Source organism: Odontesthes bonariensis, chromosome 1, assembly GCF_027942865.1.
Source record: "Odontesthes bonariensis isolate fOdoBon6 chromosome 1, fOdoBon6.hap1, whole genome shotgun sequence".
In the NCBI taxonomy this organism is placed as follows: Eukaryota; Metazoa; Chordata; class Actinopteri; order Atheriniformes; family Atherinopsidae; genus Odontesthes; species Odontesthes bonariensis.
The window spans coordinates 34,645,403-34,699,377 of NC_134506.1; the positions used below are offsets into that span (position 1 = coordinate 34,645,403).

The following is a 53,975-nucleotide window of genomic DNA, read 5'->3' on the forward strand; positions in this document are numbered from 1 at the left end:
CACCCCTAGCTGTGAAGAAGCACAGAAACCCGTGAAAATGACCTCGACTAACAAGAGCCCTGAATTCTTATCACGGGCTGCGATGTGATGCCGACCTGTGACCCGTTTGCAGCTGAGGAAGCAGGATGTATTTACAGAGTCAGAGCAGCAATTAAAAATAATATTTTTTTTTTGTCCAAAATGGGTTTTAAACAATATAAACAATGTTAGCAATGTGGAGTTTAATCATTTTTTATTTACATAACTTAAAAAGAAAACAATATTTACATCCCAGACAGTGAGAAAAATGACACCCGACGCATTATTTACAGAAGGCGGTGGCTTCGATTAAAATCTTACAGTCAATTTTTTATTTCTTTTTTTCTACAACAATGTGAAGAATGACACTGAGTTTGAGGAAAATTACCAGTAGAATGCAGAGGGTATCTCAAGAATCTCCAAAACGGGAAACCACAAGTAGCTGCAGTTTGCTAGTGCAACACATTGAAGTGTTTCAGTGTATCACGAACAAACAAAAACATACGCCGTCAGATTATCTGTGCATTTCCAGAAAAGAGACTACATGCAGCGGTAAATGATGATCCTTCTGTTTCATTACCAGAAGCTCTTATTTGTTTATGTAAGAGATGGACATTCAAAAAAAAATATTTCATACAGTCAAATAAGCTTTTAGAAGGCCATGGGATCGTGTATTGGCCCTCAGTGTAATCTCCTTACTGCTGCGCTGACTCAGCGTAGGGCAACAATACAGTACGTGTAAAATAACTGCTGAAATAATTTCAACAACCGTGTTATCAGTAAAAAAAAAAATAAAATCCTCAATCCATTTTCCTCTGCATATTCATGCTTTAGAACATAAATACCACCTTTGAACTTGTCTTTTGTATGTGCCGTTGCCATTAAAAGCTCCGCAGCCATGGTTACCATTTGACACTCATTGATGAATCTACCTGGCAATAAAGAGGGAGCGATATGTGCTCTAAAGTGACAGGATGTCTGTGAAAGCGCCGCTCCACAGGAAACCAAAGCTGTCTGTCAGCTAAACCAACAGTTAAGTCAAACCAACTGGATACACATAATCACTGGCTTCTCATCTTGCTACACAGCTCCATCTGCAGATTCTCAACAGGAGCCGGACGCAGAATGATTGGGATTGATCTGATGGTTGTGTGGGTAGAGTCATCGCTGGTGTGAAGAGGAAAACACTTCCTGCCTGTTAGCAGATGGGATGAGGACGTGTTGAGCAGAGAGCTTGGGCAGGCGAACGTGCTAAGAACACAGCAACTCGGATCTTTAATCCTCTGAGAGTGAAGCGGTGTGAGGTGGAAGACGTCACAAAGCGGCCATGTCTCCAGAGCTTTCCCTCAGATGTACAGAGAACCATCAGCGGGTCCAACATAGCCGACCCCTATCAGGAGAACATCTATCAAAGTCCAAATGCCCAGGCCTCCAAAGCTGAACAGTTTGCCAAGACCCTCTCTCCACTGGCCCAGATAGAACCGATCTGCCCCAAAACCACCAAGAGTGATGCTAGACCAAGAAAGAACAGGGACAGAGATACAGTCAGAGATAAAAATGGGAGCACACGTCCAGACTCAAAAAGATTTCACCTCTCTGCACTCAAAATGGCAAAAAAAAAAACTCAAGAAACGCTTACCTGAGTGCCAGTGCTGTCGACCATTTGTATCCACCGGTCCAGTTACAGAATAAACGTTTCTGAAACCGCCTCTTACCTACAGAAGAAAAGGACAATCATACATGTATATAAAAAAAAATAGAAATACAAACAAGATGACTGAAATGACAATACATAGAAAACCTTTAGATATCTCATTTACAAGTCCTCAGGTTTACATACATGTGTGTTCAAAAGAGATTATTTTTCTCATATTGTACATGAATGTGGCACCTGTTGTCACCTCCTGCCTGAAACGCTTCCTTTTAGCTCCTCACACTTCAAAAGCCTGCTCATTAAAGGCCCAGGCTGCTCTGACTGGCCAGAAATGGTAGCTATTAAAAAGCAGCTCTTATTGACAAAAGAAGAAGAACTTAGCACAAACGGCAGGGCAGGCCATTTTCCTCAAGTAAAATTGAAAGCCTGTTTTTAATACTGCCATTTAAGATGTTAAGTGCATCAGGTTTAATGATGAAAGATAAGACATGACACATAAAAAGGACGATATGTTGTCCTTTTCATAGCCTAAACTAAGAACAGACCAGCCACATACAAAAAGTAAGTACATTATTCACAACTTCATGTCAATTAAATGAGAACTAGTGGTTCTGGGTAAAGCACAGGTTATTATACAACCTCTTCAGGGGGTGACAGGTGGAACCTGTCTTGTTAAAACCAATAATTGTCTTGGGTCTGCTGTTCTCTTTGCTGCTGAGGTCTGTGCTGACATCATGGAAAGATCTAAGGAGCTCTCAACGGCATCCAGGTAGAAAAAAATAAAAAAGGTTGCGACTAAAATGAGTATGGCAAAGGATTTAAAGGACCTCAGAATAATTTGAAACACATCACTCCACTGTGAGGAAACAAAACAGACAAATAATGCAATGATTTATAATGTAGCTGAGGAGCGGACCACTACTGACTCATGCAAAAAGAAGTCTACAAAAAAGAACAAAATCAGCACATGATCTGCAGGCACCATTTGTGGCAGCCGTGCTGCCTCTCCAATCAGAGAGAGATTGCACAATTCTGACCTGCATGGGAGGCTTTCCAGGAAAAAGCCTTCGCTTTCCAATAAGAACATCACAGTAAATTTGTAGGCAGAGAACTTTCTCTCTCCTCACAGTAATATTAAATCTACTGATATTGTTGTTACATAAATGATTGAAAAGCTAACTTTACAGGTGGTATTCTCACAGCAAAACTGCTTTTTCTGTGGGTCCCGTTTCAAAATGATCAAATGTTTGCTTCTTCAAATATACTGGAAACGGTCAACGGTATTTCTTTTTACATGGCTGCAGAATGGGAAAGGGCTGTATTCACCCTTTGTTACAGCATCAGGGATCAAGTATACAAACTTTTTATTTTCATATACTTACATGTGTATGAAAGCAAAACAAATGGTGCTGTGCTGGTCCTTCTCACACAAACAACCTTTCAGGAGATCAGAATTGGTTTAAAGCCATAATGTGTAATATTTCACGTTGTCTATTAACAAATTTGAGTCTTATCATTCACAAGTATTACCTCAATCGTTATTAATTACCTCCATCACAAAAGTGCAGTGTTCTTATATTCTTTATATTCAGCATGCGAATGTACATAAGAGTGTTACACCCCAATGGATGTCGCCATGTTTCTCCGCCATTTTTAAACTACGGGATTTGTAGAAGGACATGTCATCAGCTTCGCATTTTCCGTTTACACATTGGAAACGGAAAATGCGAAGCTGATGACATGTCCTTCTACAAATCCCGTAGTTTTAAAATGGCGGAGCGACATGGAGACATTCATTGTCCGTGAAATATTACACATTATAGCTTTAAAGGGTAGTAGCGCGAGTGCAGGCTTCGCATTGCTCTAAGCTCCAATAACTGGAAACACACCAAGCTGATATAAATTTAATTATCTTTGCCTCAACATGAATAACTTAAAGGAGAAGTTCGTTTTTTGTTTTGTTTTTTTTTTAAACCTGGACCTTATTTCTGGCATAAAATACGTTCATCTACTCACCGATAACAGTTTGGTGAAAGTTGGCGTTCTTCAGAAGATATTTAGATCACTCCGTGCTCTGTGATAGTCGGCTAACTTCACACGGACTTTGCTACTGCTAGTTTTGTGCAACATGGCAGGATATTTATCAGATTTTGACGTGGTGGACGACGACGACGTGGACGACGACTTTGAGTACGATTGACGTCCTTACCGGAGTGAATCAGCTGTGCTGCAGCGGCGTGCGTCGATGAAGCCATCCCACTACACACGTGTGTAGAAAGCTCCCATAAGCCCCCCGATAGCCCCTAATAACAACAACACGGCAGCTATGAGCTAACAGTGCAATAGTACGCGTTCATTCATTCGTCTTAAAGTATTAGTGAAATAAAGACAGATAATGCCTTATTTAGAGGCTGTATTATCTATGCCCTGTTCTCTCCCGTTATACGGATATACGAGGATCTCGAGTAATCTAAATATCTTCCAAAGGACGCAGACTTTCACCAAACCGTTATCGGTGAGTAGATGAACGTATTTTATGCCAGAAATAAGGTCCAAGTTAAAAAAAAAAAACATCCCCTTTAAGATTCAAATCTTTACTTGTGACAACACAATTTGTTCCGGAAAGGACTACACCCGTGTGTGTCTTTGATGCATGGATTTATGGTAAGAAGCAAAACCGGCTTATCAGCAGATCTTTTACCGTACCTAAACAATGCACGTGGTCTAAGACATCACAGGTGGCGTTGTAGCGCTTGCGCGGGCAGGAGACCGTCATACAGTTGGTGGAGTTTGAGCAGCGGTACTGAGACGGGTCCAGCTGCCAGCAGAACTGGCAGGTGATGGAGAGGGAGAAGTTGGTTTGCTGCAGTCCTGACACTCCCTAGGAAAAATATTATAATAATAATAATCACAACACATGTGCAAGGGAGGTGATTTGAGTATATCGACACTTTATCACTTTACACAAGACAGATCAGTTACAACACAAACTGGTACTCACTATGCAGTGAACGCCTTTTTTGGGTTTACAGGCGAAGGAAGCTGTTTTGCCATAGGTGCAATTGTGTTGGTAACTGCACAGAATGCAATCAGCTGGCAGGTGACTGCACAAACCCCCACTGGGACACTTGGACGTGTAGCTCTCTTCCTCTGCGGGGGAGACTGCAAAACATCCAACATTAACTTACACAAGCCAAATCTCCTGGAAGTAATTGGTGTAATGTAGCGCAGCTTTGATACGAGTTCACTTTACGAGTGACCACTTTCCTTTAAATCATCCACCATCTCGAAAAAAACAACACTGTGGGGGGTAAATGACAAATATTCTGCCTTCGAACAGCGCAGCCAATCAAAGAATGATGTGGCAAAACAATTTGCTTCAGATTGCTCTATTATGGCTTTCCGGTGGCAGAAAAAGAGAACTGTTCATGCTTTGTGAAAAGTAATCAACTCTAAAATGTCTGTAAAACGGAGAGACATAATTTTGTTTGTTGCCACACATGGTAATAAGAAAAAACACATACAATTCTAAATTAAGGCTAAATGTGCACCTTGTACTTGTAGGCTACAAACTATATGAGGAATCCTTCTTTGAAGAACACCCCATGTAAGAAAATGCTCTGTGGGTCAGAAACCTGTACAATTTTGAATGACCCAATCAATGAAAAGTCAACATGATGTTAATCTCTACTTTCGGGATCTGCTACTTCCAATAGTGCTGAAAGTTTTTGTGATATTTGTTACAACTTGGTCTAACTAAAAATTAAGCCCGATTAGATCAGAGCAGTGACTGAAGTGCTAACCGGAGGCTGCAGCAGGGACCACAGGGCTGGTGATGACGGGTCCATGTTGGGCATCTCTGGTATAGGGAGGCTCCTGGCCAACATGAGGGGAACTCAGGTACCCTGAAAAGAAAATTATAAAAAAATATAAAGCTTAAGCCTTACTTAGTGTGCCACTATGATTGTGGCCCAAAGCGTTTATTCATTAAAAATACAGGCATTTTCACACAAATCCCAATGTACTGCTTTACTTTAGTTAGCTACTTCCCTGAGCAGATAACTGTCTCGAGACACTTACTCTAAATTAACAGCATCATCTGACAGTTAGTTGTCATTAATAGCAAACAAAATAAGACACCATTGATAAAATATACCTGCTGTTTATCGTAAACTATTGTTAAATCTCCGCGGCTAAAGTAGCCAACTTGAACTGTGCTAAGCTAGCTTGCTAGCCAGTGCTAGCTCACTGAGGAGGCTAACGTCGACTGATAACCCATAAAAGCTAACGGTAGATGCGGCATGAACGTAAACTGTTTCTGTAAGCATACCATTAACGCACTGCAAGACCAAATCCATAAACAACATGACAATTATCCCGTAGTGTTTAAAGCAGCGTCCTCGGTCTGGTCTCCACAGCTGACAGCTTGTAGCCATTGTTGCTGCGGAACAAGATGCGCGAGCTGCGTTCAAGTCGCGTGAGAAAAAAGAACGATCGTGGTCTTCTGGTCGTTCTAAAGCACGAGGAGGTGAAGTGGTCGCGAATACTGTTTGATCATCTATATATTGCCGATACAATGCAGTGGTCAACAAACTCAACTGGTAGGAAACATCTATATCATTGTGTTTTTTTACATCCACATACTGGACACATTTTTGGCACATGGCAAACTGCTACTCAGAAAGAAAATTGGAACAAAATATAAGCCCAAATAGCTCTGTATCGATTTTGAGAATGCTAATTAATCTGTTGTGTCTTGACATTGTAGAATTATTAATTCATCATTGTGACATTGTGTCATTTTGACATGAAGTATAAATAGTCCACAAAGCAAACTCACCTAAAGTGTAAGAAAAAAAATAGTGTTAGCAATTTATTATTTTTTTTCCTTATGCACCATATTTGCCATTAGCAGCATAAATTCCTGGTCTTCAGCCATCCATGGTATCTACACAAAAGACTGTGTTGACTTGTTAAAATAAGTTCCATTTTGAGACGTGTTGCATTGATCTCCTTAATTTATACATACTGTAGATCCCACTACTTCCATCTACTGATAAACAACAGAGCAGTTCTGTGGGAGGAAGAACTACCAGAGCAATACATTTCCCTACCTGACACATTGGTATTTTCCTGATTTGCCATTACGTGCTGTGCGAGGATGTGGGTGTGCATTGCTCAATAGACATAATTAATAGTCAGCTGTCAGCTGTGTGAACATTGCCAAGTATTCATCCGCACTTGAGTGAAAATTTGCTTTGGATTTAAAAGATCTAATCAAAGTCTTCCTGGAAGACTTTGCATCACTCCAGAAACAACTAGTTTGTCATTTGGAAAAACATAAGCTCCTTTTGTTGTAAAAGTGAAGAAACACAACACATATTTGAAGGATTTATTTCTGGGCTTTTGCACGAAGGTTCAGTGAAAAAAAGGCAGTGCCAGTTTCACACATTTCAATGATCACACTGTGTCCTTAAATTATTAACTTTCTTTCATAGATTGGAGCTACTTGGATGTCATTTGCTAGCCACAAAACATACAAGACAAACAGCCCCCTTTTCACACGAACACGTCGACATCTCTGCTGTTTTTTTCAATCATATTTACTTACAGAACATCAGTTCATCCAGTTTTCTGTCCGATTTCTATGTGCCATACTTTCCCCAATACAGTCTTTACACATCCCATCATCAACCCACTTACTGCTCCTTTAACTGCACTACTAGCACTGAGGTATTCAAACGCAGGAGTCGGCTTTGTTTTCTCGTGTTCATCAGAACTCTTCCTCCGCGTTTCGACAACGGGACTGTTTGAGCAAGGTCAGGCGAGCCATCACCTCGGACACCGACAGTTCTCCGTGGACCTTGTTGTCCCTCGTGCGCACATTGACACAGTTAGTCATCTTCTCCTTTTCCCCGACAACTGCCGAGACAGAAGACAGCAACAGCTTGACATGGGCAAAACAACACCACAAGCACACAGCTACCCTAACACAGTCCCCAATTTGTACCGCTGACTTTGACGACTGTGGGTGGTTAGGCAGCTTGGACGCCCATTTTGGCCAGTCCAGTAGAACATTTAGGAATTCTTATTTTGACTCACCAAGGCTGTCATGGTGCCTCTTCCTGACAGTTGTCCAGTTAAACAGACCATGCCATTTTTTCCACGTTACAGCTCATTTGCAACAATTCAAATATTCGAGTCCTAACTGCTGATCATTTTCAAAAAAACGTACAACTACAGTCAGTCTCCAGGAAATCCAAAAAGAACAGTAATGGAACCCAATTAATTTATCATGACATGCTTTTTCTAATTAATTCAAAAGCCTTGAAAGGCATGAAAAGGGCCAATAGTTGAAAAAAAAACTGCCTTAGAAAATGTATAGGCAAACCCATAATGGATGTAAATACCCTAATGTCTCAAACTTGCTTCAGGATTAGTTTGAACTGCAACTTGTGTCGTGTTCACTGAAAAATTCAAATCTATCCACAGGCAGAATTTTTTGAAAGCTTTCTGAATGCACTGAACTTGCACAGTACTTTTCCTCACCTAGGATGAAGTTATATTGGGCCAACTGAGCATTTCGGATTTTCTTGTTTAGAAGACAGCCAGAGTCCAGGTCAGCGTCTGCCATGAAACCAGCTTCTGTGAACTGCTTACACACCTGATAAGATTTTTAAAAAAAATTAAAAAAAAAAAAAAAAAAAAAAGTGAAAATAACCACTTATTATAAAATGTGGTACATTTCACAAAGATTCTACACTTCTGAAGGCCATAAATTATACCTTCATCCACGTGATCATACTAAAGTGTGCCTGCGATGGGAGAGTGAAGACGTACCTTCTTGGCATAATCCTCACAGGAAGGGTTGACGGGCACCAACATCACCTGACGTGGAGAGAGCCACAGAGGCCTGTAGGAGGGAGACATTGATGACCCTCATTGCAGGAAAACACAAAAATTCTCTACAACAAAAAGGAACTTTTGGATGAAACCTTTGTGTTTTGCAGATGACTAAATGTATAGAAAATGTCTTATTAACAATACAGTGAATTGTTCGGCATCCCAATAAGATAGTGTGACATTTACGGGAAAGGGTGCCACGATATCAAATATTAACCACATGATCATTATAATATGATGGTCGTGTGGTTAATGCTTTTGGATATTATCCAAAATCATTCACAATAACAATTTTTTTTTTAAAGTATTTTTTTGGGGCTTTTTATGCCTTTAGTGATAGGACAGTGTGAGAGAGACAGGAAGCAGGGGGCAGAGAGATGGGGAAGACACGCAGCAAAGGGCCGCTCGGTGCGGGAGTCGAGCCGGGGCCCGCTGCATCGAGGACTAAGCCTCTGTACATGGGGCGGCTGCTTAACCCACTACGCCACCGACCGCCCCCACAATAACAATTTTATCGAAATGTCAAGTGTATTGTCAACATGATATCAAGAATTCCTTCTTTTAAAATGATTACCATGAATGCTGGTACATCACAACACCCTTATTTACAGCTACAGTACACTATAATTGGAGTGCAACTCAAAAACCTCCACAACAACAGCAAAAACCAACCAAGTTTTCGTCTGTAAGGTAGATCGGAGCGGCGGGCCACATCAGTCAGTTGTCAGTCAATTGGAATTTATTTGGCATTTTTAACTGAAGCTCTAAAATACAACCAGAACGCCACCTCACCATTTCCCTGCATAGTTCTCCGTGAGAATGGCAATCATCCGTTCCACTGAGCCCAAGATGGCACGGTGGATGATGACTGGTCGGGCTTTGTCGTCGCCATCCTTTCTGTTATCACAGAAAACAAGAGAATGGTTTAATTAAATAATGTTATTTAATAGAAAAGTGTTAAATAATAGTTTTTAACGAACAAGACATACACCTCATGCATTAGTAGTTGTGTTCAGAATGTGGTTGAATACTGTGACAAAGTCAAACAGTACAATAATCCCTCTCATACCTTTACCTCCTTGTTCCAAATCCACCCGTTTGTTAGTTTACTGTTGCCTCTTGATGCCATTAACTCATCTATGACCTGCTGCTGTACAAGATGTGCTTTGTTCTCCCTTTTCTGGCATTGTTAATTGAATTTCCTGCTGCTCAGCGAGTTCAAATTTGCATACAACTCAACCCTTCTGAAACAACACAGCTCCGTAGAACACAAAATGCAAGCTGAGGGGGCTTAACATCTAATCCTTGGTGAAGTAGAGCACACAGACTCAGCAGTGTGGCAGTGTTTTGATTAGGTGACTCACCCCACAAAGGTCAGATTGAAGCGAATAGGCAGCTGGAAGTCGAGCTGAATGGTTGCACACTGGTGGTAACGTCCAATTGCGTCTTTGATCTTAATGTCAATCTGCAAAGGCACAGAAAGAATTGCATCGCTTTCAAGACTTCAGAGAGTCGAGCTGATGTTGCGTTTGGCAGGAGGTATTAAACACGTGACCTGACCTTGGGTCCATAAAAAGCACCGTCTCCAGGGTTGAGTTTCCATGGCTCCCCAAACTCATTCAGACTGTTTTCCAGTTGCTGTCAAACACAAGGCCCGAGTTCAGTCATATTCAAATCTAAACAACGAAAGGCAATTAGTGTGAAGCAAGCAGTCGTACCTGAGTGCACAATTAAGTGCAGAAGTTTAGCCTGTACTCTGCACTGCTTAATGGCCTTTTATTTTCATTTTAAGTGGCATCTAATTCAACTGAATGATAATAACCAAATCCAGTTGAAATAAATGTGGAATGATTTAAATGACAACACACTGTGTTGACTACAAGAATTCAGTGAACTTCACATGACTCACAGATGTGATACTACTCAATGATCACATTCCTGGCAGGAAAACCAGCTCTTTTCTGCACTGAGCCAAATCTTAACACAATAATTCATCTGTTTAAAGCAATACAATGCAACTTCTCAAAAAGCCCACTATGGAGCTCCCCCTACAGGTTTGGAGGTAATGTACGTTACACTGTCGCAAATACAACACCCTTTCGCTTTCACGTTTCACGTTTGTTGACGAACCGGCGAGGAGTCAGAAGGTGCAAGCTATGTCGATAAGATTTATAGGCATTAAAGATTAAAGATTAATAGATTAATCAAATGTACCTGGGAGCGTGAGAGGGGTCTATTTGTTTTTGCGGTAGGTGTGCCAGAAAGCAAGTCGAAGTACTTCCGCTCAGCTCCCGGGCCGGTCCAGCAAAGTTACATAGCGCAGTTTTTCCAACTCAGACCCCCGAAGGGCATAGGAGACAGGCCAATCGTAATATTAAAACTCATTCTAGCCGCACATTTTTTTTCAAGCTGTTATTTTAAGGTAGAAATGTTACATAGTATTAATTTAAATCCTAAGATTGCAAAGTTAATGTTTTGAAGACAAAGTCGGGTCTGGTTAATATTTTAGGATTTGGATTGCAACTGCCATGCATGACACCGGTCACCTTTTCAGCCTGGTCCCACACTGCTATGTCGCCTAGATACTTTTCCGGACGAGTTGAGAGGTGAAGCTGGAAGGAGAATCCGAACACGTCGTAAACGCATCGAAGGAAGTCCAGACAGCCCTTCATCTCTGACTCGATCTGAGGTTAAAACGAGAGCCTGGATTTAGGAAAGTACTCATAAGTAGGTTTTTTTTTTTTTAAAGAAAACATTTAAAAAGCATGTTGTCACCTGGTCCATCGTGCAAAAAATGTGGGCGTCGTCCTGCTGGAACCGGCGCACTCTGGTTAGCCCAGTTAAAGTTCCCGACAGCTCGTTCCTGTGGAGGACCCCGAAATCTGCCAGCCTCAGAGGAAGCTCCCGCCACGAGCGAGGCCTGTGGCTGAACATCAGACTACAGGACAACCAGAGAGCAGCAAATCAAAAGGGATGAAACTCTGTGTGAGATGTTTGATATGGGAGACAGTATTTCCCCTCTGAGCATTTTAAATTTACCAGTGGCCAGGACAGTTCATTGGTTTCAGGGCAAAGATGTCATCTTCCACAGGAAAGGAGAACATGTTTTCGCTGTAGTGCTGCCAGTGACCAGATGTCTCCCACAGCTTGCTGTTATAGATGTTGGGGGAGGCTACTTCCTGAAAGCCTCTTCTCCAGTACTCATCCTAGAGAAACAACAAAACCACATAAGCTAAACGCTGGACTTGGCCTGCACAGGTACTTCCCGAGCAAAGCCCTGAAACCTCAAGCCACGACAGTGAAAATAACATCTTGTGGGATTTATTTATCCATTTGTTGCACTCAAGAAAAAAACATGTAACGGCCTGTTGAGCTGTTTGGCAGCCAACAGTAGGAGGCTGGTGTTGCTGGATGGATTGCTGTGAGCATGCAAAACTGTGAATAACAGAAAGGAGGTGGAGACAATGCATGCTCAGTCAGCTTTTCCCATCTAAAGATTGTGCGGCTGAAAAACAGAGCTTCAGCATCTGACTGCCATGAGTGCATTTGCTGTCATTGTAGTTAGTGCCAGCTAGCATTCAACAATCAGGACATTAAAAAAAAAAAAAAATTAAATCACCTGGTTTTTAGCAGGTCTAAAAAAAAAAATCAAAATCGGGCAAATACAACCTCAGACAAGGAAAAACACGACATGTTACACAGTATCATTGTGTGTAAAAGATAAACAAATACACCAACTTTAGAAACGCTAACTTGAAGTAATTATTTTCTGAATGATATCAGTCTTATTGCAGAGGAATTTTTTACCCACTCTTCTTGACAACGTTGCTTAAGTTCACTGAGATTTTTGGACTTTTTTTTTTATAAACAGCTTTTTTTTAAGCTTTCATGTGCAATAAAGTCCTTTTTAGCCAGTTGGTTATATTTTCATTTAAATACTTATGTGTGTTTTTGTTGTGTGAATGGTACACAACTTCTACGGCGCTGGAAGGGAATCTCGCTTTGTTGACAGTGCGGTGACAATTAAGATTCCTTTCCATCATTCCAAAAGTCTTGTGGTTTGTTCAGATGACACTTATTGTCTTTTTTTTTTCTTTTTTTTTATAGAGAAGAGGCTTTATCCTGAAAGCCTTCCAAACAATTCAACATGCAAACTGAGGCTTGTAGAGTCTGTGTGTCTCTGTGCATTGCACGGTCCATCCTTTGGGTGAACTTGCTGTGAAGATTTACAACTGGCTTGAATGTATTTTTCAACTTGTGAATCTTCCCCTTTGTAGAATGATGGACTTGAGATCGTTTGGAAAAGACCTTACCCATAACTCTTCCCAGATTTATTTGAGAGCACGTCACGTGTGTGCATGTTTAGACCTGCTGTGAACTACTGTTGACTATCACTGATGAGAACGCACAGAGCGTGTGGATACGTTTTGTGTTAATAATGTTGTATTCGGGAGATACATCCTTTTGAACGTTTGTGGAGGTGTTACACTTGCACACCCAGTTAACACACACATGAATGTTCCATGACCAGCACAACTTCTGCTTTAATAGAAGTGCTCACACCTGCCAATGATCAGTTAATTATGTGCTTTTGATTGGAAGCACCTGGCTGCTGCTGACCCACTTAATGCCTCTGGAAGCAGTAAGGATGTGTTTAGTTTTTCGTGATCTGCATTTTGTCTTGGTTTTTGATCAGTGAGTTCTCATGGTTACATGTTTTGGCGATATCTGCAAGAAGAAAATGCATAGTTGCTAGCTTCCTTTCCCCCCCTTCCCCCCCGCAGTTACAACAGACTTTGAGTGACGTGCTAATGATCTTGCACCATTTCTGTGCAATCTATGCGAGGTCGTCCGGGCTTGGTCTGGTTTGTGGGTGTGTGCTGTGAAAGCCTTCAAGATGTCAACTTAACCTTGCAAATTTATAGAGGATTCCTGTAGAGTCACCAGACTTGTCTGAGCTGTTGGAAGTTACTCTGAAGTCTAAAAGTTTCAAACTGAAATGGGGATCTTCTGCTCATTTGAGCCATCATTCAACCAAACCTGGACATTTTTGGCCTCCATTTTAACTTCAAAAGGCCTGACTGGAACTGCAGTCTGCAATTTTGTCAGTTTCAGTCCAAAAGGTGCTTCTCTGAAAAATCCCTCGTAAAGCTACAGGGATGGCTATAATTCAGCTTACCTACGGCACTCAGGACTGGGACAAGATTTTTCTAGCACTCGGAATATTTAAACCTATAAAACTATTCACTGTCAGCAAGTGGTCTGCATTTTAGCGTGAAGTGGCAATCACCACCAGCCCACTGAAAATGCTAAGTAGAACTTGAGCCTCATGGACTCCGTCCCTGGAGTGTTTCAGTTTCAAAATTATAAATGCTACACAGAAGCAGGGTTTTATAAACTTTCATTAAAATAAATACAAATTCAGTGAGTCTGACAGAGCTCTCAGTGGAGATCCCAAATGGGGTATTTTATAAAGATCAGATCAGATTTATTGTCATGCATACACGCAAAATTTGTCCTCCGCTTTTAACCCATCCAGGTTGGCACCTGTTGACACACTCATGCAGGGTCACACACTCATAGAGAGGGATGCCAACCTGGAGCGGTGGGCAGCCATTCACAATCGCCCGGGGAGCATGGGGGTACGGCGCCATGATAAAGAGGTGGAGTAAAGTTTCACGAGAGTTTGAGTGGCAAGAGTGGGAATCGAACCGCCAACCGATTCTAACCACTGAGCCACTGCTGCCCGTTATGTGTGTTATGAGAAAATATTTATTTTAGAATCACCAGCCGAAGCTCATGATTACACCACAGACGGACGTTTAGCCTCCACTCCTACCCTGATGAACTCCGTGAGTGTGTTGTAGATGTAGGCTCCGCGCGGCATGAAGAAACAACTGCCAGGGCTGAGATCGTGGAAGAAGTACAGCTCCTGATCCTGTGAGGGAGACAAAAAAAAAAATTACTTTTTTTTTTTCTCCAATGACTTCTCATCTCCTCGTCACACGCAGGTACCGCTGGTGAAAAACTGCTCCATGCACAGCAGGGAGTAATCCAGTTATCACACACAGGTACAAGTGTGTCCTCACAACTGGAGAGCGGGGCAAGCTATTCTCAGATGATTGAAAGAGATTTTCAATATCCTTCAAGTCGTGTGCCAAAGGCCGCTGGACTCCTGCAACTCGAGTTTAATTTAAAGATTAAAAATTACAGCTATCGAGATAAAACTGCGCTAAAGAGAGCTGTTTTAGTGTTTCCGTGGTGCACTCTCACGGACTGACGGGGGGTGGTCGACTTGGGAGCGCGCCACAGAGCACCACCTTTCACACAACATGCCACTTTTGCCACCATCCTCCAACTGAAATCGTCAGCATCATCCTGACTCTCGCGTTTAATATGGAACTGTGTTATTATAAGTGCTGATTGAGGTGCTGCTGGCTGTGTCTCCCATGCTGGGGAACCAGCTGGGGTGCTTGGATGATTCATGGTTGTCCCAAATGTGCCAGTAGGAGGAAACACAGTGCCCTCAGCTGGCATATGGGCGCAATGGAAGCCTTTGTGGAAAACAGCAGATTTCGTGTGAAAACCTTGCCCTTTGATCCCTGGCTGTCATTGAACAAATGCTAATGCCAACACAATTACACAAACAAACATCTAATTCCACCTAAAGGATTTTTAAAAAGTACTGAATTTATACCGCTATGGTTTAGATTTATTTTAATATTTGGCCACAACAACGACAAACCCTCGCAGGGAAAATAATTCTCCAAAAACATCAAAAGAGATGTGTCAGATATTACCAAACGCAATGACAAATCGTTTTTTTTTTTCTTTTTGCATAGCTTTGGTTTACAGTTTCAAGGCCTCAACTTGCTGAGTGGGCTAAAACCTGACCGTCTGCAGTGACTCACTTTGCCAATCTTGCGATGGTCTCTGTTCTTAGCCTCCTCTTGAAAGCGTTCCCACTCCTTCAGCATTTTTGAGTCTGGGAAGGAAATGCCATAGATCCTCTGTAGAGTCTCCATGTCCGAGCGGCCCTCCCAGTAGGTGGAAGAGTTCTGACAAAAGACGCAAAAAAAAAACAAAAAAAAAAAAAAAAACAGAGCAGCACAGGATTCCCTTTAAAAAAAAGTATCAATTCAATTCAAAGATGAGAGCTATTTTGGAAGTAGCCGGAGAAATTACGAAAAGCACATAACATTTGACAAAAATTCATCTGAGAACAGTTTAAGCTTATTTAGGGCTTTTGATTTGGAACATTTTCCACATACCTTGTAAATCTTCATTGCTTTGATTTTGCCTGTATGCCTGACGTGGGGACCTCTGCATAAGTCGATCAAAGGCCCACATCTATCAGAGTTTGATGAGTTTCAGTAGTTAGCAATACTTAGCAAAAGACTACATGTAACAACATTTAAATAAAAAAAGATGCTACTAATGTTCATTTTTACTGACCACATCACAAACAGAACCAGTGTACCTGTAGACTGTAGTTGTGGGGGTTTTCACTTTCTCATTCAGAATGCGGCACTTGAATTTGTTGTACTGGTGGAAACATTAAGAAATATCAATCATCTTAAGTTTGTTCAATTATTTAGATTTAATTTTGTTTTTTGTCAAAATGAACACGTCACATCAGTCAAAGCTCTTTGGGAAACATCAGAGCAACACAACACATTCGGGGTTTGAACATGTCGAAAACTGGACAACCACAACGCCGTAGTTTCTTCCTCAAACCAAGCTGAGGATCCCAGGCAGAGAGCCTATGTGTATCCATCATTATGCGGCTCACCTTAAACATTTTCAGCAGTGTTTCTTTGCTGATCTCAAGCCTCTCAAAGGGCTGTTTCTCCTTCACCACAGTCTTACACAAAGACTCCAGGTCCCCAAACTCGGAGCTCGACACGGACCTGGAAACAGCAAGCACGTTCACTTCAGGAAAAAGGCTCGAGTTTTGTACTGCATCAAAAAGCATTGTACTATTTCTGCTTCAAAAAGTTCTAAAGACTAAAATTCTAAAATGCGTAAACTAGTCATTAAAAATCCAGAAATAAATGATGAAATATGTTGATTGTGAGATGGAAATCTAAGCTAAGTGAAAATACTTGCTCACTTCTGTCCATCCAGGAACATGTCATAGTAGAAGCCATTCTCTATGGGGGGTCCATAGCACAAACAACCTCCATAAAAGCGCTCCATTGCCTCCCCCAGGATGTGAGCACTGGAGTGCCAGTACACCTGAGAATGGGATAGAGTTGCAAAGCAGGGCTTGATCGTTTGTGAACATCTGATATTATTGTAGAAATAAGACCTGATTCAGACTTGACACTAAATATCAACAATGAAATTAATAAATAAATACATTAAATAAGTTTGTTCACATCAATGCACTTTAAAAAGTTTAAAACCTTTAAAGGTGGGACCTTATTAAAAATACCTACTATAGTACCTTCTTTAAAAAAACCGCTGCCTTTTTATTCTAAGGGCAGAGCAAGATAGAATATGCTTAATTGATAAGGGATTACCACAAAGATCACATAGGGGAGGTTCACCTCCAGTTAACAAAAAACCATGAGTGAGTCTAGAATGTCCAATTCTACACCTTGTATAGACAACTTGATCATGTCTACATGAAAAGTTGTGGTTTGTTTCACAGTATTACATATTTCATGCAGCTTATTTCCAGCACAGTTGTCCCATTAGGCTTGCCATTTATCCATAATGTAGGAAGAAAGTACAGTAATAGTAGAAGTAAAGTACAGTAATGGTTTGATATCAGAGACAGGGATTTGGCATTCAGTAATATCTTCATCCAGGGCTCCTTTAGCAGCACTGTCAGCCTTTTCATTACCGCTCAGGCCCATGTGACCAGGGACCCAACAAAAAACAATGTCCAGGCTGAGTTTAGTTAGGTGATCCACTTTTCCAAGTATTTTGGTGATCAACGGGTGGTCAGTCTTTAAAAATTCCAAAGACCTAGAGTCTGTGCAAATCAAGGATTTTTGTTGGTTGTACTTTTCAATGTATTCAAGACTTAAGAGCAAGGCTTGGGCTTCAGCTGTAAAAATAGAGCATAGGTTTGGGATGCGTATTCCACACTGATTAGAAGAGACTACCATTGCTGAGGACACACAGGTATCAGTCTTTGAGCCATCAGTATAGATTGGAGTGAAATGAACAATGTTCAGCAATGGCTGCAAGTACAGCTTCCTGGTGGCCGTTTCCCTCCTGAATGCCAACTTTTGTCAAATTTTAGTCCTTCCTTCTGTACGGAACAAGTTCAACTCTGGGATGCTGCGTTTGCCAGCTTTAGGTCCTTCAGCAACAGTTTTAAATAGTGCTAAGTTCTACTAAACATTATTTTTCCTAAATCATTCTTTGGAAGAGCAACTTCTGTGCTCACAGTCTTTGTCTTGAAGCATGAATCCCTTTCTCTGAACAGTCAGATCAGACCAATGTCAGAGCATTTTGCTTTAGAATTCACTGGCATAATTCTGAATCGTCTGTGATGGCAAGCCACCCTGACACCAACTCAGAAAAAAAAAAATATGCCCAAACTATGACTCCACTACCATTATTCAAACATGGGATAAGGTTTTTTATTCTGGAATGCAACATTTTCATTTCTCTGTATATCACAGCTCTCATTTAGAAGCTTCTATTTTGTTCAAATCCGTCTCCAAAACACATTTCCAACAGCCCTCTGACTTGTCCAATAGATATTGAGCAAGCTGAAGATGAGCGGTAATGTGGATTTCCAGAAATCAATCACTTTCTCCTTGCAACTCCGTCACTGTTGTTCAGTGTTTTCATGTTGGTGCACTCATGAACCAATCTATGGGAAAGAGCCCTTTAAATGTTACCTTGAGTGCCGATGGGGCCTTACAGACTATCACACAATAGATATTTTTTTCATCGACCGAGAGCCGTGGCTTAAACAAATGTCTTACCTAAGGTAAGATTGCAGACTAATGAAGGAATCTAAATAGAAATCAATAATATTCTTTCTTTCCACTTCAAAAAATGATTTGTCTGCGTGATTTGGTACTCACAGCTTGAGCATCTTCGTTGTCAAAGCGCAAGATCTCAAGAGAGCAGTCCTGCTCAAGAGGTCTATCTAGGTCCCACAGCTCCCCGTTCACCCGAGAAATCACTGCATTGTCAGCCAGGCCCTGGCTGAAAGATGGAGCGCAGCACACTTGCCTCAGAGACGCTGCATCCAGGCAGCGTTATGCTGCCGATTCCCATCATTATGATAAAAGAAAGCATTACCTGATGTCACATGCGAGCTGATAGGGTGTGGTGACCCAAGTCTTGCCCTGCACCTTTTGTCCATCTGGCAGCTCCACAGTAATGGGCTTGCTGTCTGCAGCTTTCTTTGCCAGCAGGACATCGCTCTCCCTCTTCAGCTCCTCATAAAGGCCGAGGCGCTCAGGGATAAAGCCAGGCCAGGATTTCAGCTTCAGCAGAAAGAAAAACAAACACACAAGTACGTACCTGAACTACTGTATGCATGTTGTTTGATCATACATCAGGGACTAAAACGTGACAGGTTTTTGTGCTTGTTGGGGACGCAAAATAATGTCATGGTCCAGTGACATTTACCTCTTTCATACTTCCTTCTGCTTGCCCCTTATCCTGCTTCTTCTCCTTCTTGTTCTTGTCATTTGTTTTTTTGTCTTGAATAGTCACCTGTTAAAAAAAAAAAAAAAGGCCCACAGTGGGCTCTCATCAGCATATGCCCCAATGCCGTACTACCAGCTATTTCTAGAAACGAGGTGGTGTAGTTTGTCATTTTACTTGACTGGACACAGGCTCTGTCACTCAAAAATACGAAGCACCAGTACGTATCACTCTCTATGGTATCACAAAATATAAAATAGATTAACTGAATAGCATCCACAGCCCATTACCCCGTTATCAGCTCGGTTGTTTATCTGCTGGTGCTTGTTGCTGTTTTTCTCCGGAGCTTTGACACATTTAGCCCCCTGCTGTGTCTTGCCCTGCGACCCCTCCAACTCCAGCTCCGCCTGCAGACCCCGCCGGAGGTGCAGCAGCCGGTACCTGAGCTTCTCATTCTCCGACCGCAAGCTTTCAAGCTCCGGGTTAGCGACCGCATCAGCGGCGGCATCGACACCATTGTTTAGTCCATCCCGAAGAGTGGAGATTTCCTTCGTGAGGAGCCGAATTTGCTCCTCCTGGGCGGTCAAACGTGCAGCTAAGCATTCCGCCATCTTTAAATGACCAGTAATGACGACTCACTTCCGGTAAGAGTGTGTAGAAAATAAAAGCCTTAGCCCGAAAATTAAAATCCATGGAAATGTGTGAATCAAACAAGAAAAAAAAACACCTATTTTGGTCAACATATCCCCCATTTTCGCAATACTACGGCATTCTGCTATCTGATTGTAAGTCTACATAGTATTTCTAACAGATGTTAGACATTTTAAACACATTTTTCAAAGAAATTTTGCCAAACTGTGGTTGATATTTTGAATTGGACAATATAATTCACCCAAAAACAATGTCTCCTATAACCTGCAGTAACGGAGTACCACCACGGGGGGGCAGTAACATATTTTGAGATTATTATTTTTCAGCTGCTCGTATAGCTGCAGTGTACGGTCACTTTGCCTGTCAGCAGCAATGTAAACACTTCATTCATGGCTATGGATTAGCCTTCAGGTTTGTTCCAACTATATGCAAATTAGCCAGGCTTTATTTGTTTTTTTTAATAATCGCTGGATTCTAACGTGCCTCCGTGTTTTAGTACCAGGTAACGGTAGACTTAAAATCCATATAGTGTTTGTGCAGATAGCTGAAAATTATACAGTTACAACAGAGCAAGTGCAACGTTAGCTAGCTAAAACTTTGGTTGCTAGCATGGCATGCACCGAATTCAGTTCGAAAACTGGTATTTTGTTGTTTCTTTGCATGCTAGGACTTCAAATGCTAACTGCAAATCATTGGCATGCCTGTCTGAAAATATTTTTTTTCGCAAGTCAGGAGTATTGGCGGCTGTACGTGGAAACCATGCTGCACTAAAATATTATTGAAAACTGCTGAAATACTCGACTTTTTAACAGTTTTATATCAAAATTCAATGGATTGACTGTTCCAATATTCCACCCTGTGACACCCCACTACATGAGAAGTGTAAAACGGCATTTAATTGCAGCATAACAGCAGCATATTGATATCAAATTCCAGCTGAGACCTGCGTGGGAGAATCTAATGTTGGCTTGTCAGCATGGCTTCCACTTCCAGTTTTGCTCCTCCAAAGCTGGCGGACTTCATCCTTACAGAGCGGTTGGGCAGTGGTACATATGCTACAGTCTACAAGGCCTACAGGAAGGTGAGTTCGTGAAGAAATGAGGGGGAACTTTGGTGTAAATACAAAGAGATCAACCATTATTGCATGATATTTGATTGCCACGCACCAGCATGGTTTCCTGGTTGTTTTGACTTGATCTAGATAGACATGGGCAGTATGGTTTTGTGGTTTAGAGTGAGAGTTGAGCTCTTCAATGTTGTGTTGCAGGGTAATAGTCGAGAGGCGGTCGCAGTAAAAGTTGTTGGGAAGAAAACTCTAAACAAGGCCGCTACGGAAAACCTGCTCACTGAGATTGAAATCCTGAAGACTGTTCGTCACCCACATATAGTCCAGCTGAAAGACTTTCAGGTACCACCTGCCTATTATGTTTTAGTTTTTTTTAGGAATGTGTTGTGATCACTTTTCTATTAAATCTCATTAATCCATGCACCCAGTCCAGAGCTGTGAAGTAACTGATGATTCATTGTATTGTTGAAGAAATACAGTTGGTTCAAAACGTTGTTGACCCTTAATCTTGGTTGTAAAGAAACTCAAAAAGTGAGATTAGGCATTTTCAGGTTAATATATGATTTTGCACAATTATGAGCTAACTGATTTACAAGATTCACTCGTCTTTGATGTCTTAGCTCAACCTGAAAAGTCCAACTCATACAATCTTAATGATCGTAGTCCAAACCAGTCACCCTCCTGCACCCTTGCCGGTCCTGACCCGATGTGCTGCTCCATGTTTGTTAGTGATTCAGCCATCTGCTTCATCACGAGACGCTCCCATTTCAAAATCTGTCTTCAGATATTTTTTGGACAAATTGTAATGTTTCATTTTATGAATTGTATTGATTAATGTCTCAGCCTTCTTTACCTTGACCGTGCGTCTGAGCACTTCTCACCTTTTTTCTTCAGGGATATAATGGGACTAGAATACGTATGCAGAATATGGAATTTGCACCTATATTTATTCATCTTTTATGTTCATTATTTTTTGTGGCAATGTTTTTTATTTGCAACAAAACATTTGAGCGAGAGTGATGTTTACACATCGATAGTTTGGACTAAATTTATAAGAGCCTAGCACCCGGACAAAAGAGAGTTTTTGACTTTTCAGTGATACTCACCGTTATAAGTGGGTTTAATCACTAGCTCACAACTTTTCTCAGACAAACCAAGTCAACAATTCAGGGTCAGGGTTAGAGTTCAGGTTAGAATGTTTTTTATAATTAAAAAGGTGCACAGAAACTTTTTTAGTTTGGTTCAGTTTTTGCATTGTGGAACACAGTCATTGACCCTGGCGTTACTTTCAGAGCGTTTAAATTCTATTTGTAGTGGGACGCTGAGAACATTTATCTGATCCTGGAATGGTGCTCTGGTGGAGATCTCTCCCGCTTCATTCGCAGTCGCAGGATTTTACCAGAGAGCGTGGCCAGGCGCTTCCTGCAGCAGATAGGTGAGTCTTTACTGGGCTGAAGTATATTTGTAAATGCTGCTTACATTTTAACATAAGTTTAAATCCAATGATCAAATATATTTATGACACTGCTTTTTTTCTGCCATGCATACCTTTAAACAGTGTGGAGTGGGTTGTTTGTGGAACTTCTTTTCTTGGTAGAAATCACAAACGCATATTAATGATATTTTTGACTCGGTGTCAGTTGTATGATTATGTGTATTCTCTCTGTGTAACAGCCTGCGCCCTCCAGTTTCTTAATGAACGAAACATCTCGCACCTGGACTTGAAGCCCCAGAATATTTTGCTCAGCGGCTCTGTCCTCAAGCTAGCAGGTGATGCCATACTCTAACAAACAGTCAAATAAGCACATACACATATAAACTAAATAACATCAGCAGTGTTTCACACACCAGAAGAACTCTGCTGTTGATGTCTGCAGAGCCACAGAGTTTACTTTTTTCCCCTCATAAAGTTTTTAAATATGAATATATGTCCTCTTGCAGCAATCGTTTAGGTGCTCTATACGTCAAACGTGTCAGTTGGTTGAGCTATGCGGACGTTTCAGGCAGTTTTAGGGCTTTTTATTGGCAATCAGTCACAGAGAACATTGTGTTTGCATTTGATTTTCTCTCAGATTTTGGTTTTGCGCAGTACATGTCACCATGGGATGAGCAGAGTGTCCTCAGAGGTTCCCCTCTTTACATGGCTCCTGAGATGGTGTGCCGACGGCAGTATGACTCCAGGGTGGATCTGTGGTCTGTAGGAGTCATTCTGTATGGTGAGTGCTCTGTTTTCACTTTTTCATTTCTTATGAGTGTATCCCTTCAACATGAATTAAATGCCACTTCAAATGATCTGCTAATTGTAATACATCTTTTTTATATATCCATATGTAAGTCTGTTGTAATGTGGCTTGTTCTGTGTTGTGTGACTCCCATTTAATAGAGATCGATAACAACCTGACATTGCTGCTTTTCAATGTTAAATGGCTAATCAGTTAAGTGGATCTGCAGGTTTTACAGAGCACGCTCAGTAGGTCAGAACAGAATTATATCATCAATCATGCACTGACAGTCCCTTTTATGAGGTTAATAGTAGAGTATTAAAGCTATAACACTGAGTTAACACTCTAGACTATGTGGAGTGACATTGTACAACATTAAAGGGATAGTTCGCCTCTTTTGACATGAAGCTGTATGACATCCCATACTAGCAATATTATTTATGAACATTTTCTTACCCCCCGCTGCGTCCTGTGAGCCGAGTTCCAGCCTCGTTTTGGCGTTGACGAAGGTAGTCTGGCTAGTTGGCTTGGGCCACAAAAATAAAGCGTTTTGCTTCTCAAAACAATATGTGTTCAAAAGAGTAATACATTTGCATCACAAAATCGTTGTGCAGGAAAAAGTCAGCCCAAGCGCCAAGCAGCCCACTCTATCGCCCACAGTACCCATAGCAAAAACCGACCCTGCTTGAACATACTGTATTTCCATCCATGCTCGCTCATGTTTCAATAAATGGCTGCACCTATTGTATTTGTTTAAATTGTTGAGGACTTTGTAATTACTGCTAATTATCCCTGTAAACAGTCCTCGGTCTTGTTTGCATGCAGAGGCGCTGTTTGGGCGAGCACCATTTGCATCTAAGTCGTATGCTGAATTGGAGGAGAAGATCCGGAGCAACCAGCCTATTGAGGTGAGTGTTAGTTTAAAACAAATGTTACCTGTGGAAAATTTTGTATTGCACTGGAGCTCTGAAACAGTGCTGCGTTGTTGCTCAGCAGTTTGTTGTATGCTCATATGCAGATGACAACTAAAATAATAGCTTATATCACACATTTGGATTGAACAGGTTCTATTTACTGATTCCATCTTTCACACATTATCAGTGCATCTTGGGTGAGACCACTTTATCTGAACTAAATGCAAAAATACAGACATTTCCTATGTAGAATGACCTGAAAGTCACTCCTATCAAAACAGATTCTCGCAAACCATTTAATTAATGGCTACTATTCAACCACTAGATGGCACACTGTCCCACTCCAGCAGGAATGGCAGCATTTGTATTCAAGTTGAATAAGACTTGTTTTTACTCCTCAGTCTATCCAAGTTTGAAGGAAACTATCTGGGATAGAAATTTTACATATATACATATATATGTATATATATACCTTCAACCTTTTTCTCCAGTTCAAAAACTCTGAATGGTGAGATACATCATGCACGTAGTATTAGATTTTTTTTTCTATTATCAGTGAAAGACAGCAGAACATTTGAAGTTGTAACAGTGTCCTAACTTTCCTGTGACCTACACAACGTAAATGTTAATTGAGACTCAGACAAATCAGTCTACGTGGTAGTTTTGATGATGGATCACTTTGAAAGCAGCTGAATTTGTGTGTCAAACATAAGGCTTACACTTAATGGATTGCATTAGCACATTATCCAGGGATTCACATGGAGTACAAATGTCATCTTTTGACAGAAAGAGGTGATATGAGAGGGTCTGTGGCAACAATGCTGCCCTTTTTTCCACGGGTCATCTTGTGTGTTGGGTGCAACATAGTAAGGTTGTCTTCTGTGTGTTAGCTTCCTAAACCCTGCAGGGTTTCCAAGGACTGCAGGGACCTACTCCTGAAGCTGCTTGAGAGGAACCCAGATACTCGGATGACCTTTGCAGAGTTTTTCACTCACCCTTTTGTGGATTTGGAGCATATGCCAAGCGCAGACAGCATAGTGAAAGCAGTAAGAGCCTAAGAACACATTTAATGTTATCATTGAGTACTTTGTGTGATTGACAAAGCACATGCCCACATATTTAGATAGTTTTATGGACACGTGATGCTACTTTGTATTTGGTCTTTTCAGAAGGAGCTGGTACTGCAGGCCATTCAGAAGGACCAGGAGGGGGAGAAGTCTGCTGCGCTTTCTTTTTACTGCAGTGCCCTTGAGCACTTTGTCCCTGCTATTCACTGTAAGAGCAACAAGCTCTCATATCCTGTCTGTGGCTTAAGCCCTTCAACAATGAACTGCCTTTGTTCCGGCACAACAAACGGGAAAGGAAAAGTCACAAAGTTAAAACCAGTTTATCTCTTCTCCCTCCCCAGATGAGACAGAGCGACAACGTAAAGATGCCCTCAGGCAAAAGGTAGGCTGAAAATGGATAACATATAGAGCATGTGGAACGTGTGTGGTTGTTGATTTAATAAGTCAATACTAGAGTATTTCTTGCAGGTCAAACAGTATGTGTCAAGAGCTGAGGAACTGAAGGCCCTGCTAGCTTCGGACAACAGACAAAGCTTTGAGGAGGCCCGCACATCCCGAGATGTTCTCAGAGGTAAAGAAAACAACACAGAGCAGATGCAGGGCCTCAACATGAAGCCATTAGCCTTTTCTGGCCTCGTGCCAGATAAGGAGGACACATGAAAGGACAACTTGAGTAATTACATTTAGAGTTTGGTAGTCTATAGGGTATTAGGTGTTTTTAGGCCTTGTTTGTTTGTTTTGTATTGCTGTGTTGTTTTCATGAAATATAACCAATCAGCCACTGCATTAAAACATCTGAGAGGTGAAGTGGATAACATTAATATTTCCTTGCAGTGCTGTGTCTAATCCAGCCATTCAATGTTAAAACCAAAGCGCTTTCATGGTGTTGGAACTCAGCCTCCCCTGACAGCACAATGCACACAGACCGCTCAGGAAAGATGACAATCCTCAAAACATTAACTTGGCTTCCAGACTCTCCATGTACAGATTTAATCAAGCATCCGTGTCAGAACTAGCCTCATCCATGAAGATGTCCCTCTGCCATCAGATCATTGGTGGTGCTGCTCCTTGTGGTGCTGCAGACACCACAGGGAGCAGCACCACCACTCGAACCAAAATTATGCAGTATTTGCAGGGTGTTTTTTAGTGTTGTAGCTTATTGGTGCATTTCATGGAACCGTCATGTCCACAGTGTTGGCCTCATTCTCAGTGCAGGGAGATTTGTCAGTCATAAAGTGCTGCATGTTTCATAGATTACTCTGCGTCTGGATTTAGACCAATACACCGAAGGACTCAAAGATGTGTGTTTTATTTTCCCTCTGCTGCAGAAATGTCTCAAGACCAGCCTCGACTGCTCGCTGCTTTGTACATGGCCTCTGCAGCCGTCGCTAAGGTTAGGTGTGTTTACTGCTTCACCGGTTTGCAGAAAGACTCTGCAAAGTAGAAATAACACAACAGTCAATTTTCAAAACTGTCACAAAGAATTCAGTTGCAGTTTTATTTTTGTTTCTTTTGTTTCTGGACTGAAAATGTCAAAACTCACCAAGAATAGATAAATACATTTTTCTGCACTCACTGGCTAGTAGTGTTAGTATTGAGTTAGTTGAATAATAGAGTAAAAATGATGGCTGTAGTATCTTTGCGATATGCTTTAGGAGATTTGTAAACTTCCCTTATAGGAGGAAGGTGGCTCAGATGATCACGAAGCTCTGGATATGTACCAACAATGCTTGGGCGAGCTACTGTTGGCACTAGCAGGTAAAGGAATGCCTTTTTTTTTTTTAATGTCTTATTTTTCATTCTTTATGCAGCTGTTCAATGTTTCACTGAGTTTGGCTACTGAACCACTCCACCAGTAACCAGGGCAGGTCATGCTGTCTTTTAGAAAGGGACTGTCCAAGGACTCCGTGGTAGTAGTTTGAAGACTTTTAAAGAAGTGTAAACTATTTTGTATTTATACAAGCAATTATTTAATCTGTGTTGCAAGAATGGACATTATCAGGATGGACATTACCGGGCCTTGTTGATAAGGCTAGTAGCGGACGGGAAGAAACTGTTCTTTTGGCGTGAGGTTTTGGTCCTGATGGACCGCAGCCTCCTGCCAGAGGGGAGTGTCTGAAAGAGGGGTTAGACCAGCAGTTTGTGTCATTTTCTTTGTTTGGCCAAAATAATGGCCAGGCAAGCAAAAAGATACTAAAGGGAAAAGCTGAAAAGGAGATGCAGAGATGATTTTGATAAGACTTAACTGAAACTAACCCTGAACCTAACACTGGGTCTTTGAGAGATGTGTATAAACAAAGAGCGACATTGACGGAGTGAAAGACTAGGAGACTTGGAGAGAGTGCCTAATAAGCGACAGACAGAGGAGTAACAGAAGAGACTCCAATGACTCTCTGTGGCCTGGCGTCCATTAAGCCGGGTTCATGAGCTCATCTGGAAGATCGGCCTAATGGAAGAGGTAAGATAGAGTGGTCCAGATGTGGCTTTGAGCTGGGGTGAGACCCGATGCCAGCACCCTGTGTGTGGTATGAGAGCCCTGCCATCTGCTTCCCATTCAGACAACACACTTCATTTATGGAGGCGAATAAAAACTATTACCTCTCCAATAGACAAGAGATTTACTCATTGGGATTGTACTGTTGAAATTCCAACCAGTCGAGATATTTTCCATCCTTGCTTTTTTTTTTTTTTTTTTAAACTTGATTACTTGATTGATTGTGAGTATTGCTGTAGAAGTGTGACACTAAATCAAAGCTTTTATTAGATGTGTCACGGGAAACCTCCGTGTTCTTGGAGGTTTTGTTCTCGGATCAGTAATAAATTATGTACTGGTATGTCTAGATGATTAAAGCCACCCCAGACACCTTATTTCTCTCTCTCCTCTGTCAGGGATTCACGTTGTGTGGTGCAGCAGATGCCTGCACAGTGACTGTTGGGAAATAACATTGGTTCTTTGTTTAGCCAAGAGCTCTTTGTCGCACAGCTTCCCAATGTGCCTCACCACCACAGAGCCCTCCTCCTCTTTCTCCACTTTCTGTCACTCTGCCCTCCCGGATGACTGACTGCGAAAACACTGGCCCACATTAGAACGGTTTCCACTCTTAGGCCCCCAGTCTACACGCTAGCGAAATCCAATCTAGTAGTCGACCTCCACTTGAACAAACAAGGTGATTTGGTAGTGGCCTCCTTCCCCTCCTCTATTTTCATTATTCTTGTTTTCTTTTTCTTTCTTTTTTTTCCCCCTCTCTTACACGGTGAGCCAGCCGAGCCCCAGGGCCGCAGGAGAGAGCTGCTCCACGGTGAGGTGAGTGGGTGAGGGAGGGATTCAGCTTGGGGGTTAACATAAGGCATCTACAGCGAGCCCCCCAGCTGATCATCACATGAGCCATTACTCTGTTTTTCAGCAGCCGCGTGTGTTTTCATGGTGAAGGCCAAATAACATAATTAATCATCCATAATTCCTGCTGCACACACATAGATCACTGCCCACTTTGTAACTGGATATTTTTATGTTGATGAATCACTTGACCACTTGTATGTGAAAAGATTCCTACACATTGACGAACATAAAAGTGTCCCAACTCTGCAGGTCCCTTCAAGTCTATAAGTTTTTCTAACATTATTTAGCTAATTATTTTGTTTTTTCAACTCACAAACCTTACTGCTTTTCCAGACAGTTCCTGTTCTGATCAGGTTTTACTTGGTTACAGCTAACCGAGCCAAATAGCCAAACCAAAGCAACTTCACAATACCAGCCCAGCACCTAACAGCAGAGAGACAAAGTTGGTTTGTATCCGATTAAGCTAAACGGCCATACTGCCTGCAAGAATTAGGGAAAAAAACACAAAAAGAGCTCAAGAGAGAAGAAATATTTGGCTTTGATATTAACCAGGTGGCCAGAAAGAAAGTCTTATTCGATATTAAATATGCTTATCTGCTAAATCAGGGCTCCAGACTAATTATTTTCATTGGTTTCACTGGTAAACCTAACTTTTGCTTTTAGGTGCCCCAAAAAAAATACAGCTGCACCCACATTTTTCACAGTGCCTTTATTTCCACAATGATTAATGGTTTCCATGGAATGGGTACAACAACGGCTAAATATTTGTGACCAAGGAAAAAACTCCGCAGAGTTTTGGTCCCACTTGTAAATGTGTAAATGGCAACAGTTTGCCTCGTGAACTTGCAGGTAAAAAAAGTTGTTGCAGGTTTTAACTTCTTTGTGACACTTAAAACTCATTAGCTGCGATTTACATGATTCTTCGTCTGATAAACTATCACCTACGATCTTCTACCAGTCGGATCAAAAAAGCCTGACATTTATAGTTGAGAGTTGCAACTGAAAGTCGTACCAGGCTTTTGGGATGACGACTCAAGGCTTCCATTGCTGCCAAAACCACTTCAATGTAAAAACCAGTGTAAGTTGATATTTCAGTGTTTTTAAATAGATTGACAAAACCTTCAAAAACTTGCTTTGGTTTTTGATTGTGGGGAGTTGTATGTAGATTGATGAAGGGGAAAAAATAACTGAATCCATTTAAGGTAAATGTCAAGCAGAAAACGTGGAAAACCTTTAAGTGGCTACAGACTTTCTGTCGGCGCTGTAGATAACAGAAAGAAGATGTTTTATATGAGTGTCCAGTCTCTCTATCTTCTAGTGTTGCACATTGATAGGAGCGTTATTGTAGACCACATACTGTGCACACTTTTGAACTCCAACCTCAACATTTTTTAATAAATGTGATACTTTTTTAAGAATCCGTACCGTTGCTGATTGTTACTGAAATTAATTAAGACTCTGATCTCTGCAAATATCAGGATTTTACCTTAAATTGGTACCTTAAGAGTTCTTTTAAGTCTGCCATTACGCCCCCAGGGTCTTTTCTTTTCGTGCACCGTTTATCCAGGAACTGAAACAACAACAACACAACAGTTTTTCACAAACGAACCCCGAGAAGAGGGATGGAGCGCCGAGTGGGCCTCATAGACCTCCCTATTTGAAGTTTTTATGGGTGCTTGTCTTAAGTAAATTCAGATGCGGTTGTAATAATCTAACACAGCATGGGTAGGCGGGGTTGGGGGATTAAATTGAAAGCATGTGTGTATGTGAGAACCCAAAACAGCCAACACATGCTGCCATGGTTGGCCTCAGTAAGTGCGTGTGCTCATATCTACTACAGAGCACACTTTCGCCTTTCAGAGTCATAGTTCTTTGTGCTGACTTCTCAGATGTGAGCCGTAGCTTTGATACTGCTGGTGTGTGTTGATGCAGAGTTAACCTTACGATCCTGGTGTCTCATAGCCTCTGTCTATGTACCGTGAAAACTGGGAGTTATCAATGCCTCTCATGTCCTTTGCTCACCCACGTAGATTTCTTGCACATTTATTGTTCTTGATGATTAAAGGGATTGTGTATAATGTTCTGTGGCTGCATAAGATTAGGGTCGGAGCCAGATACTTAGACTCTGTGGTCGAAATGATTATTTTCCACCTCCGATTGGAGTTCTAAAGGGACATTATGCAAGTCATCAATGTTGGTCTCCTGTCAATATAATCTCTCGATGTAGCAATAACCCATGAGGGGTGAACTTTCTGTTGAGATAGTTTGGTGATGCAGCCAGGAACCTTCATGATCACCAGGGGACTGATTACCACAGCAAAGAGCACCCTCGAGCTTCTGATGACAGGAGTTACTACTCACACATGTGTACCATATGAGCCGTTCTCAGAAACCGGAGCAAGAAGCAGATCAGCAGAGAGAGATCAGAAATTTGGAGCTTCATTTTTTTTTTTAGCTTTGGCTTTTTTTAGTGACTTTGGCTTTTGTGCTGAGAAAATATGCATCATTTTACAGTCCATCGAACACTTGTTATTATCCTGTGTCAGTATTCTTCAGCAGCAGCCGTATTCCCAGTGAAATTAAAAATGTTATTGCCAAAATATTTGTTGTGCATGTGTAACCATGCTTATTAAAATGTTATTTCTCTCAACAGATTAAAAGCCTCATGACCAGAGCCGAATACCTCAAAAAGCATATTAAGGTAAAACATGTTGCAACCCCTCCAAGTTTTCAGCTAAATCAGATGCACAACCTCAGACGGAGAAGTTTGCCTCAAAAATTCAGAACAGGTTTGACATCGTGGAGAGTTCCGTACACATCATTATGAGGTCCTTTTGGATACTATCAAATTACGACGCATCGAACATTGATGACTTTTGGGTGATCTTTGGAATTTGTTTCTATTACAGATGCACGAGACTCAGATGGACGCATCTCTGGATCGAGACTCTCTTGCAGATTCTGTCAGAAGCAGTGAGTTTCCCTGCTGTGCTAAGAAAAACCCTTTTTTTTGCCACGAGTGTGTGGTTTCTGCCATTCTGATAAGTAAAAGCATAGAGCATTGGTAGAAGAATGTGTTTTGGGGGGGTTTAGTGAGGAACGGATGCCCAAAGTTGCAATGAAATGTCCTTTCTCTGAAGGTTTTTCCACTAGTAAAACATGAGCCATCCTCTTGCTGTGCTGGCCACCCTGCAGGGCTGCCAGGCTCTTTGATTTTGCTTCAGTGCAGCTCTGGGCAGCTCGGCTCACTTGTAAAGCCTAACTTGTGAAAGCCGGGCTTGAGAGAAAAAAAGAGGGACCTCTTAACATACAAACACCAGAGACAACAACATCTCAGTCACGTGCTGCATTTCTTTCACTTACTCAGTGAATACATGTACAGAGTAAGCAGCTGTTGTAAAGGTGTAATACATTTGAAATTCCCGTCTGGTAACATATATACACATAGCCCAATTGAGAGTATTTCCTGGCCTAGGCTCCAAGGTGGATAGTGGATACCTCAGTCCCAGACAATATCCTGTTCTTAGCAAGAAATTCCTGGGGAATTATAAATTTAAAAAAGACTTTTTTTTTTTTTTTTTTTTAAGAAAGGGACGGGGGAAGGGAACCAACAGCTTTAAAAGGCCGCTCAGCTTTCATGAAGAATGTGGCTTCTTATCCTGCTGCTGTTGTTTCAATAAAACCACACCACCGTCAGCCACGGCAGCTGGCTCTGATCCAGCAGCAGCTGTAGCAGAGAGGGTCACAGCTACGCCCAAGCCTGTCTGGTGACCTTAGACTGCACCAAAATAAGCAGCTAAGTGCTGAGAACCATCACACTGTAACCCCCAGATCATTTACATTTCAGACTAAGCTGCAGGCTGTGTTTTGGTGTCCTATTTACAAGCCCTGAAGCAGTGAACCCTAACACACTTGTAAACTGACATCACATGCACGGTCAGTGTAAGTACTTGAGGAGACGCAGTCTTCAAATTCCTCGCGCTCATAACTCACTTTTTTAAGAAAGAGTAATACTGTTAATGCATCTTAATGAAACTGCTCAGATGTTCAGCTCATGTAGCAACAGTTGGAAAATGGAGGATCACTCCTCCAGGGTGAGAATTTATAGCAAGGGGAGTATATATTGTAAGATATTTGTAATGCAAACGGTTGCGTCGTTACAAATTGAAATATGGTTAACTTACCGTTATTTCTTTATTAACCAGAATTGAACAATTAAAAGCTGTCCAACTTACAGACTGCATAGAATACCTGGATATACCACAGATATGCCACATATCCGACTGTCAGACTCTTCTGTTAGTAGTGAATCCTCCAGTGTGAAACTGTTGATGGCAGAAAGCTTTGATAACCGACTCTGAAATGGCTGAATATTCTTACTGATTTTGGGGAAAATTAGGAGCACAAGAGAAATGATAATCCCAGATAATATCACAGAACGACTACAGACTAAGGCTGCGGCTACACGAAAACGTTTTTCACTGTAAACGATACTTTTTCTTATCGTTTCGCTGTCGCGGCCACACGGAGCCGGCGTTCCCACTACCCCAAAACGATAGTTTTTGAAAACGGGTTCCAGAGTGGGAAAGTTTGAAAACGGCCTCGTTTCGTTTCCATTGTTACAGCTAAAACGTTTTTGCGTCAGTCACACGTTGACGCTGTGAGCCAATTTTAACACTTCTCTATTGTCTCACAGCGTGGCGTGACACAGTGGCGTGTGTACTGCATCGTTTCATCGTTTTCATCCGTTTTCGTCTGGACAGCAGCGCGTTTCCGTGTGGTCGCAAGAATTTTCGTACCCGTTTTAAAAAAAAACCTCGTTTCGTTTTCGTGTAGCCGTAGCCTAAGACATATGACAGGCAGTTTGCATTGTGAGTGTAAACCAGAAGTATAAGGAGCTTTTCTGTATGAGAATCAACATTGGGGATATAACTCTGCGTTATAGTTAAGGACGTCGCTGGTGTGGTTCAGCATGTCCCTTCACTCTTCTGTTTGCAAGGGGACGGAAAACTAATTCCAAATGTATCAAGAGGTTTCATTTCAGTTATTATGGTTCAGGTGATCACAGCTGCCTGAATTATTTAGAGAAATTATAGTGATTAAATCACAGATCCCTGCGGGTTCTTTTTTTGGACTCGTGACTGATTCACTTACGTATGATGTAGCTTTTCTTGTTTGTTCATTTTGTATTTTATCCTTATTTTTTGAGCTGTGTTTTGGGATGTCTTTACTTGGAGCTTTTGGGGTGCATTATTTCATTTCTCTTCCGTTAAATGTTTGTTTTTAAAAGTTCAAAAACAAGAGGCACCAAGATTTTCATGCACATCTCAGCGGGATGTCAGCCTAAAAATGTCTGACGCTCACGAGAGCAAGCCCAACAAAGTGGTTTTAATTTAAATCTGCTTTAAGTTGCTAAATTTTTATTGCTTGCGTCAGCCTCGATTCCAACGATAAACACAGCAAAGGTTTGGAAACGAGTAGGTGCATCCAAACTCCCGATTGCTATTCTACGCTTGTTTTGCAAGTTTTTTTTAAAGAGAAAACAGGAAATCAGTTTTTTAATTAGAGGTTAGAAATGATCGTAAATTGTGGGTATTTAACAGTTTGTAGAATGCTGAGCTTAACTAGTAAAGTTTCACTTAATCATCAAGTCGAAATGACTTGGACATATTAGCTTCCAAAACAAATCTGGAGAATATTACTGTGTGATCCCATCCATCTTTGTGGATGATAGATGTGGTTTCTGGGCCCATAGAGATGAATTACTTCAAATATCATGAGAAATTTCTCATTTGGAATGTGTTATAATGTTGAAGAAGTGACATCAGTCATTTCTGTCTTCTCAGCCTGCTGTTTGCAGTGAGTGGGGGTGGCCGCCATGAGAAGACTGGAATGCCCCACAGACTGTCTGTCAGTGTTCAGGTTGGACTCAGAGCCCTCGCCTCACCAGGCCTCTGCGGGGGCCAAATCCCACCACATCCTAACCAACTGAGTACACTGTCTGGGTGGGATATTACAGTTGCCAGCCAAATGTGGCCAGTGTTTTGGCTGTTGCTGGAAAGTTTTTCTACCAGATAAATTGGCAGGTAAAGAGCTTCAGTTTATTATTTTCTAGGAGGAGGGGGAGAAAAAGAAGTTGGCTGGTAAAATACTAAAAGCAGCTCGTGAATTTTGGATTTGCACACTGGTGAATGTGAAAGTTCCCGGCTCTTTAAACTGCGTTGTTGGAGTGCTTAGCCTCGATCCCCTCCTCCCGACACGCCATTGATATGTAAATGCTGCACAGCTCATATGACAATACCATACTGTCATGGTAAATGAGTTAAAGTGAGACTGCTGCATTTTAGAGGAGTGCAGAACAATAACAGCACTTGCGGGACACCGACAAGCTGCAAATAAAAAAAAAAAACTGTAAATACAAACCAATGTGTAGGAAAATCTGAACTGTTTAAAACTGTAATATTCAGAATTTTATATGGAGGCCTGTGCAAATTTGTAATATTTGTGTTTACAATCCCTCACTCTCACTCTCCTCCACTGCCTTCACTGTGGGTCAGCCACAGGCTAACCATGCTCTCTCCGCTGATGGAGTCCTCACCACCACTGCGAGGGGAAACTAAAGAGGTGCGGCCTCTGCCTTATTTACACTGGTCTTGCATTTTCTTAGGGTCTGGCTTTGGTTTGGCACTGACTCTGGATCTGTTGGATACTCTGATTTGTCATGATCATCCGAAGCCTTCATAACTAGGCCTTTGTGAAACTGTATAACGCTGAACAGCAAGTGGCATACTGCTAACTCGCACTATTGTTGGTCTGCACTGACTGTTTTGAGTTTCAGAGAGCTGAAGAGCTTGAATATGACAAAAGGGAGCTTTACTTAGTGTATAAAACGTCAGAAAATGCTGTACCTGAAGCAGAAGTCAAAGAATCTGATGGCAAGAGTTCCGCACTGCTGTATTATTATTATTATTATTATTTTAATTTGACAGTTGTTCATTTACAATGTATTTATTAACGGACAAAATGGAGATGATGAAATCAATGGGAAATAAACTTGCAATCTGTATAAAATGTGCAGTCTGTATCTTTTTTCTGTCCTTTTGTCAACAGCATCTTTCACTAGTGAAGCAAATCTGAAGTGTTCTTTTGAGAAGCTGCGAAAAAGAAATGGGAATCATCTGCGTAGTGTCACCAAAGGGTGGCGGTATAGGCTACGTTCCTACTGGCTGTTATTCAGTAGAAGCTAGGGACGCATATCACTTTTTTTCAAACCGATACGATACAGATACTTGAATCTGAGTACTTGCCGATACTGAGTACCGATGCCGATACTTCTACCACAAAAAAAATGCAATGAATTGGAAGACTCACTAGCCTAACCACACTGTTCCTGATTAGCTTGACATCTCCCCAAGCCGCCAATCTAAAAACATACAACAAAAATGACAAGCCCCCTCTGATCGCGGTCTTCATCCAATAAATTGGTATCGGTTAACTTTAACGAGTACGAGTATATTAGAATAGTTTCGGCCCGATATCACTATCAGTATCAGTGCATCCCTAGTAGAAGCAGTAGTTGTTCTAACTGGAAACTAACCTTGAGGAGGCGAAAATAACAACAGCTGCTGTGGACATCCACAAAAGGAATTGTGAGAGTTCTTTTCCAGGAATTTCTTTATCTCTAGGAATATCTGTGGTATTTCATCATATCTGAGAAGACACCGGCCAGTCACGGGACTTTGTTTGGCTCGGAACAGAAACAGCTGTTAAGTGACGTCTTTTTCTTTTTTTATCTTTGCCAGGTTGGATGTGATTTGCAAAGTTGTTTCTATTCCTCCCTGATGCACATTAAGCCTTCTTCGAAACAGGCCAAAACACCTTCGTGCAAGCATGCGACTGTTTTTGTGCATTAGGTTTTTACCATTTTCCATTTCCTTGTTCATTGCTGAATCTTCTAAATGTGAATCTAAAACAGCAACGGAAACCTGGCTCTATGGGAACATTTATTTGCCATCTAGGGAACAACCCTGCTGATCATTCGTCACAAGCATTCATTGAATTTTTGGAAGTGTGCTTTAAAGAAACACTTGGCTGTAGAGAGCAGAGAGGACGGCTGACAGGGAAATTATAAGAGCATTTGATAATATATGATTTATAAACGGAAGTTGGAAAACTATGGAAACCAAACTGGAAAATGTCCACATTTGTGAAATAGTTAAAGGATACACGTATCTTGCAAGTTCTTTAGACCAGCACGATGCAGTCGTGGTGGTAATTTTTTTAGACTGATTTTGGGTTGTTATGTTGGTTAATCTGGACTGGATAGTGTAGTGGTAAGATGCCACCTTTCATGTACATGATCTGGGTTCAAATTCCCTGGATGAAAGGTACTACCTCCAGTAGGGGTCCTTATGCAAGACCCCCATACCTTACCTGCCTACCTGTAAGTCACTTTGGATAAAGGCGTCTGCCAATTGCATAAACATAATTATAGACTGGAATAGTCCATTTACTTAGTACACACTCTTAGCACAGATCTTGGTGAAAGTATGTTTGACAGCTTGGCAGCCAGACCTCTGTGGGAAAAGTCAGAAATTTCGCCCATTCCTCCCTGCACAAACGTTCAAACTCAGCCCGATTGAATGATGGGAAATTCTGTTTTCTTTTTTTGTTTGTTTGTTTTTAGCCACATCCGTGGCTAAAAGTGAGAGATCTTGGCTTTTACTAATTCAAGTTGTCATAGTTTAACCTGTCCATCCAGCTGGCATGCCAGTAGTAGAGCACTGCCAGTCTGTCTGTGCAGAACATGGAGCAGCTTGACCCTGAGTCCTGAAACGACGGGATGAAGAACCATCGTGTGACATGTTTGTGGCTGTTCTGTGGAAGCCTCTTATTGGCTTTAGGTACCCCAAGCGCCGACTCAGCTTCTTCGCTTTAATCATTACATGAGCATATTGCTGCAGAAAAACTTAGTGGCCCCAATGATTTCTTTGTTTCTTGTTTCTAGGAGTGCTGCCAATTTATATTAACCCCCCCCCTTTCAGTGTTTTGAATATCCTTACAGTAATACAGCTCAGAAAAGCAGATTCTGCCATGGAAAACGTAACCCATCTCCCCAAAAACATCACCCTTTTTTTCTTCTTCATCTGAACCACAACCTGTGGCATTGTGGTTTTGGTTAGCATCCATTTTGCTGCAGCTCCAGTAACTCCAGAGATTCTCCGTGTTTATCGCAGAGCAGACGAGAGGCACCGGCATCAGCTTCTCTCATAAGGAGGGTTCACTTCTTTCTGGAGCCAAAGGGGCTTGATGCCCTTGACTCCACGATCCCCTGGCAAGGAGACCAGGTCAACTATTGACTGTGGCTCGATGGCCATCATGAATGGAACATTGTATCAGTGTGAGACAAGAGCCTCCTAAATGTCCGGGTCACTCCCACTTTGGAGCCGTGAAGAGAAGAGTGTGGGGTGGGGGTGGCAGGTTGAGGGTTGTTTCAAAGAAATGTTGAATAAAGATAATTTAGAAAATGGGCCCCAGCACACTGCTGCCTCTGTAACCCCCCCACCCCCACTCAAAACACTCAACTCCCCAAGGCTGCTCTGCTCATGTTTGTTTTGATTTTGCTCCCAGAATTGGGTGGAGGGGGTGGAGTGGGGAGACGGGGATGGAGTTTTTTTGGGGAGTGTTTTGGAGAACTTTGGGATGCATGGCAATGATTAAGACAGGCTGCACTACAGACTGCATAAGTGAGCTGGAGGGAATCATGCTGTACTGTAGCTGTGGGCCAGTTTGTTTCTCCATCTCCTTGTTTTTATGACGGTTGGAGGTCCTGGAGGATTCCTGTGGTTTAGGAAAAAAACGGAGAAGCTGTTCAAAAGTTTGTTCAAGGCTTGGAGACATTGCATAAATCTGCCACCTGTTAACTCGCCAAACAAACTTCTGTTTGTTCATCACCTCTATGGTACTATGCAAATGCCACAAGCTACCCCTAATTTCTTTATATATTGCCAAGAAAACAGGAAATAGTTGTAGCAATTTATTGTAACTTGAGCTAATTTAAATAGAAATACAATATACAAAGTCAATATTTGGTATGAGCACCTTTATTCTTCAACTCAGGCTGAAACCTTTTAGACAAGCTTCCATGTGATTCCTTTAAGTAGTCGTCAGGATAGTTCTCCAGGCATCACGAAGGACATCCCAAAGCTCGTCTTTGGATGTCGGCTGCCTTTTGTTCAGTTCTCTGTCAAGAGCCCGGGCTCTGGGGAGGATCCATCCCTCCATAAGACCTGTTGCCACTGATTTTCAGGCCAGTTCTTGTGTCATTTGGCATAGCTCAGCCTTTTCTCCCTGTTTCCATTCCTTATGAATGGCTTTTTGACAGCCATCCCCTCTAGATGGTCAAGAGACCATTTCTGATTAAACTTGATAGAGTAGTAGATGGATCAAATGAAGGGCCAGATGCATTTCTCAGGTCTTTTCTCTCTTTTCCCCATTTCTTAAGGACATCACTTTCAGATACTGCTCATCTGCTCTAGATCATTTTTTAGGAGCTGTCTCTTCTACTTCTGTCCTCCACTTGTCCAGTTTTCTTTAATTTAAGGACGTACTGCACACCATGTTGAGTTATGCAGTTTTCAACCAATAGATCTTCTGGAATCAGCTTGTCGGAGCAAAAATAATATTTATGTCTGTCAAACTGTGTTATTTTGGCTTTTTTTTTGCAGATGCAACTAAAGAAATCTGCACAAATCATGTGTCTTTGTGAAAGGCTTCTTGTTACAAGATACTGTTTATAAATAGTTTATTTGCCAAGTTGTCTTAGGACACAAGACTGGTTTATCCCTTGAGTTAGATGCCATTTCTATGCTTGAACGATACATGAGTGCTTATAAGACAAAAAAAAAACGCACTCCTCTGAAAACGGACAGGTACGAGGACTGAACTGAAAATATGTAAAAAAGCAGTCAATGTCCAAAGAAAAACTTTGAAAGACCTTCTTAAAGCTTGGAGAACTAAAAACCACTTTAAAGGATCACAAGAACGTCTGGATTATTGGAAACAAAACATAAAGAAATGAGGGGTAGCTAAAAGCTTTCACATTTAAATGTAGATCTGTTTTTTTTATTATCTTTTTTTACAGAAAATAGTTCTTACTGGTCTGCTAATTCTGCTCTTGACAGTGCACATTTGTACCATTTGGGTAGCATCTACAGAACAGGTGTGCAGCTCTAAATGACTCTTTCACAATTTGCTAATGACTTGTAAATACCTTAGGAAGTGTGGAACAAGCCCCAAATGGTTGCTTGCTCTGAAGCAGTTCGTAATGTTTTGGGCCATAAGGGAAGACTGAATGCACACTATTATTATGCAACTATTTGCTGTAGTAGTATACTGTATTACATTGATATCATGTGCAGAATACACTGATTACAAATATGAGAGCTCACGAGAAGAAGAGCCTTGTTCCCTTAAATGACATGTAGACACCCTCTTTCTAGACTGCCCTCCACTTTTTTTTTTTAAAACCACCAAAACTCATTTCAGCTTGAGCCTGATTAAGTTTTTTAGACTTCTGATTTTCCATCTGTCTCCAGTGAACGTGGATTAAGCAACGACTGCACACTTAAAATTCCTCACCAGGTTTCAATTACTCTGGTCTAATTCATTTGAATATTGGCGAGTGAAAACAGCCACACGCAGTGCCACACTTTTCTGTGTGGATCTTGTACATACGGAACACTAAAACATGCACTGTTTTCAATGTTTCACAGGGTCTTGCATTTCCTCGGGATCAACAATGTATCTATCTATCTGAATGCTCCCCAAAGTTTTGGTTCATGTACAAAAACAAATAGTGGCATGACTTAAAAATCAATTCAGTTAGGTTATAAACACAAGATACATTATTTTTTTTGTTAAGCCTTGAAAAAAATGACATCATAAAACTGATTGCATCATAAGCATTTTATTATAAAACTCATCCTTCCATAAGGAAGATCCTCCTCCAAACTGATTTCTGCTATTTTCAAACAAAGATACAAAAAAAAACAGCTAAAAAGTTTATCTGGCCTTGTGAACTGAATCTGGGCTACATTTTTGTGTTTATATTAACTGCATTTATTTTACTGCATATCATTGTAAAATATATACACATTCTTCATATTCTAGCTTCATAATTTAACATTAAACGACACTGTTCAAGACTTCAGGTGGCAAAGGCAAACTGGGAGCTGTGGTAAAAGTGATCCAAATGCATGAAAGCACTGTATTAACTTTCCACTTTTGCCAAACAGTTCAACATGGAGTGCTGGAAGAAAGTGTCAGACTGGAGGGCTGCTGGCTTTAATCACCAGACTCTCTGTGTAGACATTCAGACGGATAACATTAGCACCAACCGTGAAGGTTAACTGTTTATCTGATATGCTTGACTTCAAACAAAATCAAAGATTTGGAAGGTGCATTTTCTAAGGCAATGAACCCACTATGAATTTGTGCAAGTGACTAAATCATCATCGTTTGTCATGTCTGCATGACCAAAGCTCGAATGTGAAAGGTTCCTCTTGTCCTTCAGGTCAGCAACACTTTCACGCTGATTTAACGCTTGTTTTTGCTCAGACACTGTTCTGACTCTTGCTTTGTTCACTATCTAGGCCATAAAATGGGGTGAAATGAGCTTAGGCCGAGCTTGTGCACAACTTTTTAAACACAGGTAACTTAAATGAGTAAATTGTGTTCACCCACTGCATAAGAAAACAAAGCTCTGCCCGACCAGGCGAAAATTCTCGGTGGGAGCAGTGGTGTGGAATAACTGCCGGTATGAAATGTTGACCCACTCACACCAGCGGATGGCAGCTTTTCGTGGAGTGTTGCGGCAGTAATAAAGACAGGGGTCTTTTAAAGGGGGGCTGGCGGTAGAGAGGAGGAAGAGTGAGGTGGGGCTGTCTCAGGAAAAGTCCAATAAAACAATCTCTAATGGGGGAGGGGACCAAGAAAGAGTGCTGGAGAGGCGCTTCAGTTAATTAGAGTGCCTTGATCCCACACCCTTGCCTTGTCCTCCGACTGTTCCCACAAATATTTGAAGTGCGGTTGCTGCAACAATGCAACGGCCTCTGAAACGGAGAGCAGAGCAAACAGAGACTGGATGGGTCCAATGTTTGTCAAAGGTCTTAATAAAGCCACACTTCAAGCACCATTGAAACCAAATCAAATAAACAGGAGCTGTTCAAAAGGCACGCGAAACATTCAAAACATCCGTACTTGGGGATATCCTTCTTTTGACATTTCTGATTTAAAAGGCTTTAAAAAGATTAAATCTCTAAAAGGAGCAGCTTTCCTCTAATGTTCAAGAAGAATGGCCAAACAGACTGCAGGGTTGCGGAAAGTTACAGTGCTCTCTGTCTCCATGCAGCTGAGAACGAGAAGGCACAAAGGTCCAGCAGTGAAAAAAAATGACTGCATCCTGAAGATTTCTTGTTCTAGTGTTTTGCCAGCAAAAGTCCTTATTTAATCCAGAGGAGGAGGATGTCTTGTGTTCTTGTAAAAATGACCTCACGTGTGACCATTTCATTGATGAATCTCCAGAACCCATCAAATCAGAATAATATCCATAGAGACAGGAGCATTATGCAGCTGGACAACCTGTGGGAAGCAGATGAATTTTCAGTGTAAACCTCCTCCCTGTCATTTTTCGGATCGTAGTCCTCATCCTCATAGATGTCATCGACATCAGGCTGGTCTGCTATAACGCTGTGGTCTCCTATGGAGCAAAGTTTGCTCATGTTCTCCTTGACCACTTCACAGAAAGGCCTCTCCACCCCATCGCAAATACAGCGGTTCAGCAGCACGCCGTTTGGGATGAACAGCATCTGCTGAATCGTGGCTTTACATTTGGAGGAGCACTTCCTGCCGTTGAACAGCTGCCCGCAGTATGACAAGTAGGCCGTGAGGGAGGTGTGGCAGTTGCTGTCTTCCTCGCAGCGCTGTCGGGCCTCCATACACCCTATACCTCCGGCGTCGCTGGGGTGTCTCCGGGGGAGACACGGCTCGATGGCCCGCTTGGCGCTGAGGCAGTCCAGGTCCTGCGCGCAGTCGCAGCTCTCCAGCTCTGGCCCGCTGCGGGTGTGATTCAACCTTATCAGCGCGTTGATGCAGTGGCTCGGGCACTGCTTCCTCGTGCCTCGGATGTTCCCCTCACATGCTGCTAAGTACTGGCTATATGCAAGCTCGCACTCGGGCTCGTCGTGGCACCGAAGGAGCGCCTGCCAGCAGATCAGTTGGGCATCTAAAACCACCAGCACCCACGGGAGAAGTGCCAGGGCGCTGCACCAACATTTCATGCTTGGGTGGAATTCTAGTTCGGTGACGTGCACTTTGTCCACCAACCCATAAGGATTAGAACTTTTTTTTTTCAAACGTAAGTTTTTAGAAGTATCCTACTCCAAACGGTCCGTTACCAGCACAGCGCTTTTCCAAAATGTCCACTAACTCGCACCTCGGTTGGATTTGCCTCCTGCTGGTGGGTTTTGCAACAGTAAAAGTCAGGATAAGAGTCAGGGAAACCACGACTGACTGTGACAAAGAGAAACGGCGCGGAAAGAGTCATCTCTGGAAGCACGTCCACTCCAAACTGCAGCCCGTGTCCGCACCACGCCGCCCGGACACTGCAACGCGCCACGGGGCTATCCGAAGTTAACCCGCGCGGTTTTAGTCCTCAACTCGGATCTCACTCTTGAGCTCATCTTTCTTGCCATTGCTCGCCTCGACTCTTCCCAGCGCAGCTACTTTTACCATGCATCCACGCATTCCAGAGTTTTTTTGTTTTGTTTTTTTTTTTTAGGTCGGGAGAGTTTTCTCTCTGTTGCATTCAGTCCCGCTATGTGCGTCTTTGTCCCTCTTCTGGCTGTTACGCTTCACGGTCCGCCGAGCATTTCCCTACAACACCCCTCCCTCCGTCGAAAAAAAAGAAAGGAAAAAGTCCCCCCCCCTCTCTCTCTCCTGTCCCTTTCCGTCTCTCATTTACAATCCTGGTCACCGATTGGTCGTCATTGACGAGTCAGCCGTGAGACCCATTTCCAGGCCCACAGCCGCACGGCTCTGCTCACAAATCCTCTCAGTACATGACGAGATGGGCTGGATGAAAGTGTTTATGATTTTCTTTGCATGGAATCCAGGATCTGTGTGGTCCCTCGGTTTCTTTTAACAAAACACAAGTCAAACGGGGGCGCGAGGAGGGGTGGGGGGGTGGGGGCTTGCAAAGTGCATTCCTTTGCAAGAAGCTCACATCTGCAACTTCACTGCTCCGGTTTTTCAGCGCGGAAAAGCAGATCTGTTTCACCAGATCAGGGAGGCAACCTCTGTGATAACAGCCTCCACGTTTAAGGGTTTCTCGCTAATTGCCGCCCTCTCCCTCTCTCTCCCCCCGTCCACCTCCCCCATTCGGAGCAGTTTTTAAGCCCCGATTGACAGAAGAGAATGGGAGAGAATAGTATTTTCTGGCCCGTTTCACTCTAATTGTGTCAGATTGGCCATGCAGTGGCCCAGTGTCTCTCCAGGCTGGAGATTGTTCACGCACTGCGGATACCAATAGTCAGGGGTTCAGCATCAATATATTTTACAGCCATTCCGTTTCACACCACACTTGAAAACTAGCAATAGGCTTTCCTGCCATTGTAATGGTAAGTAACCTTTTTTTTTTTTGGGGGGGGGGGCTTGCTTCAGGAGGCTGTGCCAGTTTTGCACAAACTTCACAAAACAGATGGATGCCAAGGCTGAAATCTGCTAAAGACTAAAAGACTACAATGGAAGCGATGACAACTGTTATTGGAAACATGCAGAGATTTGATTTCAAACTACCGTGCTTGTGATCCATTTACGGGAAGTGGACAGAATAATAGAATCACCCTGAGTTTATAGACTTTCAGTGCAATACATCACCTTCAAGGCAGTTTCAAAATCACCACAAAATTGAATTCAAAGATGTGTTTTTACAGTGTTCTAGTTAGTTAGTGTATGCATGTGATCAGCAATAAATGGAAAAAATGAATGCATCCGAACCTGAACAGAAACGGTGATTCTCACATTCACATAGACAGTATGAACCCAAGGTATGTTATGTTTTGTCTCATCAGCTGTGTTTAGTTAGCTCATATACATTCATTGTTGCAGGTCAAGCCTTGTAACACACCTCAACACAAGTTGGGGGGGGGGCAATTTAGGGATTGTAATGAGGTGAAAGAAAATAATTCGGTCAACAAGTGATTCTATTTAGAGTTTAGTACAAACGTAGCATCCAGAAAAGGGTTATCCTTTTTAGGAGCAACGGTGGGCAGAGGCAGAAATAACTGCAATGTTCCATGAAAATGGAAGACATTTGCAGATTTCTCCCTCTGCGGTGCAGAATATCATTGAACTATTTAAGGAAAGTTACAGAATTTCACAAACTCCAACACAGTTGAAACTTGGTGTGGTTTGATCAATCAGTATTCAAGCTCTTTCTGGACAGAAGTGGACAGTGTGTCTTTAGTATGAGAGACTAAAAAGATCCCCCAGACTGCTTTCAGTAAGTGCTGGACCCAGTCTCTGTGATGGTTTTGGGTTGTATCAGTGCTCTTGGCAAAGCTTTTCTACCCCCCGGTGATGGCAGCATTATTGCCATAATTTAAGAGTTTTCAGAGCAACATATGCAGCCTTCAAGATGACATCTTCTCCAGAAATGCCCACGCGTAGAAAAGAAGGCCCACAGTAGAGAATGTGGGGAGAATTTCAAAACTTCAACCCCACACTGTTTCAGAATTTAAGACAAGCGTGCAGGAAATGTGGGGCAAAGTAACACCTGAAACGATGCATCGCGTGGTATCTTAATACCAGAATGTTTTAAGTTTGGTGAAAAGAAATGGCAACACTACAAAGTGGTAAAAGCTTTACTGTCAGAACTTTTTTTTTAGGGATCCAGGCATGAAATTTAAAATGTAATCTATGTCAACCAATTTGATGAAGTTGAAAAGACGAAACCCTAAAAATCTATAATACTGTCAGCTATGAAATAAAAGTCAAATTAAACAAAATAATAATAATTACACGTTAATTTTCCTCTACATTTCTTTTCTGATTTGAGGTTATTTATTTATTTATTTCAGTACAGACAGGTACATGAGGATTATTTTACTTGTGTTGTCTGCACTGTGTTGCCAGAGGATGAGGAGGGCCCAACATATGAAATACTATATCATATGATGGCCATCCAATAATACTACTTGGTAACAGTATCCCATGTTTAACCTGTTGACCACCATCCACCCACCCCATCTGCAGCTTCCATCATAGGTAATCCGGCAGTAGGGCGTGCGTGTTTGTCTCCACCTGGTGTTCAAGCAGCCACACATAAAACTGAGCACAGTGTGAGGCTGCTCTGTGTAGACAAAGTGGAAAGAAACTGTGTTCTCATAAAAATCTGTTTATTGCAGTTAAAACTCAAAAATCACCAAAGCACTCTCATATGACGTGACAGAGATACAGCGAAACAAAGAAATGGCCAAAGAATGAGAGGAGACGGCACGTCATGGCAGCCATTTCCTTAGAAATCTGTTCCACGGGATAACAGCACAAGAATCACGCCTGTGTACTATTATTACTGAATTATTATTCTAAGATATGCATACTCATACAAATCAAAGAGTTTTGATTTATGGCTTCATTTCCACCTTTAGAACATCGCATGATTTTCATGGCAGATTCTAGTAGCTCTATTAAAAAATAACTTATTGCAACTTGTCCCCTGCTTCATATCATCGATATATTACTGTTCTTTAATCACATGACAATGACCACTATGTTTAAAAAGTGTTGCCTCAGGTTTCTGTAGCAAAAAAAAATATTCTAATCTTCTGGAACTACAAAACAAAACTACACTATTTAGTCATAAAGAACTCAAAGAAAAAGATTTTGGCAGTGAATTCACCCCGCAAATCCAACTGGGGACAGATGTGACCACTGACGTGATCACCCTCAGCACTACTGCTACAGATACTGAACGTTGTCAAAATGATTTCATAAATAAAAGCATCGTGAATGAATGTAGCACAACATCTACAGCATCTTTTCTTAAACGCCTTCGTATCTGTTTTGCAAGCAACCAACACAGACAGAGTTCCGTATGAGCCCTCACTGACTATGTGCTCTGGAATACTATGATGAGCACTCCCAGTCTCAGGAAGGTTTTTTTTTTTTTCCACAAAGACACCACTTTACATATCACATCGGCTTAAAGACACAAACTCCACCAGCACAAACAGCATTACTTTTTAGACTGTTGGGTATAAGAGATGGAGGGCAAGGTGCGGAGGGTGCGACGGTTGACAACACTACAAGATCCAGCGAGTTGATTAAGGGCAACTAGCTGCATACAGCACTTACCTTTACATCTTCGAGAACATGAATACTCGTATGTGGACTAGTTGTATTAATATGCACTATGGTTACACAATCTCACATATATGTGCCATTTCCTTTCTGTTGGTCAGAGTGTTTTCAATAGAGTCTTTGACTCTTCTCTCGTGTGAGCAGCTTTTGTTTTTTACCCTTTGAATGCAGCATATGCACAGATTTATTCACAATAGAGTTGATATGAATGAAGGTTAAATTCGGGAGCACAGTTACTGCACACACTTAAATGCACGTATGTAGTTACAGCCTACAAATTGCTGCAAGTCCAACAAGTGGGTTTTGAGTATTGGAACTGGAACTTTAAAGACAACCTTGATGTCCAAGGCACACTGAAGCACAGAGAACACTTAATAGGACAAAAGAAACGTCTTTGTGATGATATGTGTAGGAAATGATGAAGACTACTTAAGACAAAGATAAGCCTTATTGTGATTTTAAATGAATATTGCCGGTTGTTGTAGTTTTGAGCTTTTGTATGAGAAATATAAACATCTCCACAAAGAGCTCTATCATTGCGTTTTGCCCTGAATAAATGACAATATTTCCCAAATTTAACATCACACGTGAGCCAGTGTAAGCATCATGCATGCATGTTTTTTTTACTCCAACCAAGCAGCTGGTCTCAGTGACGGCCTCTTATTGAACGTGCACGTGTTCATCAGTGGAATCAGCTGCTGTGGTGTTTTGGGAAAAGAAACCAGCACACACGGCTATTACCTCTGCTGCGGAATCACGCTGTGTTATCACTGGTTATGGGTGGTGCAGGGAGCAAAGGAGGCTGAGGAAAGAGCAAAGGATTGGATACACTGGACAAACTTTACTTGAAGGAGGAGCTGCTCAAATAACAGAAATAATCTCACGGGCTACATGTCAGTGGGATGAGCCACAGTTTGTTTTTTTTATTTGTTTTTAGAGCTCAGCTTTGCTTGGTTTCTGTAAAAATGTGAATGACATTCAGGAACTTTAAGATTTTGGAATGATTCTGTCCATTTGGTGAGACGAGCCCAAGATATCATTGGGTTTGGACTAACTTTGCACCACAAAAAAAACGACAACAAAAAAAACTATGCGACTCTGCCAACTGACATTCCACCAAAGCAATGAGAAAATGTCTACACCCAGAGCAGCTCTACCTCTGACAAATATTTGCACAAGCAAAACTCTGATCTCCCAAGATTCTAAGCTGGCCCGATCACATGAGACTGCAGTTTTCCGTCTGCTTTTTGAGATCTTCCAGCGTGGCCTGGGCTTTGTCTTTCAGGTGGTCGATGTCCACGTTCTGGATGTTGGAAAGCTGGCCCAGCACCGACTGCTTGTGTGCTTCCTCCTGGTTGTCCTCAGCAATCATCTTAGCCAGCTCTGTGGGTAACACCACGTCATCCCCCGCCTGCTGGATCTGGGTCTCATCCATCTCATTCTGAGGTGGAGAAACAGACACATGCATTTTTTAGTAAAGACACACCCCAAAGAGTAGAAGGATGTGGGATTTTTTTAAATCTTTTTTTCAATCTAATGAAGGATTGCTTTCTTTAGAAAAGCAAATAAATGTATCATCGGTTTACCTTTGGTAGTCTATACTTGTCCCGGAAATGGCTTCTAACTGTGGCTCTCTCAGCTTTTTTCTGGGCAAATTCGGCTTCTCGTTCTTGTCTGCAAGAAAAGAGGTGAAATATAATTTTAAGGCTAAATGTTCAGTCTGTTCCTTTAATCAAACGTGGCTTTTTAATGTTAAAATGCATTTTCCCCTGCTAACTCCAAGGTCCATATATTTAAAAGTGTTCTCAATTTCCATGCATAGTTACACCCCTGCCAGGAGACTTTTCTAAGGCTCCCGTAGCCTCCAGGAGCCTTAGAATAGCCTTGGAGGCTAAGAAAGAGATGTTCATGTTTGGGAGCCCCAGATGCAGCTTCTCATCCATCCAGCACTCCTCTGAGGGATTTCAGTCCAACTGGCATGTGAACTAAACTGCAAGGGGTGACCTACTAAACGCTGACTCACTACCACACTTTCAAAGCTGTCAACAAATCCTACAGTACTTTGGAAAGGTCTTGAGCCATCCCTCATTTCTTCACGTTTTGCTTCCAAGCTGCCAGACTTTCTTGTAATATTTTAAAGCCGTCTTGAGCAACGGTTCTCTGGGATTTCTGAACCTTCTTCAAAGGCGTTTCTTTGGACATTGGCTGCTTTATCACGCATTTTCAGTCCATTTCAAGGGAAATATGTTTTGTTTTTTGCTTTAGAAGATGTTTACTACTGATCTATGACGCACCTAACTGGAGGGATAAACCAGTGTTGTGTCATCACATAACACAACTCTGTAACTAGCAGCCGGTCACATCTATCCATCCATTAATTTTCTATACCTACTTTTTACAATTATGGGGTCTGGAGCCTATCCCAGCTGCCATCGGGTGAAAGGCGGGGTATTCCCCAGATGCGTTGCCAACCAACCCATCGCAGGAGTAGATCATTTGTCCCCATTTCTTCAGTTACATTTATAAGAAATGCCACAGGTAACAGTTGGGCAGTCATACAATTGTATTTTTGCACCAACAAGGTGATTCCTCAAAGAGCTATTAGCTGAAAAGTTGGTATCTCCACATGGTGCACTTTGTATCCGTAAAGATTTTAAAGAAAGTGAACTAACTAAATGCCAGCTGATGCAAAGTGGAGGACAAAAGAAGAGGTGGCAAAAAAAAACATCTCCAGTAGATGACCAGTATCTAACTGTGATGTCCTCAAGAAGTAGGAAACAAAATACAGCAAAGACGTGACACAGGACCTGAGATCGAGTTCTTCAGTTGTTCCAACTACTGTTCACTGAAGCTCAAACGTGGCTGTCAAGAAGCCATTCTTAAGGAAGGCAAACAGGGAGAAAAGGCTGAGGTATGCCAAATGGCACAATAACTGGACTGAATATGCGTAGCAACAGGTCTGGATCAGGTTTGGAGAGGTGAATCCTCCCCAGAGGTCTTCAACATCATATAATCATCTTGACAGAGAGCAGAACAAAAGACACCCAAGAAGACCTTAGTCTAACAGGATGATATTTAAGATTAAAAGTACTCATATCAAATAGTGACTTTCAAGCTTATTAGAATCGTACAAACTCGCAACACCTATTTCCTGTTTTCCTGGCAATGAATTAAGAAATGACAAGTAGCTCAAGACATTGCACAGTAATCCATATTTTGCTCAGTGCTCCATAGCACTGGTTTATTTAATGGTCAAAAAGAGCAGAAACTATCTTGATAAGGTGGTCTGCAAAAGTTTGAGCATACCCAGTCCAAATTCTTGTTGCTGTTAAAAATTGAGATGAAAATGAGGGTTTCTTGAAGGCTTGAAGTTAAAGATCATACATTTCTGTAATATTCTGAAGCTGAATCCCTTTTGATTGATTTTTTTTTAAGATTTCAAGGAAACAAAAGTCTTTTGCTTATTTCAGGGATTTTCTTCCATCCTTTCGACAAAAGGCTTTTGATTCTTTGAGATTATTTGGCCATCTTGCATTCAACTTCTAACCACAGATTTTTGATGATCTGTGTGTTGGTGGACAAGGTCATACATTGTGGAACTTTGGAATCAATAAGCCTACTTTACAGTTTTCTGCTCTTCTGATGGAAAATTCACATTTATTTCCCTTATTTGATCTTGATTTCTTTCCAAACTGGTGAGATGCTTGCTTTGAGAACTTGTTCTACTGCAACTGAATCATTTTTCTTGTTCTAGTAGTAAAATGTTCCCTGTATCATGGGCTGCATCACGATCGTTGTGCTCAACAGTTGGGGAGACATTTCTTTCATGAAACTCTGAAACTTTTCCCCTCCAAACACGTCTTTACCCATTGCAGCACCAATTTTCTATTTTTAACCTCTTTGGTCTCATGGACTTGCTCTCAAAATGCATCAGGCCTGTGTTGAGGTTCTTTTGTAAACCTGTGACGCTGAAACTCAAGGTGAGGACACAAGAAGATGTGGCTGTATTGTACAGTTGTAGAACAGTACACCACTACCTAAGTCAGCTAAATCTTCCCAAAGACCGGTTACTGTCAAAAAGAGGTTTTTACCAGTCTTTGTCTTTAGCAGTACCCTTAGCAGTACTTCTCTCCAGAGGATTTATTTGTCCTCCAGAAACCAACCTGATGTAATTTATATCAACTTTCAGGGGGGAATTCAGCTGTTTAGACGAGTGAATGGCTGATTATTGTAGGGATAGGGTTTCAGGAGTCAGAGTATTTACACGCCACAGCTTCAACAAGCTAATGAAGCTCTGAGACCTTGGCAGAAATGATTCATTAATGGGATCCAGCATAGGTACTGAGGTATTTATAGAATTCTTCACATCTGGTGTTGGAGAAACCACATGATGGGGGGAAAAAAGCTTGTTGTCGTCTGTCTATTCAAAGTCAATCACATAAGCAATCCATCAAACAGTATGTGATGCCTCCAGCAGAGGGCAGGCAGTAGGCAGCTGTCACTGTTGTCTCCACTTTACATCACTGGAATGCTGAAAGCGTCTTAATTATTCACCACCCAATCGCTATAAATTCAAAATGCCTTTAACATTGTGAGCCAACAGCAGGACCCAATCCTGAACAAATAGCCTGAGGTAAAATAAGACATAAACATACTGACAAAAAAAATAAAAAACATTTAATTGGTCAGTGACAAATTGCAGCCTCTTATGACAACAAAAATCATGGATGACTTTAAGTAGAGCGAGTCAACACTGGATAAAGTTTCATTTGCACCCTTGGATCAAATCAGCAGCAGAATCTAAATGCAGAGTGAAACTTGAGAACCACAACATTGTTCACAAAGAAGTGTACCCTCTGTGTGAGAGGAAGGTCGTTTTATTTGGAGATGCAGCACTTATGCTTCTGTCTGCATGATGTAGCGCTCCCTTTGGATTAACGTGAGCGGGCCAAACACCAAGGGGCCACGTAGTGCTCACTCACAGCCAATGAGCAGCTTTCTGTCCTCCCCTCTCAAGGTTGATGACCAGGGTCACTATGTGACACGCCAGTGTAAGCAGCCCACCCCCCACACAGCCTTATTCTGCTTTAATCTGAGCAGAACAGACTTCTCACATGTATGTATGTTCATTTTTAGCACCTCAAATTACCTCTCTTCGACTGAAGGTCATGTTGTGACAGAAGAGCATCAGGCTCGCTGTGCCTCCTGCAGAGCCCAGTGGGCCGCACTGAGTGTAAATGCTGCTGGCGTTATAGGACTTAAACATTACCCCCAACTCTTTGTTCAAATGTCTGCTTATGGTACCATGAGACAGCTTGGGGGAAGGTAATCATCAGAGGTTTTAGTTTATGATGGGAGTGGGCCAGACACTAAACAAATGGCTGCTTTTGTTTTCTGCTCTGAATCTTTTTCCCACATTATTTATCTATGATCAGTGATTCTCTAACCAGTAGTGATCATTTAATATGGGGATGTGGAGTTCTGCTCTCGGGGAGGATCACACTAATCAAGGGTGAGCTGTTGTGTGCTGGAGGAAATGTGTTGGCCAAACGACCTTGTTGTTTACTTGTGTGCTGTCCTTAAGTTCGCTCTGGAGACTTAAAAAAGGAACGTGAATGTACAAATTCTGAAAAAAATAACCTGTAATATTTAGGTGATACAAAAAGAATAACAAAATCCCTGGCTGCAATTCAACAAGATATTAATCAGGCTGCAACATTAATTTTCATCACAACCACTGTGTGTAGTAACTTACACATGGATGATTCATTTTAGCTTAAAAAAAACAAACATCATAATCAAGTCATGGTTGTCTGCCTTCTAAAAATCACCACTTTACTTACTATCATTTTTATTTGTCCGATTCAGTAGCCTACTCAGCCGGGCGCATTTTCCGAAGCTTTGAAAGGGAGAGCTCCCTGAGCGAGAGGAGAAGCCGTGTGTGGGGCGCTCTCATCATTGAACCGATGCGTAAAAATGCACGCGGCGCACTGAAAGCTCGATGCTGTTAACATTCAGAACTCGCGTTTAAACATGGTACGATTAAATTTTTTTTGTTTTTGTTTTTTTTGCCAAACACTACTGCTTTTCATCGCTCGTTCACAGAAACAAACTTTAATCAAAGCCTTACTTTTCCTCCTCTAACTGTTGCTGGTATTGTTCGAATTCCTCTTGAGTCATCCCCTGCGCGGCAGCATCTGATTTCTCCTCTTCTGGTTTCTCCTCCGTCAGTCCGCCTGTCAGGTTCTTCAGCTGTCCTCCCACCATGTGTTTTACCATGAAAGCCATGGCTGCGACCCGGAAAGTCCTCTCTTTGATCGGCTGAGGTTAAAAGGCTCGATGTGCTCTTGGGTAGAGCTGTGGCGATGGCTGGATAGATGTCAGCCAAGTAACCTTTGAGCCAGACGTCTTAAAGTCTCATACAATGGGAGTGTAACTTTTAAAAGGTGAAGTCGGAGTCGTCAAAGCTCTTATAATTTGGATATTCTTCCAACTGACGGCGCGTCGGAAGCTGACAGTTTCAGCACCACTGGCCCTGGACAGCTCCGCGCCGAGAAGGATGGAGAGGAGCAGCTCCGTTGCGAGTCAACAAGTTTGGCTCTGAACTCTACCAATCGCGTGACTCCGTCCGTAACCACCACTCCCTCCGCCCAATCCCAGTCACCGCCGGACTGGGTGTGCGCTTGCACGACGCGCGTTCTGCATCGTGCGCTGCCCGTGATTCGCCGTCTGATTTTAACTCGAGATGGACTCAGACAGAGCTCCGGGGTGTTGGGGGGGGGGGGGGGGGGGGTTTGACAAACAGCACGTGACGAGCCTCAGTTTCTCCTGGCTGTTTTGGTGCCTCTATCTTTTCTCGAGGTCAGGGAGGCGCTGGAGCCGAATGCAGACTTTGTCAACACATGAGAGCTTTCTAATTGCAAATGAGTTAAATGGTCTTCGCGGCTTGAGTTTAGTTTACTGGCCTAATCGTTGGGGGGCAGTCTCTTGGTTCTGTTTGTTTTATGCAAATGAATACGGTTCTATCCAAAACACCAGAAGAAAGTGAAGTGGCCATACAAATTTGATGTCCAGTCGCATGAGCCATAACACTCCTT

At 42.0% G+C, this 53,975-nt stretch overlaps 5 protein-coding genes across 6 annotated transcripts; 1 reads left to right on the top strand and 4 right to left on the bottom strand.

The window, feature by feature from the left end:
* Positions 1 to 222: 222 nt before the first annotated feature.
* tm2d3 (TM2 domain containing 3) lies at positions 223 to 6,139 on the bottom strand. Its single transcript, XM_075465298.1, has 6 exons — positions 6,003 to 6,139; positions 5,476 to 5,577; positions 4,674 to 4,834; positions 4,379 to 4,553; positions 1,658 to 1,733; positions 223 to 1,530 (listed from the first exon to the last, which is right to left on the bottom strand). The coding sequence occupies exons 1-6, from the start codon at positions 6,106 to 6,108 to the stop codon at positions 1,365 to 1,367; spliced, it is 786 nt and encodes a 261-aa protein (XP_075321413.1). The 5' UTR covers positions 6,109 to 6,139; the 3' UTR covers positions 223 to 1,364.
* A 911-nt stretch (positions 6,140 to 7,050) lies between these two features.
* tars3 (threonyl-tRNA synthetase 3) lies at positions 7,051 to 19,809 on the bottom strand. The gene is made up of 19 exons (XM_075465312.1): positions 19,489 to 19,809; positions 19,181 to 19,267; positions 18,848 to 19,035; positions 18,628 to 18,751; positions 16,689 to 16,813; positions 16,368 to 16,485; positions 16,056 to 16,120; positions 15,847 to 15,925; positions 15,487 to 15,633; positions 14,415 to 14,513; positions 11,615 to 11,781; positions 11,351 to 11,513; positions 11,122 to 11,259; positions 10,136 to 10,213; positions 9,940 to 10,040; positions 9,368 to 9,472; positions 8,513 to 8,585; positions 8,222 to 8,336; positions 7,051 to 7,594 (listed from the first exon to the last, which is right to left on the bottom strand). Exons 1-19 carry the CDS (start codon positions 19,807 to 19,809, stop codon positions 7,446 to 7,448), a joined length of 2,442 nt encoding a protein of 813 aa, XP_075321427.1. The 3' UTR covers positions 7,051 to 7,445.
* A 371-nt stretch (positions 19,810 to 20,180) lies between these two features.
* On the top strand, positions 20,181 to 35,518 carry ulk3 (unc-51 like kinase 3). 2 transcript variants are annotated; one of them, XM_075465326.1, is made up of 17 exons: positions 20,181 to 20,260; positions 20,786 to 20,930; positions 21,117 to 21,257; positions 22,230 to 22,350; positions 22,590 to 22,685; positions 22,988 to 23,131; positions 23,963 to 24,045; positions 24,942 to 25,097; positions 25,221 to 25,326; positions 25,460 to 25,500; positions 25,587 to 25,689; positions 26,447 to 26,511; positions 26,798 to 26,876; positions 28,382 to 28,422; positions 31,112 to 31,159; positions 31,368 to 31,431; positions 34,305 to 35,518. In XM_075465326.1, the coding sequence occupies exons 2-17, from the start codon at positions 20,826 to 20,828 to the stop codon at positions 34,319 to 34,321; spliced, it is 1,410 nt and encodes a 469-aa protein (XP_075321441.1). In that variant the 5' UTR covers positions 20,181 to 20,260; positions 20,786 to 20,825; the 3' UTR covers positions 34,322 to 35,518. The 2 variants fall into 2 exon arrangements, with proteins under 2 accessions (XP_075321441.1, XP_075321450.1); XM_075465335.1 differs by lacking the exons at positions 31,368 to 31,431; positions 34,305 to 35,518 and having other exon boundaries at positions 26,447 to 26,516; positions 31,112 to 31,156.
* A 4,806-nt stretch (positions 35,519 to 40,324) lies between these two features.
* Positions 40,325 to 43,374, bottom strand: LOC142385401 (growth arrest-specific protein 1). Its single transcript, XM_075471933.1, has one exon. The coding sequence runs from the start codon at positions 42,795 to 42,797 to the stop codon at positions 42,054 to 42,056; it is 744 nt and encodes a 247-aa protein (XP_075328048.1). The 5' UTR covers positions 42,798 to 43,374; the 3' UTR covers positions 40,325 to 42,053.
* Positions 43,375 to 45,927: 2,553 nt separating this feature from the next.
* cplx3b (complexin 3b) lies at positions 45,928 to 53,590 on the bottom strand. The gene is made up of 3 exons (XM_075471946.1): positions 53,009 to 53,590; positions 48,465 to 48,552; positions 45,928 to 48,319 (listed from the first exon to the last, which is right to left on the bottom strand). Exons 1-3 carry the CDS (start codon positions 53,164 to 53,166, stop codon positions 48,095 to 48,097), a joined length of 471 nt encoding a protein of 156 aa, XP_075328061.1. The 5' UTR covers positions 53,167 to 53,590; the 3' UTR covers positions 45,928 to 48,094.
* Between the last annotated feature and the right edge of the window lie 385 nt (positions 53,591 to 53,975).

Coding starts and splice junctions, on each gene's coding strand:
- tm2d3 (XM_075465298.1), bottom strand. CDS start 6,108: ATGGCTACAAGCTGTCAGCTGTGGAGACCAGACCGAGGACGCTGCTTT. Junction 4,554..4,673: donor AAAAAGGCGTTCACTGCATA/GTGAGTACCAGT, acceptor TATTTTTCCTAG/GGAGTGTCAGGACTGCAGCA. Junction 1,531..1,657: donor TCGACAGCACTGGCACTCAG/GTAAGCGTTTCT, acceptor TTCTTGGTCTAG/CATCACTCTTGGTGGTTTTG.
- tars3 (XM_075465312.1), bottom strand. CDS start 19,809: ATGGCGGAATGCTTAGCTGCACGTTTGACCGCCCAGGAGGAGCAAATT. Junction 19,268..19,488: donor ACAACCGAGCTGATAACGGG/GTAATGGGCTGT, acceptor TTTTTTTAACAG/GTGACTATTCAAGACAAAAA. Junction 11,782..14,414: donor CACTCACGGAGTTCATCAGG/GTAGGAGTGGAG, acceptor TTGTTTCTCTAG/GATGAGTACTGGAGAAGAGG.
- ulk3 (XM_075465326.1), top strand. CDS start 20,826: ATGGCTTCCACTTCCAGTTTTGCTCCTCCAAAGCTGGCGGACTTCATC. Junction 20,931..21,116: donor TCTACAAGGCCTACAGGAAG/GTGAGTTCGTGA, acceptor GTTGTGTTGCAG/GGTAATAGTCGAGAGGCGGT. Junction 25,690..26,446: donor ATCCCGAGATGTTCTCAGAG/GTAAAGAAAACA, acceptor CCTCTGCTGCAG/AAATGTCTCAAGACCAGCCT.
- LOC142385401 (XM_075471933.1), bottom strand. CDS start 42,797: ATGAAATGTTGGTGCAGCGCCCTGGCACTTCTCCCGTGGGTGCTGGTG.
- cplx3b (XM_075471946.1), bottom strand. CDS start 53,166: ATGGCTTTCATGGTAAAACACATGGTGGGAGGACAGCTGAAGAACCTG. Junction 48,553..53,008: donor CAACAGTTAGAGGAGGAAAA/GTAAGGCTTTGA, acceptor CTTTTCTTGCAG/ACAAGAACGAGAAGCCGAAT. Junction 48,320..48,464: donor ACAAGTATAGACTACCAAAG/GTAAACCGATGA, acceptor TCTCCACCTCAG/AATGAGATGGATGAGACCCA.